Source organism: Schistocerca cancellata, chromosome 10 (genome assembly GCF_023864275.1).
Source record: "Schistocerca cancellata isolate TAMUIC-IGC-003103 chromosome 10, iqSchCanc2.1, whole genome shotgun sequence".
In the NCBI taxonomy this organism is placed as follows: Eukaryota; Metazoa; Arthropoda; class Insecta; order Orthoptera; family Acrididae; genus Schistocerca; species Schistocerca cancellata.
The window spans coordinates 1,735,725-1,807,813 of record NC_064635.1 but is presented as its reverse complement, the minus strand read 5'-3'; positions in this window follow the sequence as shown (position 1 = coordinate 1,807,813).

Below are 72,089 nucleotides of genomic sequence, written 5' to 3'. Positions count from 1 at the left end.
AGTGTAGCCATATATGGAAGTAAAACATGGACGATAAATAGTTTGGACAAGAAGAGAATAGAAGCTTTCGAAATGTGGTGCTACAGAAGAATGCTGAAGATTACATGCGTAGATCACATAACTATTGAGTAAGTATTGAACAGGATTGGGGAGAAGAGATGTTTGTGGCACATCTTCACTAGAAGAAGGGATCGGTTGGCAGGACATGTTCTGATGCAACAAGGGATCACCAGTTTAGTATTGGAGGGCAGCGTGGAGGGTAAAGATCGTAGAGGGAGATCAAGAGATGAATACACTAAGCAGATTCAGAAGCAAGTAGGTTGCAGTAAGTACTGGGAAATGAAGAAGCTTGCACAGGATAGAGTAGCATGGAGAGCTGCATCAAACCAGTCTCAGGACTGAAGACCACAACAACAACAACAACAACAACAACAACAATATAGGAAATGAATCCTGCAGAGCACGTATAGGTCAAAATTTTGTAAACAGTAGCGCTCAGTTGGCAAAGCTGCACGGAGGGTGTAAGGGTCCGCTATTGCCGCGGGATTATGTTTCTCGCAACATTCTGGTGAAGTGATTGGCGCGTTTAGTAGGTCATTAAAACAACATAGTGTGTAAGTAGCAAGGTGCAATACTCTGGCAGTTACGAGAAAATCGGAAGAGAAGTTTTACGCTTCCGTTATGTAACTGATGAGTGTGCACGAAGATATCTGGCGTTACTTTCGCGGTGGTCATCTGGTTATCATCCCAGCTTCGTAAGACGAATGTATACGAAGCGACTGCTCGACTGCTGTTTATGCTTACGTTTTAACCCGTATTTTTTCATCATTTGTCATTATTTTATGTGTATCACATTTGACAGGTAATATAATTAAAAGGCCATTTGTATTTGCATGAAGTTTTATTACATTTCATGTTATTTGACTAAAACTATTTTTAATTAAATTCAATTATTACAACAAACCTTTATAACTGTCAACAAGTAAATCAAGAAACAAAAAATGACTCTGAGCACCATGGGGCTAAACTTCTGAGGTCATCAGTCCCCTAGAACTTAGAGCTACTTGAACCTAACTAACCTAAGGACATCACACACATCCATGCCCGAGGCAGGATTCGAACCTGCGACCGTAGCGGTCGCGCCGTTCCAGACTGAAGCGTCTAGAACCGCTCGGCCACACCGGCCGGCCAAATCAAGAAACATGCAGAGTTTATCTGAAAATGTATGACTGTCGTGATTTGCGAAGTCCTTTGTACTCGCAATCTGGTAACGTACCCGTAACTGCTTAGCACCTCGACCCTTTGAGCTGCAGACACAGAGGCAGGCACCATTTGGCAGTTAACCTGCGCAGCAGTGAGACGCTGCTAACGTAGCAAGATCGAATAGTGTAGGTGCAAAATTTTTGAATATCACAGAATTACACTTGTGCTACAGAAATGAAGGTCTGAGCGGGAGTCGAACATCGCCTCATACGCATTCGTGTTAACGAAGCCCGAACGCTAGCCCTTGATCGCAGTGGACTCTGGCGTCCGGCACCTACGCACAGATACATCTCTCACGCAAGAGACGCGTAAAACTTGTCTCGCGGTTTCCTCGGAGTTTCCAGAGCAGTGCACCTTACTCCTTCCTGATGGTGTTGTTTTGGTGGGCTGCTACAGGTGCGGTGCGCACAGCCTGCAGTGAGTTCCTGATCCCGAAGTCGTGGCCTCCACTTTTTTCTTTTTTTGTTTTGGTTTTAGGGCGCAAAACTGCTATGGTCATTAGCGCCCGGTCCGGGACTTAAGAAACAGTAAAAAACCAAAAATGGAAACCAGCAGCAATGGGAACGAAAGTCATAAAATTGGAGAAACTAAAAACAGAAGGAAGGCTTAAAAATCCTCTACAGAAGGGGTTGGTTGTCCCCAAAAAAAGCTTCAAATGACTGACGTCATTTCACTGGCACTAATAAACGCGAGAACGCGATCGGCTGAGCGCGTGTCATCTGCTAAAATCGACGATATGTCAGGCGACAGCTGTAGACGGGAGCGTAACGGATTAAAATAGGGGCACTCAATTAAAAGGTGTCTTACCGTCCACAGCTGAGAGCAGTGGGGACAGAGTGGGGGAGGATCGCCGCTTAAAAGATGTCGATGGCTAAAAAGACAGTGCCCTATCCGGAGTCTAGTTAAAATTACCTCCTCCCGACGACGCGTTCGGGAGGAAGAGGTCCAAGCACAAGGAAGAGCTTTCACGTCCCGCAATTTATTATGGGGAAGTGTCGACCAATGTGCGTGCCATAAAAGAACAACACGACGACATAAAACGCTCCATAGATCGGTGAAGGGAAGCGATTGAATAGCTGGCCGAAGAAGAGAGACTGCAGCCTTGGCTGCTATATCGGCCGCCTCATTCCCACAGATACCAACGTGTCCCGGGAGCCAGAGGAACGCCACCGAGACGCCCCCCAGGTGGAGCAAGTGCAGGCAGTCCTGAATCCGGTGGACCAGAGGGTGCACAGGGTAAAGAGCTTGGAGACTGAGGACAGAGCTGAGAGAATCTGAGCAGATAACGTACTGTATCCGCTGATGGCGGCGGATGTAGTGGACAGCCTGGAGAACAGCGTAAAGCTCCGCAGTATAATCCGAACAATGGTCGGGAAGCCGAAAGTGATTTGGGGTGTCGCCAACAATATAGGCACTCCCTACACCTAACGATGTTTTCGAGCCATCGGTGTAAATAAATGTGGCTTCCTTCATTTGTGCACATAGAGCAGCAAATGCCCGACGATAAACAAGTGAAGGGGTATCATCCTTGGGAAATCGACAAAGGTCACAGAGCAGGCAGATCCGGGGACGGAGCCAAGGCGGTGCTGTACCCCAAGTTGTCAAGAAGGTTTTAGGAAAGCGGAAGGAAAGAGAACGGAGCAGTTGACGGAAGCGGACTCCCGGTGGTAGTAGGGAGGAGGGGCGTGCTGCGTACCCTAAATCCAAGGAGGAGTCGAAAAAGATATCATGGGCTGGATTAGCAAGCATGGAAGACAGATGGCTAGCATAACGACTCAGGAGGACTGCTCGCCGATTGGACAGCGGAGGTTCAGCAGTCTCAGCATAAAGGCTTTCCACAGGGCTGGTGTAAAAAGCTCCAGACACTAAACGTAATCCACGATGGTGGATAGAGTCGAGACGCCGAAGAATAGACGGCCGAGCAGAGGAGTAGACTATGCTTCCATAGTCCAATTTCGAGCGCACTAAGGCGCAATGGAGGCGGAGAAGGACCACTCTGTCTGCTCCCCAGGAGGTACCATTCAGGACACGGAGGGTGTTGAGGGATCGCAGACAGCGAGCCGAAAGATAGGAAACGTGGGAGGACCAGCACAGTTTTCTGCCAAACATAAGACCCAAGAATTTAGCGACGTCCGAAAACGGAAGGTTGACAGGTCCTAGATGTAAGGAGGGTGGAAGAAACTCCTTACGTCGCCAAAAATTAACACAAACGGTCTTACTGGGAGAAAAGCCGGTTTCGACGCTCCAAGAGTGGAGGCGATCGAGACATCCTTGAAGACGTCGTTCAAGAAGGCTGGTCCGTTGAGAGCTGTAGTAGATCGCAAAATCGTCCACAAAGAGGGAGCCCGAGACATCAGGAAGGAGACAATCCATAATTGGATTTATGGCAATGGCAAACAGTACAACACTCAGCACGGAGCCCTGGGGTACCCCGTTTTCTTGGGAGAAAGTACGGGAGAGAGTAGTGTTCACCCGCACCCCAAATATGCGCTCTGCCATAAATTCGCGAAGAAAAAGGGGCAGCCGACCACGAAAGCCCCAAAAGAATAGTGTGCGGAGGATGCCTGTCCTCCAACAGGTATCGTATGCTCTCTCCAGATCAAAAAATATTGCTACTGTTTGGCGTTCCCGAAGAAAATTGTTCATGATGTAAGTGGAGAGAGCAACAAGATGGTCAACTGCAGAACGATGCTTTCGGAATCCTCATTGGGCAGGTGTTAAAAGACTGCGGGATTCCAGCCACCAAGCTAAACGGTAATTCACCATACGCTCCAAAACCTTACAGACACTACTCGTGAGAGAAATGGGGCGATAGCTAGAAGGGAGATGTTTGTCCTTTCCAGGTTTCGGAACAGGAACGACGATAGCTTCCCGCCATCGTCTGGGAAAAGCACTGTCGGTCCAAATTCGATTATAAAGGCGAAGGAGGTAACGCAGAATATGTGGTGATAAATGCAGCAACATTTGGACGTGGATACCATCCGGTCCTGGGGCGGAGGAGCGAGAAGAAGAGAGTGCATGTTGGAGTTCCCGCATGGAGAAAACAGTATTGTAGCTTTCGCGATTTTGAGAGGAGAAAGCAAGATGTTCCACTTCCGCTGCACGTTTCTTCGGGAGAAACTCTGGCGGGTAATTTGAAGAGCTCGAAATCTCAGCAAAGTGCTGACCCAATGAGTTAGAAATTGCGACGGGGTCCACTAATGTATCATGCGCGACAGTGAGCCCAGAGAGCGGGGAGAAACTAGGCGCGCCTGAGAACCGTCGAAGCCGACTCCAAACTTCCGAGGAGGGAGTGAAAGTGTTAAATGAGCTAATAAAGAATTTCCAGCTTGCCTTCTTGCTATCGCGGATGACACGACGGCATCGCGCACGGAACTGCTTATAGCGGATACAGTTGGCCAAAGTAGGGTGGTGGCGGAAAACGCGAAGAGCACGTCGCCGCTCACGTATTGCGTCACGGCATGACTCGTTCCACCAAGGAACTAGGGGGCACCGGGGCAATTCGGAGGTGCGTGGTATTGAACGTTCCGCAGCTGTAAGAATAACGTCTGTAATATGAGTGACCTCATCGTCGACGCTAGGAAAGTGCCGATCATCGAATGTCGCTAGAGACGAAAAAAGTGTCCAATCGGCTTGGGCAAACTTCCAGCGTCGCGCTCGCATATATGGCAGTTGAGGCTGCAGTCTGAGGACACATGGAAAGTGGTCACTCGAGTGTGTATCATCAAGGGCGAACCATTCGAAGCGCCGAGCTAGCGGAACAGTACTGACCGCAAGGTCCAAATGAGAGAAATTTGTCGTGGAGGTAGACAAAAATGTAGGGACCCCAGTGTTGAGGCAAACTAGATCTACTTGGTGGAACATGTCTAGCAATAGTGAGCTACGTGGACAAGGATGTGGAGATCCCCAAAGCGGGTGGTGGGCATTGAAGTCCCCAACCAGCAAATAGGGGGGGTGGAAGCTGACCAAGAAGATGATCAGCTCGTGCCATTGGTGTGGACGATGGAATGTATACAGTACAAAGAGAGAACGTGTATCCAGAAAGGGAAAGACGGACGGCGACAGCTTGGAAGGAAGTGTTTAAGTAGATTGGGTGATAATGGAGAGTATCGTGGAGAAGAACCATGAGTCCTCCATGGGCTGGAGTGCCTTCAACAGAGGGGAGATCATATCGGACGGACTGAAAATGAGGGAGAACAAAGCGGTCATGGGGACGCAGCTTTGTTTCCTGAAGACAGAACATGACCGGCGAGTAGGATCGTAAGAGGATAGACAATTCATCCCGATTGGCTCGAATGCCGCGGATATTCCAGTGGACAATAGACATAGGGTGAACAGAAAATGGAGGAATGTGACCAAGGGTGCTGTCAACTCAACGTCTGCTCAGAGCTTGCGACCAACAGCATAGAATGGCATTCAGCCGAAGGCAGAAGATCCTGATCCATAGGTTGTTCAGGAGCAGCTCCCGCCACCAGCGATCGGCCGGTTGATCGGCCGCCAGCAGTGCGCCTCGGCGACACAGAAGACGGCCGAGGGCGATTTCCGCCAGTTGGTGCTGTTGATGGGACACGCCTTGGCGGAGAAGGAGATGAACTGGGTTTCTTTGTAGCCTTATTGGAAATATGATGTTTAAATGAAGGAGGAACCGATGGTTGTGAAGTTGGGGTACGTAAAAAATCTTCACGAGTATGCTCTTGTTTCGAAGTCTTGGTGTCTGACTTTTGGGCTCGAGATTTAGCAGAACCTGATAAAGGATGAGCCATAGAGTGGGCAGGCGAAAGTGGTGAGGTTGAACGGGCGATCTTTGCGCTGGCCGATCTGACGACCATGGCACTAAAGGTGAGGTCACAAGTCTGCGTGGCCGCCTCCTTTGTTGGCCGAGGAGAAGCAAGGATAGTGCTGTATTTTCCTGTCTGAGGCACGGTGGGTTGTCAACTGGCGAATTATTTTCGAGCAGCAAAGGTCGACACCTTTTCCTTCACTCGGATTTCCTGAATGAACTTTTCGTCCTTAAAAACGGGGCAATCTCGAGAGGAAGCAGCGTGGTCACCCATACAGTTGATGCAGCGAGGGGATGGAGGTGGACAAGCACCCTCATGGGCATCCTTGCCACACGTAACACATTTGGCAGGATTGGAACAGGACTGGCTGGTGTGATTGAACCGCTGACACCGATAGCAACGCGTAGGGTTTGGGACGTAAGGGCGGACGGAAATTATCTCATAGCCTGCTTTGATTTTCGATGGGAGTTGAACTTTGTCAAATTTTGTCAAATGTCAAGAAGACAGTGCGGGTTGGAATGATGTTCGTGTCAACCCTTTTCATAACTCTATGAACAGCCGTTACGCCCTGGTCAGACAGGTAGTGCTGAATTTCTTCGTCAGACAATCCATCGAGGGAGCGTGTATAAACGACTCCACACGAGGAATTTAAAGTGCGGTGCGCTTCAACCCGGACAGGGAAGGTGTGGAGCAGTGAAGTACGCAGCAATTTTTGTGCCTGGAGGGCACTGACTGTTTCTAACAACAAGGTGCCATTCCGTAATCTGGAACAAGACTTTACAGGACCTGCAATTGCGTCGACACCTTTCTGAATAATGAAAGGGTTGACCGTGGAGAAGTTGTGACCTTCGTCAGACCGAGAAACAACAAGGAACTGTGGCAACGAAGGAAGAACTGTCTGTGGCTGAGGCTCAGTGAACTTACGCTTGTGAGCAGACATAGTGGAAGGTGAGGAAACCATTGCGGAAGAATCCCCCACGATTACCGGCGTCTCCGATGGCGCGCTCCTCCCTTGTGGGGGCCCTCTCTGAGGGCACTCCCGCCTTAGGTGATTGTTCACACCTCAGGTCACACCTCCCGACAAACGGACGGAGGGACCAATCGGCACTTTCGGAAGGTATCAGCTCGGGTAATCACCCCTCCCTGGGCCTGGCCGTTACCAGGGGGTACGTACGTGTCCTACCTGTCTACCCGGGGCGGGGAATTACGCGTTAGCCCGTCACCGGCTACGCACAAAAATGCGTGGGTCGGCCTTCAGACACGCACAGGGAGGAAGAAAGAGAGAGGGAAAGGAAAGAAGAGAGGTCTCAAACGCCGCAGCGGAGGAAAGGGTAAGGAGAAGAGGTGAGGAAAAGAGAAGGACAAAGGAAGGAAGAAGACATACAAGCAAAGAAGGCGAAGAATGCGTTACATTTACGAGCGTCCGTCTCCGGACGTAGGCACAAACCATACTCTCAGATGGGGAGAAAGGGAAGGAAAGAGCCAGAGGTGAGGGGAGGAGGGGCGAAGATGGGGGACGGGGAAGGATGCGGAAAGGGAAGGTATGCATCCCGGAAAGGAAGGAAGGCCACATTAGCTCGGGGTCCCGTGCTCAATAAGCACGTATCCACAAAAGAGTTGTGGACCCCCTGGCGGGGGGGGGGGGTGGCCTCCCCTGTGTGGGTAGCTGGCCACTCGCTGCGAGTAGCCGATGATGGCCCGTCGACGATGCTACAAACAGAAAGATTATCGACGGCCGCTGCTGAACAAAACGTACAGAAAACCGGAGAAGTACGTGACATTCGTCTAATGATCAAACAGCGCTGACTTTTCCTTATGTGAATTTGACTCTTGTTAAGGTTTTGACGGGCCACTTTTAAGACTTATGTGGGAATATGACTGTCTTACTATGAACTGCCTTTGAACGTGATTCAATAGTCTACATGATACTGATGTGACTGCGTGAGTTACATGATATTAACGTCGATGTTTTCCATTGTGGTTCTAATGAACTGACCCATGATAATCGAATTAGTTATCAGTTTACAAGTTGCATTTGATTTATTCTGTGAACGATTGGCAGGAAATCTTTTATGAAGCTGGCGTGCATCAACTCAACAAATGCTGTTTAAAAAACACTGCGGGTGTACAGCGACACGGATAGTTGCCTACGTGCCACAGCCGCAGACATGCTGACTCTGCACAGCCGTCCGTCGTGGCTGAACCCGGTGCTCAGTGCCGTGAAGGACCTGCAGGTTGAGTGGCAGGACGGCCGTGCGCAGAGGCCCGAACGTCACCCGCGGACTGAACTCTGCGACGCGCACCCGACGCCCACTCCGAACGAACTCCTCACCTCGAGCTGCGGAGCGAATCCGGGTTTGTACGCCGGGTCCTCACTCAAACAGCTCCTCACCTCGGGTTTCTGGTGCGAACCCCGATGCATAGATCACATCGGTTCGGAACGAACTCCTCCCTGGTCTTCCGAAAAGAAGTCCTCTAATCTTTCGCTAAAACCACACTTCCGAAAAATGTTACTCCGAGTGGAGTGCCTCTGAAACTCGTTGTGCCAATTTCACGCTGCAAGATTCCTCTATGCCAATCGCGTAATGAAATATATCTGCCTCAACAGATAGGCTCGTCGGCAAAAGCTACTGACGCCACTGGTACGTCTCTGACGTCACCGCCTGATTCTCAGCCACGGTACTTATTTTTTAGCGCGCGGTAAATCACGTGACGTGGGAACCCAACTTCCCGAAAAACACACCACCTGCGTCGGTGAAGGACGTACAGCAGCGGGGAGCTATCTCAGGTACAGAAAAGTATGTTAGTGGATGTTCCTCTCCCCCCCCCCCTCCACGTTTCTTATCACCTCTCTCTCTCTCTCTCTCTCCGGCCAACCTGGCCACAGATGTCTGAAAATTCCGAAAAAGCTACTCTTGCAACCGGCAACGTTTTAGAGGACCCTGAGAGTCGTGAACGCAGTCCCCCCAGCACCGGAGACGACACCCGGGGCTGTCTGAGCAGCAGGCTGCTGGCGATACGTAGTTCTTGTTTCGGTCCACTTTTAATGGGCAAAAAACACCCCGAAATGTAATTTGGCTTACAAGGTTTAGAGAGAATAGCTTCGAAACTCTGAAATATATAACTGTAACTAACGTTCTTGAAAACCGTATAAACAAGTTTTTAAAAAATTTGCATATTATCCTACCACTATTAATGAATTTTGAAAAAGTAAACTTTTATTACTACGTAAATTAAAGAATCTTTCACGCCACTTACATCATACATACGTATATACACGCGTAATAAAGCTGGTTTCTTTACAACCATTTCTGGAAAACAGATTGTACACATTGAGCTGTCAATCGTAGTTAAAATATTCATTATTATTCTAATTATTTACTCTGTTTATATTTTCTTATATTAAATTATTGTTTTATGTTATACATACTAAGGATTTTTTTGTTTTTAAACGTTTCTATTTTTTTCGCCTGCTTCATTTGCTGCCTTTTTAAATTTCCTCGTTTCATTAATTGAATTTAATATGAGTTACTTACTATCTTCAATTAACAAAATATATGTGTTTGAACGGTAAACTAAAGAACAAAATCGGGGGTAGGCTACAACCCTGTCTCACTCCCTTCCCAACCACTGCTTCCCTTTCATGCCCCTCGACTGCCGTCTGATTTCTGTACAAGTTGTAAATAGTGCTCCCCTCCCTGTATTTTACCCCTTCTACCTTCAGAATTTCAAGGGGAACATTCCACTCAGCGTTGTCAAAAGATTTCTCTAAGTACCGTGGTAACGTAGCTTGACATGGTACCAGGGTATTTTAGCTTTTTATGTTTGGCCGCGCCTTTTTGTGGCATATATTAGCTTATTTTATTCTTCTGAAGAATGCTAGATTACTCTAGCTGAAACCTAGGCAAAGACCAGTAGCTTTTGGCAACTGAGGCGGATCTTTGACGTATTAAAGATTTTAAACCACTGCTTCTATACAGGGAGTTATCTCAGTTACTTTCCAAAGATGGCAATTGTTAATGTTTGATTTAGGGCTACAACGATGGGAATTAGTTCAATAATACTATGTAAATCTATTTCATTTAGTTCAGATGTGTGACACACTAAGCGATGTAATAAATTACAACGCTGTTCGGAGAAGATGAATTGAACAATAAACATTAGGGACATGTTCCAAGAGTGTAGACGAACGAAATAGTGTCTTTAACAGCGAAAATATTACAAACAGGCAAGATGCATAAGTGATATTAAGCAGGTAAGTGAAACGGCAATGATGATACAACGGAAAAATTGTTTTGAGAGGGGAAGCCAAACTATAGTAATTAAAATAAGGGGGGAAAGAATGGGGCATGTGAGTGGGACGGGTAATTTACAAAATAGTCTGGATGGCATTATAGCCGGCCGGGGTGGCCGTGCGGTTCTAGGCGCTACAGTCCGGAACCGCGGGACCGCTACGGTCGCAGGTTCGAATCCTGCCTCGGGCATGGATGTGAGTGATGTCCTTAGGTTAGTTAGGTTTAAGTAATTCTAAGTTCTAGGGGATTGATGACCTCAGAAGTTAAGTCCCATAGTGCTCAGAGCCATTTGAACCATTTGATGGCATTATAAGCGGTCTCTGCAGTCAAAAATGACGAGTAAGGAAACTGCGTCTGATCATTCAGTACTAAGGTTGGGCAGTTGCACATATATTTATTCATTTGCATTATTTCGAGGTAATTTTATCATTTCCCTTGATGGTTCTTATTTGTACAAAGTGTAAGCTTCTCCTATAAATGAATACTTTAAACCCTAAAACATTCCTCGATTTTAGCTATCTCATCTCTCTCTTGGAAGACACTCATCAGCAAAATATCCGTCACGAAATACTAGCCACGTGCCGGGAAAACAAAGAATAGTGATCAATGAAAAACTAAGAAGTCACAGAAACATGAAATCCACTTCTGCAACGTGAATCGCCGCAGCGATTCGAATCCTAGCAGACGAGACGCGCCCCCTCCAGCAACGTGGGCGTCAAAGCTTTATTGCCAGGAAACCGCGACGTTGGCGCCCCGATGCGTCCCATCGGCAGCCTGCCTGACACGCCACCACGCGGGACGCACTCTTACGCCCTGTTGCCCCTCATCGCGCCCACTGTGCGGCGGGGGCGGGCTGCACGCGCAGAGCCGGGTCGCCACGTGTCACACGTGTCAGCACCGCCCTGCCACGTGGTCGGCTTCCAGCTCAGTGGCTCCGGCGCCTCCAGAACGGACTCCCTGCCCGCCCTCACGGTCGGCTGGCCCAAACTGCGAGCACAAGTGGGGGGACTGCTGCCACGGGGCGGATGAAGTCGTTACGCGGCGTGGGATGTGATGCGATTTTGGCCTAACGCCGTCAGCTGCGGACGTCTTCCGCTGCTGCTGCCCCTTGCGGCAGCGGTTCTCCCTGAGGGAGACGCTGGAGCGCCGCCCCCCAGCACGCCCCAGCCGAGGGCGGACCCCACCTGCCGAGTCTGCGGTCGCCCTCACTGTGGTCGTACTCGTCGAGACACTTTCAAAGTTGCCTACGCATTCATCACTTTCTTTCCCTCCCACTCTTCTTTTCTTTTACTAGATTACGAGATTTCTACAACTACTATTATGTGGTTACTCTGCAATTCACAGTTAAGAGGGTTCAACGAACCACCTTCAAATTACGCATTTCTCTGTCCTACCACTTTGGAACGGCGCGCAGGAAGAACGAAGGTCCCGGCGGAGGTTAGAGTCCTCCCTCGGGCATGGGTGTGTGTGTTTGTCTTAGGATAATTTAGGTTAAGTAGTGTGTAAGCTTAGGGACTGATGACCTTAGCAGTTAAGTCCCGTAAGATTTCACACACATTTGAACTTTTTTTTTCTTAAGAACGAACGTTCGAGCTTTGATTTCTCTTATTTTATTGTGATGATCATTCCTTCCTACGTAGGTGAACGCCAACAAAATATTTTCACACGCTGAGAAGCAAGTTTGTGACTGTAGTTTCATGAGAAGATCCTGCCGCAATGTAAAACGCCTTTGTTTCAATGACAGCCACCCCCATTTGCGTATCATGCCCGTGGAACACTCGCCCCTATTTCGGGATAGTACAAAACGGGCTGCCCTTCTTCGAAGTTTTTCGATGTCCTACGTTAATCCTATCTGATACGGATTCCACACCGCACAGCAATACTCCATAAGAGGGCAGACAAGCGTGTTGTAACCAGTCTGGCAATAAATCGCCATCTATGGTTTGCTTTACCCACAAAATTATCTATGTGATGGTTTCAACTTAGAAATTCTTCCACTCAATATGTGACATACAACAAACCAGTGCTTAACAGTATTGGTTAAAAACAGTCTTGGTTGCAATTTTAGTTTTTTTTTTTTTTTAAATTTTTCAACGGCACGTTTCGCCTTATTTAGGCATCTTCAGGTTATGTTTTCTAGATGGGTGCGAGAGGCAGCAAGATCTGCATAACGCGTTCCCGTTCACAGGAGCGAGTCTGAAGATGCCTAAATAAGGCGAAACGCGTCTTTGAAAAATAAAAAAACTACAATTGCAACCAAGACTGCTTTTAACCAATATTGTTTCAACTTACTTTATTCGTAACTGTAATTTCTAACTATTTCGTTGAATATACAGACTTTATATTTGCGTGATTTATCGTGTAACCGAAATGTAGTGGATTTTGTGAGTACTTATGTGGATGACTTCATATATTTCATTATTTATAGTCATCTGCTACTTTTCACAATATTCAGACATCTTGTCTAAATGATTTTGGAGTTGGTTTTTGTCAGCTGATGACTTTACAAGACGGTAAATGACAGTGTCATCTGCAAAAAATCTACGAGGGCTGTTCAGAGTGTCTCCTACGTCGTATATGTACATAAAGAACAACAGAGGGCCTATAACACGTCCTTCGAAACAACATATATTAACTCTGATGTTGTCGATGACATCCCTTCAATTACTCCAAACTGTGACCTTTTTGACAGGAAAATCCAGTCCCACAACTGAAGCGATATTCCGTGAGGAACGCAGTTGGTTAGAATACACTTATTGAGGAGCCTTCTGGAGATCTAAGAGTATGGAATCAGTTTGGCATCCCCAATCGATAGCCCTCGTTACTTCGTCAGAAGTTTATAGGAACGATATTTTCTGAATCAGTGCCATTTCAATAAATCATTATGTTCCAGATAATTCATTATGTTCGAACAGAGAATATGCTCCAAAATCCTACTTCAATTTGAAGTTTGTGATATGGGTCTGTAATTCAGCGGGTTACTCCTATTTCCTTTCTTGAGGTATTGGTGTGAATTCGGCAACTTTGCACTCTTTAAGTGTGGTTCTTTCTACGAGCGAGCGGTTGTATATGATTGCTAAGTATAGAGCTATTGTATCAGTGTAATATGAAATAAACCTGACTGGTATACAATGACGATATTGAATTGTTATTGTTGTTTTCACTTTTAAATCCTGCTTTTCTGATTGTTTTATGATGCATATTCGGTCCTAATATCGAATATCGTTATGTACTGTCGCCTTAAAATCTCCTTTTAGTTTGTTGTTACATGAGTTATTTCGTGATGCTCACTCTCTCCTTTTATAGCATATTTAACATAATACACAGCTTCGTAATGATTATATGTCTCCCACTCGGAAATAGTAACATTGATGTACAGAATTATTCAGGACTATAATTAATGCTTAATTCTCGCACCATTGTAAACAAGAGTGATATAGGTATTAACGTTAGTGGAGCTCAGAAACAGCTGAAATTACTAAAATTGCACAATTTTTTAGAGCCCTATGGAATCCCAATTACACTACTGGCCATTATAACTACTACACCAAAAAGAAATGCGGATGATAAACGGATATTCATTGGAGAAATATATTATACTAGAACTGACATGTGATAACATTTTCACGCAATTTGGGTGCATAGATCCTGACAGATCAGTACCCAGAACAACCACCTCTCGCCGTAATAACGGCCTTGATACGCCTGCGCATTGAGTCAGTCAGAGCCTGAATGGCGTGTACAGTTACAGCTGCCCATGCAGCTTCAACACGATACCACAGTTCATCAAGAGTAGTGACTGGCGCATTGTGATGAGTCAGTTGCTCCGCCACCATGGACCAGACGTTTTCAATTGGTGAGAGATCTGGAGAATGTGCTGGCCAGGGCAGCAGTCGAACGTTTTCTATATCCAGAAAGGCCCGTACAGGACCTGCAACATGCGGTCGTGCATTATCCTGCTGAAATGTAGGGTTTCACTGGGATCGAATGAAAGGTAGAGCCACGGGTCGTAACACATCTGAAATGTAACGTCCTCTGCTCAAAGTGCCGTCAATGCGAACAAGATGTGACCGAGACGTGTAACCAATGCCACCCCATACCATCACGCCGGTCGATACGCCAGTATGGCGATGACGAATACACGCTTCCAATGCGCGTTCACCGCGATGTCGCCAAACATGGATGCGGCCATCATGATGCTGTAAACAAAACCTAGATTCATCCGCAAAAATGACGTTTTGCCTTTCGTGCACCCAGGTTCGTCGTCGAGTACACCATCGCAGGCGCTCCTGTCTGTGATGAAGCACGAAGGGTAACTGCATCCATGGTCTCCGAACTGATAGTCCATGCTGCTGAAAAGGTCGTCGAACTGTTCGTGCAGATGGCTGTTGTCTTGCAAACGTCCCCATCTGTTGACTCAGGGATCGAGACGTGGCTGCACGATCCGTTACAGCCATGCCGATAAGATGCCTGTCATCTCGACTGCTAGTGATACGAGGCAGTTGGGATCCAGCACGGCGTTCCGTATTACCCTCCTGAATCCACCGATTCCATATTCTGCTAACAGTCATCGGATCTCGACCAACGCGAGCAGCAGTGTCGTGATACGATAAACCGCAATCGCGATAGTCTACAATCTGACCTTTATCAAAGTCGGAAACTTCATGATACGTATTTCTCCTCCTTACACGAGGCACCACAACAACGTTTCACCAGGCAACGCCGGTCAACTGCTGTTTGTGTATGAGAAATCGATTGGAAACTTTCCTCATGTCAGCACGTTATAGGTGCCGCCACTGGCGACAACCTTGTGTGAATCCTCTGAAAAGCTAATTATTTGCATATCACAGCATCTTTTTCCTGTCGGTTAAATTTCACGTCCGTAGCATGTCATCTTCTTGGTGTAGCAATTTTAATGGCCAGTAGTGTAGATTCTGTATCGAATGTGCGGCTGAGTTAACCCCCCTTTAAACAATAATCTACTGTTGATACTTCCGACAGAAAACCGACCCTGGAAGTTGGGAGAAACCACTAGTCACACCCATCTAAGAGAAGAGTAGCAGACATCCATTTCTTGTAGACTCTTAAGACATATTCCCGATCATGAGGTATTTCCAACAGAATGACGTGCTATGTGCCAAACGGCATGGATTACGGAAACTTGTCGCACTTTGCTCACGTGATATCCTGGAAGTCATGGATCAATACAGTTAGCTGGATGCTGTGTGCCCTGAGTTGAGAAAGCCATGCGACTCAATACCACCGCTATGCTTATTATCGGAAATTGGGTTGTATGCGATATGAAGCGGAATTTGTGACTCGTATGAGAATTTCTTGATAGAAAAGAGGCAGCGTGGTGTCTCGGAGCGAGCGTCATCGGCAGATGTAGGAGTAACTTCACTGTGCCCTGGAGGAGTGCGTTGGGTTCCGTGCTGTTCATGGTCTGTACTAATGACCTTGTAGTATTAATAGCAACCTGACACTTTTCGCAGGTGATGTAATTATCTACGAGGTATGATCAAGTACTGTCTGTAAAAAGAAACATTTTGTCAGATTTTGATAAGGTTTCAAAGTGATGCAAGAACTGGCATCTCCCTTCGAATATTCAGAAATATAAAATTGCGCGCTTCATGAAACAAAAAGACATAGTATCTTATGATTACAATATCAATGAATCAGAACTGGAAATGGTAAACTCTCACAAATACTGGAACCTAAGTGTAACAATTTGCAGGGATAAGAAATGGAAGGATCACATAGTAATGACTGAAACAGGTAGCAGGCTTCGGTTTGTATTTTACTAGTAGGTATATTCTACAAACAATCTGTCTACAAAAGGGATTGATTACAAATCAGTCTTACGATCTATTGTAGAATATTGCCGAACTATATGGGACCCATGCCAAACAGAAATAACACGGGATATTGAACGTATACAGACAAGGGCGGCACGAATGGTCACAGGTTGGTTTGAGCGGTGGAAGAGTGTCGCAGAGATGCTGAAGGAACTGAACTGGCAGATTCTAGTAGAGAGACGTAAAGTGTCCCGAGAAAATAAATTACAGTGGTTCAAAAGGAAAACGCCTTTTGCATGCTGCACATTAAGTTATTTATTTTTATTTTTATGCGAAAATAGCCATCAGAAGAAACTTGTTATCCTAAGAAAGCCTACTTACAAAGTTTCGAGAAGTAGCTGCAAGTGATGAAGCTGTGAATACGTTATAACTCCCTACGTAGCGCTCCCATAGGGATCTTGAGTGCACGGACGTCATAAGTACTCCGCACCCGGAGACGTTTCGTACGCGCGTGGAGCAGCAGGAAGATCCAGGAACTGTAGGCTCTGCCTCGCACTTCACAGTGATTTGCAGAGTACGGATGTAGACGTAGAATTAGAATTACACACAGACTTGTTTTCACGTTTTTAAACCATACACAGAGGATGCGCCCACGTAGCGCTAGGAGTGGGAGGAAAAGCTATGTACAGCTCACGCCACATACATAAGCGCATAATACTGGCCTATTACAATAGTATGATAACGCTTCTTTTGTGCAATGCGTGTACCATATGCTGATCCATGGGGTATGGACCATTTTCTATATTATATTCGTTTTAAATACAATTTTTAATTTCCATATTTCTAATTCGCGCTTTGGTTTGCACTGTAGTCTCTGAAGATCTGGTCGTGAGTGAAGACTTTGTGAGTGGGCTGGCTGCGACAGGAAGTAATATAATTATCACCACTTCCAACTTTAATACGTGTGGAGTTACACTTCTTTCTACGGGGACTCCGGTCTCCAACATTAAACACACAACGCGAGAGCCTTCCTTCCGCCTACCTGCCGGGCAAGTTGCCGACTTTGGACAGCGGTTTTGGCGGACCATCCCTGGACCCTTTCTGGAGGCAGGTTCCGCTGCGCGCAGCTTACGCGACACGCGGGAAAGCGTGGCCAGGTGCGGCCGACGCCCCGGTCTCGCAGGACAGCGCGCTCTGCGTCACGCTGTACGTGTAGCTCAGTAGGAGTACTAACCCTCGAGTGGTCGCGTGGATGGCAATAGTCATCCACTCGTCTTCGAATTGCCACCGTTAATTTGTTTTGGCAACAAAGAGGACCAGCCGCCAAGAGTCTGGAGGGGAGGGGTTGAGACACGTTGTACCCACACGTGTCCGTTGAAATTTGTCCTTCGCTAAGAGCAGTTGCACTTCGTTTCGCCTAGATGACGTATGTCATCCGAGCGACCTTTCGTGTAAGTATTTTTGACTGATGTATTCCTTCAGTATTTTATTTACTTAACACTTTTTGGTGCACATTACACCTTACTAAATATTTTAATCGTATTTCTATCTCTTTTTAGTTATTTTCTTGTTTTATTTCATTAAAGTTTCCATTATGTCAGGAAGAAGTTCAGACCCCAACATTTGGATGAAATGGCTGGAGGAATGTGATTCACACGAAGACCCTTTAGACTGCGAGAGTGACATGAGTGACTGTGATAACGATTATGTAGCATCAGACAATCACAACTCTGAGACAGAACGGGAGGCAACTGATTTTGAAGAGAGTGGTGAGGATTTCAATTTAGAGGAGTTTGTAGGTATTGATGGAAGCACTAAGTAGAGCAAAAAAGTGCCCCGGCAAAATGTGAAAATTCGATCACATAATATAATAAGTCGTTTACCGGGACCAAAAGACAGAGCTAAAGATGCTAAAACAGAGATAGATACATTTTTGTTTATGACGGAATAATCAGCATCATTACAAAATATACAAATCTGTATATTCAGAAAATTAAGAATATTTTCTCCAGACACATGGAAATTAGTGCCCTGATTGGAATTATTTTCCTTATTGGTTCTCACCGTTGTAGCAGAACAAGTACTAAAAAAATGTGGAAGAACTCCAGAGGATGTGGAATAGAAGCTTGCTACTTATCAATGAGCGAGCATAGTTTTCGTCTTCTGATGCGCTGCCTCCGCTTTGACGACTACAGTGCGAGAGCAGACAGAAGAAAATCAGACAAGCTAGCGCCAATTCCTGACCTTCTTCAACAATTTATCAAGAATTTTCAGCATTATTTCACACCAGGCGAATACCTCACGGTTGATTCGTTGGTTGGTTGGTTGAAAAGAGGGCGGGAAGGGACCAAACTACAACGTCATCGGTCCTTGTTCCTAATAAAACAATGCCACAAGTGTGAGAATAAAAGAGACGAGACATATAACACAAAACGGAAAGAAAGGAAAAACCACAAGAACGAAGGTAAGGCAACGAACACTATAGGCACAAACGAGGACATGAAAACAACAGAGAGACGCTATAAACAGAAGAAAGTAAAACAAGAAAGCAGATTACAGTGGCTAGCCTACCACGAGAATAAAAAGGAAAAGACAGCCACTCAGCAACACATTAAAAGCTCCGCCCTAAAAGCACTAGGGTCGAGGACACAGAGGAACAAAGGACATGTGCTAAAACATAGATCGAATGATAAAACCCACCCTCACGAATAACACGTAAAAAAAATCTGCCAATAAGGAATTGTCAGATAAAATGAGCGGCAACGATTCCGCTAATCCAAGATTTCGTCGCTGGGCAGTCAAAGTGGGGCAGTGCACCAGAATGTGGGCCACTGTCAACCGGGCGCCACACCGAACTGAGGCGCAGGAGGTAGCCGTGGGACGCCCGAGTGTGGCCAATGCGGAGCCGGCAGAGGACAACTGATTCCCTGCGAGTGGCCCGCGTGGAAGACTTCCACACAATCGTAGTCTCCTTAATGACACGCAGTTTGTTGTGCGTACTGTTATACCATTCCGTCTCCCAAAGCTGAAAAACCCTGCGGCGTAAGACAGAACGCATGTCAGGTTCAGAGATGTCCATCTCCAGAAGCGGTTTCCGTGCAGCCTGTTTGGCCAGCCTGCCGGCAAGTTCGTTGCCTGGGATGCCGACGTGTCCCGGGGTCCACACAAGCACCACTGAACGACGGGACTGGTCCACGGCACAGATGGACTCCTGGATGGACGCCACCAAAGGATGGCGACGGTAGCACTGGTCGAGGAGTCAGTACACAGAAGAAACGATTCCTCGGGGCATGAACGGATGTAATGCACTGCAAGAGATATGGCCACCAGCTCTGCAGGGAATACACTGCAGCCATCGGGCAAGGAGTGCTGTTCAATATGGCCTCTTGGACAAAAGCGAAGCCAACATTACCATCAGCCATCGAGCCGTCGGTGTAAACCACTTCAGAGCCCGAGAACACTTCGAGAATCGACAGGAAGCGAAAAACAGGAACCAGGGCATTATTTAGTCAGAAATGTTGGAAAAGATGTTGTCCTTTGGCTTGCCAAACCAATAGGAATATTACTAGTGACAACTGGGTTTCCAGTATTCCTCTGGTGGAAGTATTGCTTGAAAAAAGTATTGCTTATGTTCAGACCCTGAAAAAAATAAATAAATAAAAGGGAGCTGCCAAAAGACATCCTACCAAATGAAAAGAAGCAACTGAATACTTCTGTTTTTGGTTTTTTAAAAACAATAAGACTCTTGTTTCGTACACCCAAAGAAAAAACAAATCCAAGTTTCTCGTATCATCAATGCACGAGGATGATTCAACTGATGTTTCTATGGAGACAAAAGAAAACCCGAAACAGTCGCTTTTTACAATAACACTAAAGTTGGTGTTGATGTAGTGGATCAGCTTTGTACAAACTACACTTCTGGAAATTGAAATAAGAACACCGTGAATTCATTGTCCCAGGAAGGGGAAACTTTATTGACACATTCCTGGGGTCAGATACATCACATGATCACACTGACAGAACCACAGGCACATAGACACAGGCAACAGAGCATGCACAATGTCGGCACTAGTACAGTGTATATCCACCTTTCGCAGCAATGCAGGCTGCTATTCTCCCATGGAGACGATCGTAGAGATGCTGGATGTAGTCCTGTGGAACGGCTTGCCATGCCATTTCCACCTGGCGCCTCAGTTGGACCAGCGTTCGTGCTGGACGTGCAGACCGCGTGAGACGACGCTTCATCCAGTCCCAAACATGCTCAATGGGGGACAGATCCGGAGATCTTGCTGGCCAGGGTAGATGACTTACACCTTCTAGAGCACGTTGGGTGGCACGGGATACATGCGGACGTGCATTGTCCTGTTGGAACAGCAAGTTCCCTTGCCGGTCTAGGAATGGTAGAACGATGGGTTCGATTACGGTTTGGATGTACCGTGCACTATTCAGTGTCCCCTCGACGATCACCAGTGGTGTACGGCCAGTGTAGGAGATCGCTCCCCACACCATGATGCCGGGTGTTGGCCCTGTGTGCCTCGGTCGTATGCAGTCCTGATTGTGGCGCTCACCTGCACGGCGCCAAACACGCATACGACCATCATTGGCACCAAGGCAGAAGCGACTCTAATCGCTGAAGACGACACGTCTCCATTCGTCCCTCCATTCACGCCTGTCGCGACACCACTGGAGGCGGGCTGCACGATGTTGGGGCGTGAGCGGAAGACGGCCTAACGGTGTGCGGGACCGTAGCCCAGCTTCATGGAGACAGTTGCGAATGGTCCTCGCCGATACCCCAGGAGCAACAGTGTCCCTAATTTGCTGGGAAGTGGCGGTGCGGTCCCCTACGGCACTGCGTAGGATCCTACGGTCTTGGCGAGCATCCGTGCGTCGCTGCGGTCCGGTCCCAGGTCGACGGGCACGTGCACCTTCCGCCGACCACTGACGACAACATCGATGTACTGTGGAGACCTCACGCCCCACGTGTTGAGCAATTCGGCGGTACGTCCACCCGGCCTCCCGCATGCCCACTGTTCGCCCTCGCTCAAAGTCCGTCAACTGCACATACGGTTCACGTCCACGCTGTCGCGGCATGCTACCAGTGTTAAAGACTGCGATGGAGCTCCGTATGCCACGGCAAACTGGCTGACACTGACGGCGGCAGTGCACAAATGCTGCGCAGCTAGCGCCATTCGACGGCCAACACCGCGGTTCCTGGTGTGTCCGCTGTGCCGTGCGTGTGATCATTGCTTGTACAGCCCTCTCGCAGTGTCCGGAGCAAATATGGTGGGTCTGACGCACCGGTGTCAACGTGTTCTTTTTTCCATTTCCAGGAGTGTATTTGGTGGCGAGGGTCACAAGGAGATGGCCTGTCGTTATTTTCTTCGATCTTCTGAACTTGTCTGGGATAAAAGCAAAGTGCATATACTCAGTGAATAATAGCTATAAAGCAGACGAGATGATTTTATAGAATCATTTCGCTGGGAGTTGATTTCACCCCAAACACAAGGACGCGTCGAAAATCTTCGGGTACCAGTCGAAATTAGGAAAAGCGGTGCTCTTTTACTCAAGACAGAAGTACCAAAATTCAGTCAAAATGAACACCGGCCTGCAGGTGCAAGGGGAAGATGCCAGACCTGTGGTCGAGCGGAAAATAAAACTACGAGGAGATCGTGCTAAAAGTGTCTAAATTGGATATGCCCAGATCATTGTTGCGACGTGTGTAACGACTGTTTTGAATGATTTTATTTTCGTTTTTTAACTTTCTCAAATTGTATATGGTCAAAATTACATTTGTAAAGTACGTTGTAAAAGTTTACGAATTTTATGTATTTCATGTTTTGTTTTTGTACTTATTTTTATACAAACTAAGATTCATAATTAACAATAAGCCATTTTAACGTAAAGATCGTTTTTTAACTCATTTTATGGTAATAATACATATTCATAGAAATAAAAATACATTATATAATCGTCTAAAGTAGAGAAACTCAGTGGATGAGAATTATCATCCACGCGACCTATTGTGTAACTTTTTAGGCGTGACAACTGTAGGGTTAAAAGACAGTAATTCAGAAACCCGTTACTGAAACACTTGTATAAGTAGTATAACGATAACAACACTAATAATAATAATACTTACACTAGAAACTCACGTGAGAATGGAGAAGCACGCTTCCTGGCGGGACTCACCTGAAACAAAAAAAGCAGTGGGTGAATAACTGTTGCCAACAGGAAAGTAAAGGAAGTAGCCGAAACTATGCTGACAACGCCGTCGTGGCTGTGTGATCGTACTAAAGAACTGCGTCGTATCCCAGCGTATATTTCAAAGTAATTGTTTGAGCTACAACGTAGGGATTTTGCCACTGGCTTTTGGATTTTAGGCCTAAAATCTCACTAAAACATGTGAAAATATCGTTAATGGCGATGAATAAATTTTTCTTTCTTTTTTTGCTTCTTTTTCTCTATACGTATATCTTTTATGGCTTACAAAATTTTCTGTTTTGCTTTATTGTACGAAATGTAATTTCTTTTATACACGACTCTTTTATTGAGTATGCAAATTTTCGAAAAATGTTTAACGTTCTTTGTAACGCTTTTGAGAACTGCACCACGTGGATCTAAATGTAATACGCAAGACTGTTTCACTAATTGTGATGCGAGAGAGGTACAGGTAATTGCAGTCGAACAGTGGCAGTCAGTAGGTGAGTGGTGGTGCACGCACCTTTACGTTGTGTGATTGTGCTAGCAGAACACGTGAAAATTTATGTTTGCGTTGTTGGTTTTCGGTCACGGACGAGGACGACATGAAACAAAATGTTCGACTGTGCAAGTACGATGAGCTACGGGGAGTACCACAATAAGTGAATGGCCAGTGATTCTCGTTGTCAGAACGGAACTACGTTACATATAATTGAGTTGCACGAACTGAATTACTTTGAATTTTATCATCTTGTAAGCAAGTTCATGAACCGCTATGCGCGTTGAAACATTAAGCGTCGCCGCAGAGTGTCAGCTATTCGTTACGTGTGGTTTAGTGCTTTCGCGGGAACAGAGAATTCGCGACCGTGGCACTCATGCAAAAAAGTGGACGGATGTGATTTCAGGATCGTCGAATCAATGTGATATTAAACTGTGTCCGGGACGTCGATTACGGAATTAACGTGCTTACGAGACGTTCTTTTCGTGCAAATACGAAACACGATGTATACAACAACGAAAACATCTGACCACACTGTTACCAAAGGAATGTGATGGAGAATATGACCATCAGCTGGAGAATCGTACAACGACGAAGAGGATTTATCTTTTGCAGTTTCATAACTGATGCAGCTGCTTTGATTACGGCGCCGACATCCACGTCACATCGCAACGACCACACACGCAGATAAGCTACGCTAGCCACCTAGCGCTCATCTTCGTAAAGAAGAAAAGCCTATTAAAGTGTTCCAAACCCCATTTCTTCTTCTTTCGTGACAAATATTTCTTCGTATATGCTTTCTTTTCAAGTAAATGTAGCTTGTGCAAAGAGTGTTTTATGCTGACGCTGTTGATTTCACGGTAAAGAGGAGCCACTACTTTTTTCTGATTTCATCTTCCCCTCTATTTTATTTTATTATAGATTATAGATTTTGTTATAGATTGTTGATGTCACAAATAAGAGAACTGCAAAAACAAGCAGTCAAAGTAGGACTACAAATATCCTTTGAAAAAACAAAGTTCATGACAAACATCTGTGATGCTCCTCAAAATATTGTAGTTGACCAATACAATACACAAAACAGATTCCTTTAAATACCTACGAGAGTGGATTACATACAATGCAAAAGAAAAGACAGCTATAGAAACTAGAGTGCACAAAATGGAAAGAGTGTTTCGTACGACCAAAAACGTTTATAGCAACAAATTCTTGTCCTGGAACGTGCAATTAAGACATTACCAAACAGTGGCCGGGCCTGAAGCTCTGTATGCGGCAGAAACTCTTAAACTAACAAGAAATGGAGATCTTGAGAAAATAGAGAAGGTCGAAAGAAGAATTTTAAGGAAAATACTCGGAGCGAAAAGAAACGATAATGCTGAATACAGGTTAAACGAAGAAACTGATGGGAGACTGGAGAAATCTGTCTTCATGCCACTGATGTAATGAGGAAGAGAAGACTACAGTTTTTTGGGCGTATATTCAGAATCGATAAGAACAGATTAACCAAGCGGATATTCACATTACTCAATAGCTACAAATCCAAGCCCGCATAGTTCACAGAGGCTGAAATGGACATGGAAAACGCTGGAATTACAATAGACACAATAGAAAACAGAATACATTTCAGAAAGGTAGTTCAAAAGGCAGAATTTCAGGAGAGAAAGAAAACAACTAGACTAAAGTGGACTCAAGAAGAAAGGGAACAACACTCTAAAAGGATGAAGGAAATTTGGAAACTATCTGATAGAATGAAGAGTAGCCAAAGTTGATTCATCGTGCCCTCCAAGTGGGTTACTCGAAAGAAGAAGAAGAAGAAGAAGAAGAAGATGTCACTGCACGAGTTTTACCCTGCCCTTTGGAGGGTGTGACTTTGTGAGTGTGCGCTGTATTCTGTCAGCGTGTTCTGCTGCGGTACGTGGCGGTCCTCGTAAGCCGCACCGTCCCCCACCAGATTCCGAGCGCCGAAAACCCACAGCGGGGCTGCACGGCCGCTGTCAGTGCAAGGCGCGCCGCGCCGTCAGAGGCAGATTTGGCTTTGATAGCTGCCAGCTGCGTAAACTGTGTTTACACTCAATCGGAAGTCATATTACGGCATATTTATTACCAATTGCGACCGTTTTTGGCTGTATGTTTATTCGTTTATAGCTGAATAAAATTACAGCCACTCCCTCTATAATTAATCGAATTTTTGTGTGTTTTACGTATTTCTGGAGTAAATTACCAAAGTGTGGCGTGGTTACTTTAGTCAACTTGGGAAGGAAAACGGGTTCCCTCGACTTTAAATATTAAAAAATCGCACTCAAAATTACGCAAAGTAGACCTCTTTAGTAGCGTTTTCTTCACGTATGGATGAGTTCGTGACAGATGTGAGCAACATAAAATTTCATGGCCGTTATGGTTAAATTTCGTGACGCCACTGTTCAATTTTCTTTACATATAGAATTTACGTAACGTCAGAAGTGTAAACATTACTCAGGTATTCTCGATCGCCCATGGTACCACAAGAAATAGTGACGCCCTCAGAGCGATTTCCTAACCCCATTTGCTCTTATTATCTAACGGACTACTCACGATAGTTCTTATGTAAGTCCAATTAACACCTATAAGAATATCTTGGTATAAAACATCTGATAAGAGTTTCGGTCATCACAGAATGGCTTACAGTTTTTAGCATTACATAAAACACCTATGGCAAATCTACATTAAGATGCCACAGACCGTGGATTTGGTTTCAGACGTATCCACACACGAAGAAACTGATGGTGGACTGGAAAAATCTGTCTTCATTCCATTTATCAATGATTCTGTTCGTAGCTTGGCATCATTGTGGGTGCCACTACTTTTGCACTGTATCCAACATTTCTGACACGAATCCAGTCGCACAACTGAGGCGATGTTCCATAGGGTCGCAGTTTGATTAGAAGACGCTTGTGAGGAACGGTGTCGAAAGCCTTCTAGAAAACTAAAAATATGGAATCAATTTGACACCCCCTGTCGATAGCACTCATGAGTGCAAAGAGCTAGTTGCGTTTCACAAGAACGACATAGTTTGAATCCGTTCTGACTGTGTGTCAATAAATCGTTTTCTTCGAGGTAATTTATAATGTGCGAACACAGTATATGTTTCAAAACTCTACTGCGTATCAACGTTAGTGATATGGGCCTGTAATTCAGCAGATTACTTTTATTTCCCTTTTTGGGTATTAGTGTGACTTGAACAATTTTCCAGTCTTTAGTTACAGATTCTTTCATGAGCAAGCGGTTGTATATAACTGCTAAATATGGAGCTATTTTATCAGCATGGTCTGAAAGGAACCTGACAGGTATACAAGCTGGACCGGAGGCCTTGCCTTTATTAAGTGATTTCAGCTGGTTTGCTACACCGAGGGTATCTACTTCTATGTTTCTCATCTTGGCAGTTGTTCTTGATTGGAATTCAGGAATACTTTTGGTGACTTTCAGAGAACCGTGTTTAAGAACTCTGCTTTAGTGGCACTGTCATCAGTGACTTCACCGTTGTTATTGCGCTGTGAAGGTGTTGATTGCGTCTTACCACTGGTGTGCTTTATGTATGACCAGAATCTCTTTGGGTTTTCTGAAAGATTTCGAGACAGAATTTCGTTTTAGAAATTATTAAAAGCATCTCGCATTGAAGTAGGCGCCATATTTCAAACTTCTATATTTCGAACTTTACCAACCTTGGAGATTTTGCGTTCTTTCAAATTTGGCATGCTTTTTTCGTTGTTTATGCAACAGCGATCTTACCCGTTTTGTGTACCATGGGGATCAGTACCATCGCTTATTAATTTATGTGCTATATATATATCTCTCTCGATTGCCGTGGATACTATCTCTTTGAAATCTCTTTGAAATCTTTTGTACGATTACATGATCATATCGGAAGGAGTGTAGGCTGTCACTTAAAAGGTGTTAAGACCATTTTTATCAGCTTTTTTAAAATAGATGTGCTTTCCGTTTCTTTTTGATGGTTGTGGGTGTTACGGTGTTCAGGCTAGCATCAACTTGTTGTAGCTAATCCCTGTTTCCGTCACGATTCTCTCTATTTGTCCACGATTATTTGTTGCTAAGAGGTCAACTACGCTTTCGCAACCATTTGCGGTTCGAGTGGGCTCATGAACTAATTGTTCAAAATGATTTTCTGAGAAAAGATGCAGTACAATTTCGGATGACGTTTTATGCCTGCCGCCGGCTTTAAACATATAATTTTTCCGATATATCGAGGGTAGATTGAAGTCACCACCGACTATAATTGTACGAGTGGGATACCTATTTGAAATGAGACTCAAATTTTAATTGAACTGTTCAGCAACTATATCTTCTGAGTCGGGGGTGCCTCCCTCACGTTGAGGGGAACTCTGGTTAGTTTATCTGCATTAATGCCGTTTCGGTTATTTGATTACTCACCGAAAGTATAGAATACCGAACAAAGTGATAAAAATTTCTTCGTAGAGGGCGAGTAACAGAGTAAATACTGTTGACTGCGCCGTATCTCGCAACTTGATGCACCCGCAATACGCCAGCGGCCGGCGGGTAGCCGAAATCCAGGCGCTCCACCGGGCCACAAGAGCGGCGGGCCGGGGCAGCCGCGAGCATAGCGCACTGCTGCTCGCTTACGCCCGCAACACGTCTTCAGCGGCAAGCACAACGAGCGAGTACCAGCCCGCCAGAGTCAACTGCAGCGCCGGACGAGGAGGTGCAGTGCAGTGGCACCGAACGAAACAAGCAGACGGCAGTCGCTTCCGGATTCCCCGCCGTCACTCGAACTCTGCGCTCCTAGGATGGTATGCAACGGTCCAACTTCGATTTCGTGGTAGTGTCCAACTGTCGTCAGAGTTAATGTCCGACTGGACAATTGCAGTCAGTGACGGAAGTCTGACCCGGACTTAGAATAATTCGTTTCGTCGATTTCCGACGGCGAACTATACGGGGTGATCACAGAGCTTCCGTTCGGAGAGCGTACAGACTAGAATCGGTAGGCCAATGAAGCAAGATCGTCGTGAGCATTGAGGCATTCATCCCACAGCCGCACCGGGTTGAGGATACCCGTGCAGTAAAACACCGTGTCCCTCTGGCTGAAGAACTCTTTAGCGGCCTGCTTCACCTCCACGTCCGACCCTTCAAGATCCTTCTTAAGGCGTGTAATGTCTGCGTTACAAAATTTGCATCACGAAGCAGCCGCACCCAGTACACAACTTGGGGCACCATTCCAGAATAGTGATTTTCGACATACATGCTGCCTCATACACATTCTTCATTCTCCGATGGATGTCTACCGGAGTTTATCCTTCGCAGCCAGAAAATGAATAATATGACGTCGGTCCTGTCTGGAGGCATTTGCTCACAACTTTACCATAGTTCACGGTTCCCCATTTACAGTACGCCTGGCTGAATGACACGAATGCCACATTAATCGCTTGCCTTCGTGTTGGAGCTTGCACTCTCAGGTGACGAAAGTCACGGGAAAGCGCTACGCACGTATGCAGATGGCAGCACTGTCGCCTATAGAGGGTATAAAAGGGCAGTGCACTGGCGGCGCAGTCATTTGGACCCAGGTGATCGACGTGAAAAGGTGTCCCACATGGTTATGGCCGCACGACGGACTTTGAACGCAGAACGGTGGTTGGAACTAGACGCACGGGAGATTCCATTTCTGAAATCGTCAGGGAATTCAATATTTTGAGGTCCACAGTGTCAAGAACGTGCCGAGGATACTAAGTTTCGTACATCACGTCTCACGACGGACAACGCAGTGGCCGGCAGTCTTCACTAAAAGAGCGATAGCAGCGGCGTTCGCGTACAGTTGTTAGTGCTAACAGACAAGCAACACGGAGTTAAATAACCGCAGAAATCAATGTGGGGCGTTCGACGAAAGTATCCGTTAGGACAGTGCAGCGAAATTTGCGTCAGCGGACGACGGACGCCGATGGCTTTGCTGACACCACGACATCTCCTGGGCTCGTGACCACGTGGGTGGAGCCCTGGACGACTGGAAAACCGTGGCCTGGTGGTGCGAGCTCCGGTTTCAGATAGTGAGAACTGACGGTAAGGTGGGAGTTTGCTGCAGACCCCGTAAACCCAAGTTGTCAACAAGGTGCTGTGCAAACTGGTGACTGATCCGTAATGGTGTGGTCTATGTTTTACATGCAATGGTCTGGGTCCCTTAGTCTGTTCGACTACTTTGAGACCATTTGTAGCCGTTCGTGGATTTTTTGTGGATGCCAATGTACCATGTCAGTGGCTCACAGCTGTTCGCCTTTGGTTCGAAGAACATCCTGGACAATTCGACCGAAGTATTTGGCCACTCAGATCGGCCGACACGAATCCCATCGAACATTTGTGAGACATAATCGAGATGTCAGTTCGCGTACAGAATCCTGCACCGGCAACAGAGTCGCCATTATGGGGGGCTATGGAGGCATCACGGCTCATTATGTCTGCAGTGGACTTCCAACGGCTTTTTGAGCCCACGACACATCAAGCTGCTGTGCTGTGCCGAGCAAAAGGAGGTCCGACACGATATTAGAAAATATTACACGACATTTGTCACTTCAGTCCATAAGCGCATTGGAATTGCGGTACGTTGCGTATACACTGCAGCAATGACCTTAAACGAAAACTTTTTAATGGCCTCTTAGATAAACTTTCATACCGACCACTTCCATTTATATACAAGTCTGTAAGATTACCAATTGCGTTTTATCAGGCTTGTTGAATTTGTGTCCCTGTAGACACTGTTTGTGGATTACTTAGTTTTCTGTGCTTTTGTAACAAAGTGTTTATTTTGTATACTACCTAGGAATCTGGTTTGTGTGCGTCGGTGCACTCCAGTGACCACAAATCGTATTTGATATACTTTATTTCGGTCAATAATTATATGAAATCCTGAAAATGAAACTCGTTGCCCCTGGAACCCGCTGGATAGGCAACTCGCAATAGGCAATGTGTGCCGTGATCCGTGTTAGCCGGTTCATTGATAGAGATGCCAACCGCTATTAACGTACATTGAATGTCCTCAAACCGAGACTTACACCACTATATTCGCCTTATGACTGAGTTCCTTACAGTCCTGTACTCTCTTGTTACGGTACCACTGCACAATGACTGAGAATTCCTGGTTAGGAGTTTTGGACTAGTGTCTTGGCTGTAATAACATTCGGATTCCTACACTCCAGTCTCTGAAAACAGTTGCCAGATTAATACCATTTTTTTTCATACTACAGCTGCTGCTATGTTGTCCCTGGCGTGGCGACGATCGTGGAACTACGGAACGGAGGCGGCTGCAGCAGCGCCTAGTTAAACGTAAATACCTATTATATTGTCGAACCATAGATAAATGTTTCATATAAATTACATGCCTAACGCAAGGCGATGCGGACAACGTATTTCAAAACGCTCCGCCATATTTCTAGTTGTCTGCTAAAGAGGGTACTATTTTATTTGTGAACCATAAGAAATATTCTCCCCCCCCCCCCCCCATGAACTATGGACATTGCCGTTGGTGGGGAGGCTTACGTGCCTCAGCGATACAGATAGCCGTGCCGTAGGTGCTACCACAACGGAGGGGTATCTTTTGAGAGGCCAGGCAAACGTGTGGTTCCTCAAGAGGGGCAGCAGCCTATTCAGTAGTTGCTGGGGCAACAGTCTGGATGATTTACTCATCTGGCCCTGTAACACTAACCAAAACGGCCTTGCTGTTTTGGTACTGCGATCGGCTGAAAGCAAGGGGAAACTACAGCCGTAATTTAACCCGAGGGCATGCAGCTTTACTGTATGATTAAATGATGATGGCGTCCTCTTGGGTAAAATATTCCGGAGGTAAAATAGTCCCCCATTCGGATTTCCGGGCGGGGACTACTCGAGAGGATGTCGTTATCAGGAGAAAGAAAACTGGCGTTCTACGGATCGGAGCGTGGAATGTCAGATCCCTTAATCGGGCAGGTAGGTTAGAAAATTTAAAAAGGGAAATGGATAGGTTGAAGTTAGATATAGTGGGAATTAGTCAAGTTCGGTGGCAGGAGGAACAAGACTTTTGGTCAGGTGAATACAGGGTGATAAATACAAAATCAAATATTGGTAATGCAGGAGTAGGTTTAATAATGAATAAAAAAATAGGAGTGCGGGTAAGCTACTACAAAAAGCATAGTGAACGCATTATTGTGACCAAGATAGACATGAAGCCCATGCCTACTGCAGTAGTACAAGTTTATATGCCAACTAGCTCTGCAGAAGATGAAGAAGTTGATGAAATGTATGATGAGATAAAAGAAATTATTCAGGTAGTGAAGGGAGATGAAAATTTAATAGTCATCGGTGACTGGAATTCGACAATAGGAAAAGGAAGAGAAGGAAACGTAGTAGGTGAATATGGACTGAGACTAAGAAATGAAAGAGGAAGCCGCCTGGTAGAATTTTGCACAGAGCATAACTTAATCATAACTAACACTTGGTTCAAGAATCATGATAGAAGGTTGTATACATGGAAGAACCCTGAGGATACTAAAAGGTTTCAGATAGATTATATAATGGTAAGACAGAGATTTAGGAACCAGATTTTAAATTGTAAGACATTTCCAGGGGCAGATGTGGACTCTCACAACAATCTATTGGTTATGAACTGTAGATTAAAACCGAATAAACTGCAAAAAGGTGGGAATTTAAGGATGTGGGACCTGGATGAACTAAAATTACCAGAGGTTGTACAGACTTTCAGGGAGAGCATAAGGGAACAATTGATAGGCATGGGGGAAAGAAATACAGCAGAAGAAGAATGGGTAGCTTTGAGGAATGAAATAGTGAAACCAGCAGAGAATCAAGTAGGTAAAAAGACGAGGGCTAGTAGAAATCCTTGCTTAACAGAAGAGATACTGAATTTAATTGATGAAAGGAGAAAATATAAAAAAGCAGCAAGTGAAGTAGGCAAAAAGGAATACAAACGTCTCAAAAATGAGATCGACAGGAAGTGCAAAATGGCAATGAGGACAATATTATGGAAATGGAATTAGATTAGGAAATGAGACACTTAAAGTAGTAAAGGTGTTTTGCTATTTGGGGAGCAAAATAACTGATGATGGTCGAAGTATAGAGGATATAAAATGTAGACTGGCAATGGCAAGGAAAGCGTTTCTGAAGAAGAGAAATTTGTTAACATCGAGTATTGATTCAAGTGCAAGGAAGACGTTTCTGAAAGTATTTGTATGGAGTGTAGCCATGTATGGAAGTGAAACATGGACGATAAACAGTTTGGACAATAAGAGAACAGAAGTTTTCGAAATGTGGTGCTACAGAAGAATGCTGAAGATTAGGTGGGTAGATCACATAACTCATGAGGAGGTATTGAATAGAATTGGGGAGAAGAGGAGTTTGTGGCACAACTTGAGTAGAAGAAGGGATCGGTTGGTAGGACATGTTCTGAGGCATCAAGGGGTCACCAATTTAGTACTGGAGGGCGGTGTGGAGTGTAAAAATCGTAGAGGGAGACCAAGAGATGAATACAGTAGGCAGATTCAGAAGGCTTGCACAGGATGGAGTAGCATGGAGAGCTGCATCAAACCAGTGTCAGGAGTGAAGACCACAACAACAACGAAAGATTTATATAATAGTCACTACTCCGGCAATAAGCCTCCAGTTGAAATCGCGGCTGCGTACATCGACTGAGAAGTATTAGATTTAATCGACGTTTATACAAATGGAGCACTAATTTGTGTCTACGGCATAATAATGCCAATAGGAACGTATCTGTAAATGTACAATGACGGAAAAAATCGCATACCAAAAAATAATTAATGTAGAGTAATGAAATTTCGGAAATATATTAGTCTAGGTAAGATATTTAAGGAATTAACATTGCAACATCACTGGATAGTGTTAGTGCCTGGTAAGCCATTGCAGACGTGAAATGCTGGTACGTTAACAGCCAGAACGTTGAATAGAAGCACGCGAACGTGCATGCTTTGTGATGTACTGGTGGCGTGTGTCAATGTGGGGGATGGTGTTCCGTGCCTCTCGCACTCGACCGGTCAACATAGGGAAGGTTAATGCTGTTTGTGGATGAGGCTGTTGTCGTCCGATGATCTGCCATATGTTTTCCGCTGTACAGAGATCTAGTGGTGGACCGTGCCAAGGCAACGTGTCGACACTCTGTACAGTATGTTGGGTTACAATAGCGGTATTTGGGTGAGCATTATCTTGTTGGAAAACAGCACAAAGTGATTCTCACCACCTGTTTCGTTTCGGAAACACAGGGTTGCTTCACAGAGGTGTCTCCAGTACCACTCTGAACACGACTACGCCAGTTTGGTCAGCTGTCAGGAACACAAGCAGCGCTCTCTCTGGGTCTGCGCACTCTTTGCTGTATTCACCCCCTACAGTTGTAATCACAGAGATCGGCTCACATTAGACAGCTTCACAAGACATTGTCTAAAGCAGAAATTTTGAAGGTTGCAAGTGATCGTTGCGGTTGGAGTACGAGACTCACAAACATAACGACTAAACGCAACTTTTTGCCGTTGCGCAATGGTTAGCTCATTTAGCCGACGTGTAGAAGGTCATAGGTTGGAATGTCATCACCTCCAGTGCACAAGCTGAAATCTCGGCTACCAACTGAGACCGGTCGACAAGTGTACTACAACGAGACCAATCCCACACTGTCATCAGATGTGACTACGCTTTGGTATTAACTAGTAAATAATACGATACCAACGAACGAGCGTGTAGCGGGCATCAGCCTACTGGCCTCATGTATACAGAAATACGCTCCGAAAATGACACTCAAACACCATGTATCCGTCGGAGGTTCGAGTCCTCCCTCGGACATAGGTGTGTCTATTGCCCTTAGCGTAACTTTAAGTTAGGCTAAATAGTGTGTAAGCTTAGGCACCGATGACCTCAGCAGTTCTACATCTACATCTACATGGTTACTCTGCAATTCACACTTAAATGCCTGGTAGAGGGTTCATACTACTTCTCTACCATTCCACTCTCGAATGGCGTGTGGGAAAAAGGAACACCTAAATCTCTCCGTTAGAGCTCTGATTTCTCTTATTTTATTATGATGATCATTTATCCCTACATAGGTGGGTGTCAGCAAAATATTTTCACATTCGGAAGTGAAAGTTGGTAATTGAAATTTCGTAAATAGATCTCGCCGCAAAGAAAACCGCCTTTGTTTCAGTGACTGCCATCCCAGCTCGGGTATCATATCAGTGACACTCTCACCCCTGTTGCGCGATAAACACGAAACGAGCTGCCCTTCTTTGCACTTTTTCGATGTCCTCCACCAATCCTACCTGGTAAGAATCCCACACCATGCAGCAATATTCCAGCAGAGGACGGACAAGTGTAACGTCTGCTATCTCTTTAGGAGGTGTCGCATCTTCTAAGTGTTCTGCCAACAAAGCGCAGTCTTTGTTTCGCCTTCCCCACAATATTATCTATGTGGTCTTTCTAATTTAAGTTGCTCGTAATTGTAATTCCAAGGTATTTAGTCGAACAGACAGCCCTTAGATTTGTGCGATTTATCGTATACCCATACTTTATCGGATTTCTTTTAGTACCCATGTGGATGGCCTTGCACTTCTTTGTTTAGCCTTTTCGTACCATACAGAAATTATCTCTAGATCATTTTGTAATTGGAATTGATCGTCTGATGATCTTACTAGATGGTAAATTACAGCGTCATCTGCAAACAATCTAAGGGGGCTGCTCCGATTATCACCTAGATCATTTATGTAAACCAGAAAGCAGAGGGCCTGTGACACTATCTTGCGGAACGCCAGATATCGTTTCTGTTCTATTCGATGATTTACCGTCTATCACTACGAACTGTGACCTCTCTGAGATTAAATCACGAACCCAGTCACACAACTGAGACGGTACTCCATATGCACGCTGATTAATAGTCGCTTCTGAGGAACGGTATCAAAAGCCTTCTGGAAATCTTGGAATATGGAATCGATCCTAGATCCCTTCACTACAGCACTCATTACTTCATGGGAATAAAGAGCTAGCTGTATTGCACAAGAACGATTTTTTCTGAATCCGTGTTGGTTATGTATTAACAAGTCATTTTCTTCAAGGTGATATATAATGTTCGAGTACAGTAGATGCTCCAAAATCCTCCTACAAATTGAGGTAAGTGATATGGGTCTGTAATTCAATGGGTGACTCCTACTTCCTTTCTTCAATATTGGTGTGACCTGCACTACTTTCCAGTCTTTAGGAACAGACCTTTCTTCAAGTCAGCGATTGTATATGATTGCTAAGAAAGACGCTATTGTGTCTGCATGCTCTGAAAGGAACCTGATTGGTATACCACCTGAACCGGAAGACTTGCCTTTTCGAAGATATCTACTCTTATGTCACTCATGCTAACAGCTTTTCTGGTTTCGAATTCTGGAATATTTACTTCGTCTTCTTTCGTGAAGGAATTACGGAAAACTGTGTTTAGTAACTCCCGTAAGACCTTACCACAAATCTCCAAATTTCCAATCATACTGTCATCCGACCATGAGAAAAAGATTGAATAATCAACAAAAGGATAACGTTCTACGAGTCGGGTTGTGAAATTTCAGAATATTGAAAATGGTAGGGAAGCTAGAAAATTCGAAAAGGAAAATACAAGGGCTCAATCTAGAAATAATAGATGTCACTGAAGTAAAATGAAAAAAAGACCAGGATTTTTCTGGTCAGATGAATACAGGGTAACATCAACAGCATTCAGAAAATGGTATAATGGGAGTAGGATTCGTTATGCGTAGGAAGGTGGTGCAGAGTGTGTCTTACTGTGAACAGTTCAGTGATATGAACAACCTATCAGAATCGACAGCAAACCAACACCGACAACGATAGCTCATGAACACATGCCGACGTCGCAAGCTGAAGAGAGAAAGTATATGAGAATATTGAAAGCGCAATACGGTACGTAAAGCGAGATGAAAAATCTAATAGTCATGCAAGAGTGGAATGCAGTTGTAGAGGAAGGAGTACAACAAAAGGTTACAGGAGAATATGGGCTTGGGACGAGGAATGAGAGAGGAGAAAGACTAATCGAGTTCTGTAATAAATTTCAGCTACTAATGGCGAATACTCTGTTCAATAATCACAAGAGGCGGTATGCTTGGAAAAGAGCGGGTGATACGGGAAGATTTCATTTAGATTACATCATGGTCAGGCAGAGATTCCAAAATAAGATACTGGATTGTAAGGCGTACCGAGGAGCAGAATAGGCTCAGATCACCATATAGTAGTGATGAAAGGCTGAAGTTTAAGACATTACTCAGGAAGAATCAATAAGCAAAGAAGTGGGATCCGGTAGTACTAAGGAATGACGAGATGCGCTTGAAGTTCTCTAAGGCTATAGATACACCAATAAGAAGTAGCTTTGTAGGCAGTACAGTTGAAGTGGAGTGCACTCACTAAAAAGGGTAATCATAGAAGCAGGAAAGAAAAAAACTTAGGTACACTGAAGGTAACTGCGGAGAAGCCATGGATAATAGAAGAAAAACTTCAGTTGATCGGTGAAAGAACGAAGTATAAAAAAGTTCTGGGAAGTTCAGGAATACAGAAATACAAATTGAGGAATGAAATAAATAGGAAATGCAGAGAAGCTAAGACTAAATGAGTGCTTGAAAAATGTTAAGAAATACAAAAAGATATGATCGTCGGAAAGACTTATCCAGCATATAGGAAAGTGAAAGCAGCCTTGAAATGAAAAGCAAGGGTGGTAACATTAAGAATACAACGGGAATACCACTGTCAAATCCAGAGGACGGAGGATTTGTCTGATGTGATAGAAGAAGAAGCAGGAAACGACTTGGAAGAGAGATTGTCATCTACACAATTCCGAAGACTGCAAGAGGTGACAAGTGCGCGAATTATCGCACAATAATCTTAACAACCCACACATCCAAGTTGCTGACAACAATAACATAAAGAAGAATGGAAAAGGAAATTGAGGATGTGTTAGATGACGATCAGTTTGGCTTTAGGAAAGCTAAAGGCACCAGAGAGGGAATTCTGACGTTGCAGTAGGTAATGGAAGCAAGACTAAAGAAAAATATAGATACTTTCATAGAATCTGTTGACCTGGAAAAAGCGTTCGACAATGTAAAATGGTGCAAGATATACGAAAATCTCAAAAAAATAGGGGTGAGCTGCAGGGAGAGACGGCTAATACGCAATATATACAAGAGCCAAGGGAGACTAATCACAGTGGACGACCAAGAACCAAGTGCTTAGATTAAAAAGGGTGAAAAGCAGATATGTAGTCTTTCATCCCTACTATTCAATCTGTACACTGAAAAAGCAACGATGGGAACAAAGAAAGGTTCAAGAATGGAATTGCAATTCAAGGTGAAAGGATATCAGTGACACGATTCGTTAATGACAGTCACTGCTATCCTGAGTGAAAGTGAAGAAGAATTAAATGATTTGCTGAATGGAATTAACAATGTTATGAGTACAGAATACGGACTGAGAGCAAATCGAAGAAAGACGAAGGTAATTAGAAGTAGCAGAAATGACAACAGCTAGAAACTTCACAATCACGACTGATGGCCACAAAGTAGATTCTGCTAACTGGGCAACAAAATGACCAAAGACGGACAGCGCAAAGGGGACATCAAAAGCGGACTAGTGCTGCCTAAAAGGGCATTCCTGGCCAGGAGAAGTGTACTAATATCAAACATCGTCCTTAATTTGAGGAAGAAATTTCTGAGAATACATGTTTGGAGTCCGCAGCTCGTGGTCGTGCGGTAGCGTTCTCGCTTCCCACGCACGGGTTCCCGGGTTCGATTCCCGGCGGGGTCAGGGATTTTCTCTGCCTCGTGATGACTGGGTGTTGTGTGCTGTCCTTAGGTCAGTTAGGTATAAGTAGTTCTGAGTTCTTGGGGACTGATGACCATAGATGTTAAGTCCCATAGTTAAAAAAAAATGTTTGGAGCGTGGCACTGAAACTTAGACTGCGGAGAATCGAAGCATTTGAGATGTGATGCTACAGAAGAATGTTGAAAATTAGGTGGACTGATAAGGTAAGGAATGAGGAGGTTCTGCGCAGAATCTGAAAGGAAAGGAATATGTGGAAAACACTGACAAAGAGAAGGGACAGGATGATAGGACATCTGTTAAGACATCGGGGAATGACTTCCATAGTAGTAGAGTGAACAGTAGAGAGCAAAAGCTGTGGAGGAAGACAGCGATTGGAGTACATAGAGCAGATAATTGAGGACATTTAGTTTGGAAACGTTACTCTGAGGTGAAGTAGTTGGCTCAGGAGAGGACTTCGTGGCGGGTCGCTTCAAACCAGTCATAAGTCTGATGACTCAAAAAAAGGTAGTACGTTCATCTACGTCGTGATCACCAATCCTGGTGTTAAGTTTCTCGCTGTTTTCGTTTCTGCTACTTCTCATTACTTTCGTCTTTCTTCGATTTAAGCTCAGTCGGTATTCTGTACTCATTAGATTGTTTATTCCATTCAGCAGGTCACATAATTCTTCACTCAGGATAGCAATGTCATCATCGAATCGTATCATAGATATCCTGTCACCTTGAATTTTAGTTCCACTCCAGAACCTTTATTTCCAGCATTGCTTCTTCCATGTACATATTCAATAGTAGGGGCGAAAGACTACATCCTTGTCTTACACCCTTTTTAATCTGAGCACATCCTTCTTGGTCATCCACTCGTATTGTCCCCTCTTAGCTCTTGTGCATATTGTATAATAGCCGTCTCTCCCTATACCTTACCTCTGTTTTAATTTCGAGCACTTGCACCATTTTACATTGTCGAACGCTTTTCTCCAGGTCTAAAAATCCTATGAACGTGTCTTGATTTTTCTTTAATCTTGCTCTCATTATCAACCCAAAGACACACTTGCTTGCTTGTCTGTTTACTTTATCGGAAGGCCAAATTGATCTTCATATAACACATCCTCAATTTTCCACCTTAATAAAATGGGATTGTCTCTCTTACAAACTTCCTGTTTCTTTTCCTTTCGGTATTGAAGTCTTCCATTTTAAACTTTTTAGTTCAATTCAAGCAGACGGAGTTAAAAAGGTTAAATTAAATTAACAGAATTGGAACTGATTTATTTTAGAAATACGCAAACAAAAATCGCACAAATTTCTCATTAAATGCAATGTAAACTTGTTTTATTTATAAATATAAAGCTTTTTATTATTTTTACTCAATTAATTGGTTTAAATGTCATTTTTTAATTTCTAATTTTTTGTCTCTTCAGTTTCTTCGTCGAATAACCTTAATTCGCTCTTAGTTCCTATCATTCATTTTTCGTTTGGAATCTGCCAGTGTCGCCTTTAATCTGCAACCAAGCGCCAACCAGGATTGCTCGTCGGCTGGTAACGCGGCTGATCGTGTAGCCGGGGTGAGGGTAGTACCAGTACCAGGTGACCAGTGATAATGAGAGAAATTACAGTTTGCATTTAGCGCTGAAACTTACTTTTTTCTGCCTTCAGTTTGATCGTAGAGTTCAGCGATTGATAGTTCTGCTGCAGACTGTTGGCCACCGTTTTCTCGGGTGCACTGCACATCGCGAGGTTACGGTCAGCTTAGGACACGAGTTTAAATCCCAGGCGAGAAAACGCTGCATTTGAGTCACTGGTCGCTTAAAATCAGCTGTCGACAGAGCATCTCGCGCTCCCGATATTCTTCACGGCGGTCATTTCCAACATTGCTACGCGTTACAATATTAACAGCACACATGAGGTGATCCGCTGTAACGCAGGAACACAATGAAACGTCAAGCCGATCGCGGCAGTTTTACTACATGAGCAGCAAACGTATAGTTTGTACAGGACGGCAACCACAAATAAATTCGAAAAGTTTCAAACTAGGGTTGAAATTTCTTGAATGTCTCAAGTGCTCACATTGTCAAACACTGAATGAATGCAGGCTGCGTGATTTCCGAGCGACGAGTTGCGCTGCCTCGAGAGATATACACAGTTTCCAACTTTAATACTTGACTTACTGAATTAAACGTGTAACGCAAGCTGACAGAATTTTGAATATTCAGATTTGGTCCACAATTATACAAAATACTTAAAATCAAATTTTTGTTGTCCCTAGCGGGTTTCAGATAGGCAACCTGCAACTGAAACCAGGAAGCCTTTTGGGGGTTTAGTAATACCGATATTGGCTTGTGACGTCATTCTCAAGGCCCCAGCCACAGCTTACGTCATAATTACGAAGGGTCTTACGAGTCATATGACCACTTATGCAGTTTAGAGTGACTCTGAAGGGTAATTTTGGGCATGAGCTTTTGGATCAAAACTGAATTCGGGCACCGTCACAAACTGTACGGTTCAAATAGCTCTGAGCACTATGGGACTTAACAGCTGAGGTCATCGGTCCCCTTGAACTACTTAAACCTAACTTACCTAAGGACGCCGGCCGGTGTGGCCGGGCGGTTCTAGGCGCTTCAGTCTGGAACCGAGTGACCGCTACGGTCGCAGGTTCGAATCCTGCCTCGGGCATGGATGTGTGTAATGTTCTTAGGTTAGTTAGGTTTAATTAGTTCTAAGCTCTAGGCGACTGATGACCTCAGAAGTTAAGTCGCATAGTGCTCAGAGCCATTTTAACCACTTAACCTAAGGACATCACACACAGCCATGCCCGAGGCAGGATTCAAACCTGCGACCGTAGCAGCCGCTTGGTTCCGGACTCAAACGCCACCGCAACCGGCACAAGCCATGTAATAAATTGATTGAACTGGTTTGACAGAGGCATAGAGGGCTGTGAACAAACAAAAACGAAAATTTCCACAAAAGCTAAAAACAAAAAAATAATACGACTGATAGATGTGTCAAAAGATTGGATTACGCTCTTGGATTTTAAATCTCGACTTTCTTGGGCAGAGTATCTCTTAAGTTATTGAAGCATTCGTATCGATGTTTTAAATAATTAAAAGGTCGGTTGCTAGCTGAAACATATTACTTCAAATTCTTGAAAATGCTTTCCAAAGGAACTATCGAAAAGCAGAGAGTGGTCTTATTTCAGGCTCTTCAAAGTTGGGGCAAGAGATGGCCCGACTGCCACCAGCTGTTAGCGAGTCTGTGGATAATTTCTAAAACAGAAAGAGAACACGAAAACTTGCATCACAAGAAGAAAGTTGATACAGTAAACATAGGGAAAGATGCGGGTAATTTGAAACAGTTTTATGAAGTAGCCGAAAGTGGCGGGTATGTTACACAGAACTATCGTTTTTAAGTTGAGCTAAGTCACTTTTCGCTATAGGCTGTTTAACTTAAGGATAAAAACTTTATTTCGTAATTTAGCAACTAACTATTTTCGTCCTCTTGGCTATTATCAAATAACCAGGTGATGAAAACCATTTCACGAGGTATAACAGCTTAAAGAATAAACAAGAAAAAAATAAAACTGTAAAAGTGTATACAGAAAATTGCACGCCTCAGTAATTACATCACAGCAAAAATTGTTGTTTGTACAGCGTTATATATCCCACATACTTATGTGGGAATTTAACACTTGGTGGCGTCCCGAATAAAAACAAGATGGGTACGCGCACGGCCTGTATATACAACAATATTTAACATAATTCACCCTAAAAACTTAAAAATATAAATTTCATACGGTATTGCAGTGGAATGATCGAAAAACTTAGCATCTCAGACGCAGAAACTGACAGTGGCTGTGGACCTGTACATAGAGGGGACCAAGTTTCATTACTCGAAAATTTATGTTATGATGAACAAAGGGTCTTCTTTCTGAAGCATTCGGTTTAGTATGAAAAAGGTTTCTCAGGGACCACAACCAGTCACAAAATTTGTATCCGAATTGAATTATTTGATGGGGCAACATATTTCATGGTATAAACCTTACCTTCTGGTTATAGTGGAAATATAAAAACATTTTAAAAAAAGTACAAGTAGACACTAAAGCTATTCTGTACAGTCTGTGAGAGCCACATCGCAGTGGACAATGGCGCTCAGGTTGATGCCATGTTGCTTGATTTCAGTAAGGCATCTGAAACCATCCCGCATTGTCGTTTAATGAAAAAAGTACGAGGTTACGAAGTATCGGAGCAGACTTGCGATTGGATACAAGAATTACTTACAGACAGAACTCAGCACGTTGATCTTAACGGAACAAAATCGACATAAGCAAAGGTAATGTCCAGAGTATCACAGGAGAGTGTGACAGGACCGTCGCTGTTTACAATGTATCTATAAGTGATCTACATACATAAAAAAAGTTTTGCATCACCATGGTTCCGAGGGTTACGGAAACTGTACAGAAAATTGGAATTGAGATCAACATAAACAACATTTCCGCCCTTTTTATTGCTCATTAAAACCACACATTGCATGTTGTACCAACATACAGTGAGTCCTTCAAAGGTGATGGACCAGATTGCTGTAGGCATCGGTACCTCCAACACCCAGTAGTAAGTCCTCTTGCATTGATGCATGACTGTATTAGTCGTGGCATACTATCCACAAGTTCATCAAGGCACTGTTGGTCCAGACTGTCCCACTCCTCAACGGCGATTCGGCGAAGATCTCTCAGAGTGGTAGATGGGTCACGTCGTCCATAAACAGCCCTTTTCAGTCTATCCCAGGCATGTTCATTGAAGGAAGTCATTCACAATATGTGCACGATCGGGATGCCAATTGTCGTCCATGAACACGAATGCCTCGCCAATACGCTGCCGATATGGTAGCAGAATCAGTCGGAGGATGGCACTGACGCATCGTACAGCCGTTACCGCGACTTGCATCACCACCAGCGACGTACGTCGGCCCCACGTAACGCCACCCCAAAACAACAGTGAACCTCCATCTTGCTGCACTCGCTGGACAGAGTATCTAAGGCGTTCAGCCTGACTGGGTTGCCTCAAAACACGTCTCCGACGATTGTCTGGCTGAAGGCATGACAATCTTGAGCGATTCCTTCGGCATGCAGTTGGGCCCATCTGTACCGCTCTGCGTGGTGTCGTGGTTGCAAAGATGGACCTCGCCATGGACGTCGGGAGTCAAGTTGCGCATCATGCAACCTACTGCACACAGTTTGAGTCGTAATACAACGTCCTGTGGCTGCACTAAAAACATTATTCAACACGGTGGCGTTACTGTCAGAGTTCCTCCGAGCCATAATCCGTTGGTAGTGGTCATCCACTGCAGTAGTAATCCTTGGGTGGCCTGAGCGAGGCATGCCATCAACAGTTCCTGTCTCTCTGTATCTCCTCCATCTCCGAACAATCTCGCTTTGATTCGCTTCGAGACGCCTGGACACTTCCGTTGTTGTGAGCCCTTCCTGGCACAAAGTAACAATGCGGACGTGATCGAACCGCGGTATTGACCGTCTAGGCATGGTTGAGGTACATACAACACGAGCCGTGTACCTCCTTCCTGGTGGAATGACTGGAACTGATCGGCTGTCAGACCCGCTCCGTCTAATAGGCGCTGCTCATGCATTGTTGTCTATATCTTTGTGCGGGTTTAGTGACGTCTCTGAACAGTCAAATGGATTGTGTCTGTGATTCAATATCCACAGTCAACGTCTATCTTCAGGAGTTGTGGAAACCGGGGTGATGCAAAATTTTTTTTTATGTGTGTAATAGAAAGTGTCGGATGATGTTGAAGGATATTCGCAGACGATGCAGTCGTCCATACCAAAGTAGCAACACCAGAAGACAGTAACAATTTCCAGAACGACCTGCAGAGAATTGATCAATGGTGCAGGCTCTGGAAGTTGGTCCTGAACGTAAATAAATGTAACATACTGCGCACACATAGGAAAAGAAATTCATTACTGTACAGCTAAACTATTGATGACGAACACCTGGAGACAGCTTCTGCCGTAAAATATCAAGGCGTGACTATCCAGAGCGACCTTAAGTGTAACGACCATATAAAACAGATAGTGGGAAAAATAGCGCCAGACTGAGATACATCGGAAGAATGTTAAGGAAATGTAACTCATTCACGAACGAAGTGGCTTATAAGGTGCTTGTTCGCCCGATTCTTGAGTACTGTTCACCTCTCTAGGATCCCTATCAGGTAGGACTGATAGAGGAGGTAGAGAAGATCGTCTCGTCACGGGATCGTTTAGCCGGCGCGAGAGCTTTACGGAGATGCTAAACAAACTACACTGGCAGACGTAACAAGAGAGGCGCTACTATTGAAATTTCGGGAAAACACTTTTCAAGAGGAGTCGGACAACATATTACTTCCCCCCCACGTAGATCTCGCGTATTGATCTCGAGGAGAAAACAGAGAGGCTCACCGGCGATCATTCTTCCCACGCACTATTCGCGAGTGGAGCAGGGTTGGAGGAATCACATAGTGGTACCGAAAGTACCCTGCGCCACACACCACTAGGTGTGATGAAAATGCAGAGGCAGATGTGCTGTGGCCATCCTGTGGAGAAGGATAAGGATAACACAATATGAGGAATATTCACCTCGTATGTTGCCCTTCCGTTCACATTTTTAAATAATCACTCACTTTCTTCATATTGCTGTCTTCTTGTGGTGGTTCGGTTACGTCAGTTGCTACGGCTTCTTCGATCTTGTCAGTAAATGCCAAGAGTGTACAGTACAACTTCACTCTCGTTGTGCACCGTTGTTAAATATTCTTGTGTTGCCATTGTAGCATGAAAGTGAAGTTTATACCTCGAAACGTGTTCCTTCATTAAATAATTTAAGTAGTAAACAAATGTCATAACTGGTAGCGGTCGCTGAAAAACCTTTTCATATATTTAAACAGTCACGGTCGGTTAAGAATCAGTATCAGTATGGTTTGAGAACTTACAATCCTCTCCCATCCCCAAAAAGGCTGTAGAATTCAGCGGAATTGTATCAGAGTGGGACAAAGTGAGAGGCAGGTCGTAGGTTGGAATGTCATCACCTCCAGTGCACAAGCTGAAATCTCGGCTACCAACTGAGACCGGTCGACAAGTGTACTGCAACAAGACCAATCCCACACTGTCATCAGATGTGACTACGCTTTAGTATTAACTAGTAAATAATACGATCCCAACGAACGAGCGTGTAGCAGGCATCAGCCTACTGGACTCGGCCAGTTGTGGTAAGTGTGGAGGCACGCGACAGCAGCGTCTCCCGTGTCCTGACGCCTCAGCATTGTGGGCAACACGCCACGTAACGCGGACACTTTCAGCCGAGCCACGCCTGTGTTCGTGACGGTCAGTCGCATCGCTGAGCCTGACTTACCTTTTCCGAGGCCGAAGCACAACACGACGGCGTGGCTGTTAGGTCACACGGCCTTCTCCATAATAGACCAACAACTTAGCGGTCGTGCTTCGTGTCTTTCGTGTTTATGGACACAACACCGTAAAATATGATCAATAAACAGCTACCTAGATTTTTTACAAAATTTTCTGTTAACTGCTTCCGACCATGGATACAGAAATACGCTCCGAAAATGACACTCAAACTCCATGTATTGTGCTAAGTTTTTTCAAAATTAAAAAAGCGTCCACTAGGAATTCATCAACTTTACTTAGATCAGTCGAATTATTATCTAATTGTTAGTGATTTGTAGTATGTATATAATTTTTTCCAAGTAACTAAGCTTCATAGCCAGAAAAAAACGAAAGAAAGAAAAGAAACAATAATGGCATGAAGACATTAGACACGAGGTAATAAATCTTGTAAAGGACATCCATCCCCTCAGTGAGACTTTCAATCACATTGCGCCACGCGGGGTAGCCGTGCGGTCTGGGGCGCCTTGTCACGGTCCGCGCGGCTCCCTCCGTCGGAGGTTCGAGTCCTCCCTCGGACATAGGTGTGTCTATTGCCCTTAGCGTAACTTTAAGTTAGGCTAAATAGTGTGTAAGCTTAGGCACCGATGACCTCAGCAGTTCTACATCTACATCTACATGGTTACTCTGCAATTCACACTTAAATGCCTTGTAGGGGGTTCATACTACTTCTCTACCATTCCACTCTCGAATGGCGTGTGGGTAAAAGGAACACCTAAATCTCTCCGTAGAGCTCTGATTTCTCTTATTTTATTATGATGCTGCCTAGCCCCTGAGATGGAGGTGAAGAAGAAGAAGGAGGAGAGGGCGAAGAAGAAAGACGAAAGAAGGTGTCCGGTGTCTCGACTGTCGCCCCGGTGGGGAGGTAGACGGGCAGGGTGCAGCAGAGCGGAGCGGAAATTTACGGCCGTGATGTACGACTGCTGAACCGTTACAGAAAAATTTATAACAGGCGTGAAATACGGCTTCGATTTCGATAAAGTGATAATTAAGCAAGGCATGCGTCATTCCGAATGACGTCAAAGCCCCTCCCTAATTAAGAATTTTTTACTTTATTAATGAAGAGGGAGGGCTGAGACGCGCTCCGGCTCATCTGCAGTGGACGTTTCCAGTTCCAGCTTCCAGCTGACTGACCGCCACTACACTACACTACACTACGCTACACTACACTACACTACTGAGGCGGCGCAGCGGAAGAGAGAGGCGCGTGCGTCACGCCACGGCACGTGACGTCACACTGCATGCCTTCGTAGGAGTGCCGGCGGCTGTCTCCGACTGGCGGCGAGAACCTACACTATGTGATCGAAAGTATCCGGACATCCCCAAAAACATACGTTTTTCATATTAGCTGCATTGTACTGCCATCTACGACCAGGTACTCCATATCAGCGACCTCAGTAGTAATTAGAAATCGCGAGAGAGCAGAATGAGGCGCTCCGCGGAACTCACGGACTTCGAACGTGGTCGGGTGACCGGGTGTCACTTGTGTCATACGTCTGTACGCGAGATTTCCACACTCCTAAACATCCCTAGCTCCACTGTTTCCGATGTGATAGTGAAGTGGAAATGTGAAGGGACACGTACAGCACAAAAGCGTATAGGCAGATCTCGTCTGTTGACTGACAGGGACCGCCGACAGTTGAAGACAGTCGTAATCTGTAATCGGCAGACATCTATCCAGATCATCACACAGGAATTGCAGACTGTATCAGGATCCACTGCAAGTACTATGACAGTTGAGCGGGCGGTGAGAAAACTTGGATTTTATGCTCGAGCGGCTGCTCGTAAGTCACGCATCACGCCGGTAAATGCCAAACAACGCCTCGCTTGGTGTAAGGAGCGTAAACATTGAACGATTCAACAGTGGGAAAACATTGTATCACGGCACACAATGTGGTGATCCGATGGCAGGGTGTGGGTGTGGCGAATGCCCGGTGAACGTCATCTGCCAGCGTGTGTAGTGCTAACAGTAAAATACGGAGGGAGCAATGTTATGGTGTGGTCGTGTTTTTCATGGAGTGGGGTTGCACCCCTTGTTGATTTGCGTGGCACTATCACAGGACAGGCCTACATTGATGTTCTCAGTTCCTTCTTGCTTCCTCACTGTTGAAGAGCAGTTCGGGGATGGCGATTGCATCTTTCCACACGATCGAGCACCTGTTCATAATGCAGAGCCTGTGGCTGAGTGATTACACGACAATAACATCCCTGTAGTGGACTGGCCTGCACAGAGCCCTGATCTGAATCCTATAGAACACCTTAGGGATGTTTTGTAACTATACCTCTCCTCAGTGCAGCACTCCGTGAAGAATGGGCTGCCGTTACCCAACAAACTTTTCAGCATCTGATTGAACGCGTGCCTGCGAGACTGGAAGCTGTCATCAAGCCTAAGTGTAGGCCAACGCGATATTTAATTCCCGAATTACTGATGGAGGGCGTCACGAACTTGTAAGGCATTTTCAGCCAGGTGTCCTGATACTTTCGATCACATTGTATATCTTTCACGGACTACTAGCCTCGAACATAATATTCACTGATTTACTTTCCCTGAATCCCTTTGATCGCATAGTATATAATTCTATAGTTCTTGACTGCACGCTGAAATGCGTGCGCGCTCTCTATAGCAAACGACAGTCCTATAGTAGACACCTTGTCATTGACGTATTGATCTTCCTGCACGGAGCCTAGCTTTAACGAAGTGTGGCGGACTTGTGTGGTGAGGTCCCAGGTTCGTTGCTGGGCCCGTATCCCCCGTGCACGCCGGCGGAACAGAGAGTGACGTCGCATCGGGCCGACTGCAGCGTGGCGAGATCCGGCGTGCGGCAGAATCGGCATCTCCTGGAAGCTGGCCGGAGACAGCAGGGCCGCCTGCGACACGGGCACACGGATGAAACTCGGACGAAAGCCTGTGCGTAGACTGACGTTTCGCGGATTTCTTGCCGCGTCAGGTTCGGTTGTAACGACAGGCTTCCGACGGCCGCCTCTGGCGTCATTGCAAGACTTGTATGTACGTCCTGTTGCGGCACTTTGTTTCGCTCCGAATTTAGTCAGGGCTACGTCAGGGTATCGTTGAATTTATGTACACTGCCTGCCAAATGAAAGTGAAGAACCGAGAAGACATGGCCAGATATAACTTCACACACATTAACTCAATTCGCAGGTATGCAGCTGATTAGATTTGCAATTGTCGGTGCCTATGCCACCAGGATGGAGGCAATGCGTTGCTGTAGTTCGTGTTTAGTTTTGTTAGCAGCCCTGGTACCGTAACACAAAGGGAGCGAACAGCTCCAGGTGAAGGGCACAGAGGTGTCGCGCAGTTGTCTGAGACGGCGCTGCCGGCACCTGACAGAGTCTGAACTGTGCCCGGTGTCTCCATTCTGCCAGTGGGTCGAATCGTGCAGTATTCAAGTTTCTCTGGCATTCGGATGTTGGACTGCACGGGAATGTGAGGGCAGACGTACTCCATTCTCTGGAAGCACAGCGGTGTTACCCATGGCGTCACGGTGGGGAGCCATCGACCACGGCCACAGGTGGCCGGTGGTGACAGAGGACTGTGGTGTGACGGCGGAAAGTCACGGACATCCTCACGTGTTACCTCTCCGTACAACAGTATGGTGGTGCATTTTTCAACAGGATAACGCTCGCCCCACAATGACTTGTGTCTCTGAGAACTATACGGTCGAGGCTGAGACACTTCCGCGGACAGCAAGATCCCCAGACTGGCCCGACAGAACACGTACAGGACCAGTGCGTGCATAAGTCAGCTCCACACCAGCGACAGTACCGAGCAGCCGCTACAACAGTCGTCGGCCATGTTGCCTCGGGAGAGGACGCAACGGCTCTGTGCCGTCCTTTCCAGCCGAATCGAAGCACTGAGGGGGTGCTGTGTCACACTGTCAACTGGGCTCATACTGCCGAGTTCTTTGTAAATCTGACTCGACATTGTGATGACCGAAATAACATCACACATGCTCCTAATACTTGGAGGGTGATTTTGTTTCCTCCTCCACTCCCGGGCGTTTCACTTCGGTTGTCAGACAGTTATATCACCAGGCAATATGTCGACGTCTACGGCGGAGGAACATGACAAGAATGGTATAGCCATTGAGGAAACGAGACAACTCTTCCAGAGAAAACAGATGAAACGGTGAAGGAAGTTCACGGTTCATTAGTGTGCAACAGTGACACTGAACGCGAAGAAAATAATCCGACGAATTTCAGTATTAAGAGAAAAAATTTAATTAAGTGTAGATGGCACCTCCATAGGCCGTGCATCCACACAAAATTTCCAGGCATGGTCACTGATCGTCAGTTGCAGTGGATTGTCGTCAACATTTTATGCCTTTGCTACCGCGACTTCTCTGCCCTCTCGCGGGGTTCTGTGGTTCCCCTGCTTTTAGCGAGTAACCGACGGCCCTCCAAGTACGTGGGCTGACCCTGTACTCAAGAAGCGTTCTCGTGCCTATGCAGACAGTAAAAGTGTGTTACACCCACTATCTGTTAGTTAGATACTACTCAAATGTGCATACAGTTATTATGGGATTCTGTTCTGGAGAATGAAAGCGCGAAATGTGACTGCAGTATTCAATTCACGCTACAGAGAAGAACCACGAGAAGAAAAAAAGGTAATGTCCCTCATTTTAAAGGTATGTTTCAAGCTCCGTGGTTAGTAATTAGAGCATGTGACTACAAAATCGAAATTGAAATCGGCAATAATTACTGCTTAAACACCTATGTTCAGGACCATGAAACAAGATCTAGGTTCAGTGAATGCCAAGAAAGAACAAATGTGAAACTAAAAAGAGCATTTTTTATCTAGGAATAAAACTGTACAACGAGTTTGTCATGGAGATTAGAGAGATTATTAAAACAAACTTATTTTAAAAAATCCTATTTTGTTTCTATTTTTGAGTTTTTTTTTGCAAGTAAGAACATTTTTATGTCTATTGACTTGGGACATCGCTCATGCACTGTGTACACACATCTGTTTTATCAACTATGTAAAGAACTGATTTTGTAGAAAAGCGTCTCATAAAAAGCTTCTAATAGCTGTCAGTCTGAGAGTACATAAATTGCGTCAGAACTTTGCACATGAACAATGTAATGTGACCTTCAGAAAAACTGACGCTAAGACAGATTTTCCAAGCAAGGACTATACCATTTCCGCAATTGTTACTTTTTTTGTGATTTCCTCTTAGTTAGGCTTTTTGTTTACGATCGATAGCTATTAATTATAGTGATGATACTTCTGAGATCAATTTTCTAAGAAAGAAGGTCAAGTCTACAGTAGCTTGAAATGGGACTTTGCCATTTACTAATCTCTGGCTCATCCGTTAGGCTTCTGTTGATTTTCGTTACACTAATCATATCTCTTTCTCCTTCTATTTTGTAAGGGATATGTAATAATTTTTAAGTGACATTTTTGAGTGTGTTGAGAGTGCACATTCCACATATCAGTAAGTTGTTTAACTGTTACATAACAGTATTCAATGAACACTTTTGATTCAACTGGAGATGGACCAAAACTGATCTGTAAATTTTGCTAACAAGTCATTTGTGAAAAAGCAAGGTTAGAGAATGAATGTGTTATGCCTAAGTGGAGGTACACTGCCGAATTTTCTTGTTTATATATTTTTATTTGAACTTCAGTGGAGGTTCATTTTTATAAATACTAGATAATTAACTATTTAACTATGCTATTGCTACCTCAGTATTTTGTAGCCTGCCTCATTTTTATGTTTTTACAACCCTTTGGACGCAAAATTTAATTCGACTATTTTGTTTCAACCTCACTAGAGGTGGATCTATGTTTCTCGCAAGAGAAGTGTCAGTTGAGGAAAATATGACTGTACGTGCAGTCTTCTGTGATCATATCACTACAGAAAAAAGTGTAGGATTAACCTTACACTGCAAGAATAACCCTGACCCATTTATTAATTCTCCAGGCATGGGGTGATGGAACGTCACAATACATGCCATTCCATAACTAAAACACAGCACTTCCATACTAGTTCATCCTGCATACGTTTTACTGCTGCTTGAATACGACTATAAACACATTGTTTTGTGTGCTCGACGAACCGTGCTGTTCTTACTACCCCACCACATGCCTGGGGAACAATTATGTGTGAAACGTATTTATTTTTATATTGTACATGCCCTGTGTCCCTTTTCCATTTGTACCCTTTTTTAACATATGTGGTCAATGATGAATGTGAGGAATGCACTAGCAGACGAACCAAAGAGGTGTAGTGGGTTTCCAAATCTTCTACCAACTTAAGTTTTGTCGGAGACAGGCAGAGAGCTGGAAGAGGGAGACTAGGCCAGACACGTGCAAACGCCAACAGTTTTGCGGGCAGAGTGTGGCCACGGGCTCCCACCAGCAGTCCAGAGTCCAGCTGCTCGGCGACGGCCCGTCGCGGCCGCAGGTCGCCGAGTCTGAAGGGAGGCTGGTGAGCGACCAGGCGCTGTGTCGAATACTGGACGAACGTATTTGAATGTTTTATTTCGTAGCCAAGTATAATCATTTCTTTTCCTCAGGTTATTGTTACCGAGCTATTGGAACAGAGGTCACTATTTCTATCGATGTTTCTGACTTATCCAACTACTCGTATGTGGCGGCTGGGCAAGACCACGCAGCTCCCAAGGTGCAACTTGCACCCTTCTTACAATCAACAGCTTGTTCAGTTCTTATATTATCTGACTGCAAAATCTCATATTTCTTGTGTGACGGTGTTGAAGTACATTTTCAGCGAAAATCTGAAGGCACTCCTTTAAACAGGGTGAAGTGTCCGAGAGCGTTGTAACGAGTGCAATTCTTCCTCACACAACTACAGATACTTCGGAATTGAGCCTGTCTAATCTTTTAAAATAATTCCAATCCAGAAATTTCCGCTGCTTCACGGCAGACATTATGAAATTTAACCAGCTTAAAACCGATGTGCGCGAAAAGATTTCCTGGACTTCAGCCATGCGTTGAAAACGGTACTGATTTTTTAGTGCTCGTCTGCAACCATTTTCGTTTCCAAGCCTTTCAGTCAAAGATTTTTAGAGACCCTTTAGGCATGTAAAATGCCAACACAGAACCCTGCTGTTTTTGTTTTGTTTTGTTTTAGGGCGCAGAAAACAACTGGGGTCATACGCACCCAAGTCAAGACTGGAGAACACAAACACAGAGACGAGAGAAACGACTATATGTCAGTCCCAATAGACGTAATAGGAGACAGCTAAATAAGGCACGTGGAAAAAGGGCTAAAAACACCATACAAAAAACTGTATGGCCTCCGCCATATTGCTTTGGCGGATAAAAAGTAAAACGCGGTGGACAGCCCGTGCGTCATTCGCTAAAACGGCTGATAAATGAGATGGCAAACCCAAGCTGGAACGTAAGTTGGTAGAAAAAGGAAATTCCAGCAGGAAGTGGCGGACAGTTAAAATTTGTGCGCAATGCGTACAAAGTGGTGCGGCAGCGCCACTGAGCAAATGACGATGGCTAAAAAGGCAGTGCCCAGTACGCAGCCGAGTTAAAGTAATCTCCTCCTGGCGGGAGGGCCGAGAGGAGGTCGTCCAAGGCGCCGGGAGAGGCTTAATGAGCCGAAGCTTATTCCCGTGAAGGGAGGACCATTGGCGATGCGAAAGGGACGCCACCTCCTGACAGACGGCAAAGCAGAGATCATCAGAGGGAATACAGGTACTCGTGGGCTGCAGCCCTGGCAGCAGCGTCAGCAGCCTCGTTTTCTGGCAGACCGACATGACCAGGGACCCAGAGGAACACGACGCTGGCTCCACCAAGAGTGAGCAAGTGACAGTTTCCCTGGGCCCGCTGCACTAAGGGATGAACAGTGTACAGCACACAGAGACTTTGGAGGGTGCTGAGTGAGTCTGAGCAGAGGACACAATTGGGAAGGCTGTGTCGCTGGCTGTACTCCGTGGCCTGATGCAAGGCGAAAAGCTCGGCTGCAAATACTGAGGAGTGTGCCAGAAGCCGATATCGAAAGACATGGGTGCCAATAACAAAGGCACATCCGACCCCACGGTCAGTCAGGGAGCCATCAGTGTATACAAATGTACTATCCCGAAGTTCCGTGCAAAAGTCGTGAAACTGACGGCGATAGACCGAGGCTGGAGTAGTGTCCTTAAAAGCGAATGAAGGCCAAGGTTAACATGGGCCGCTTCCCGTAGCCAAGGTGCTGAAGGGTTCACGCCCACTGTGAAAGGTAGGGTGAAGTTAAGCCGCCGTAGCAAGTGACGAAAGCGGACTCCAGCAGGTAACAGAGAATAAGGACGAGCCCCACACTGATGATCTAAGTAATCATTAAAGACGGAGGCATAGGAGGGGTGGCCACACATGGCAGACAAACGGCATGCATACCTGCTGAGGAGAAAGTCACAGTGGTAGGGCGGTGGTAGGTCGGCAGCTTCAGCATACAGACTCTCAACCAGGCTGGTGTAAAAGGTGCCTGTGGCCAAACGGGTGCGATGACGATGGATAGTGTTGAGACGGGGTAAAAGGGATGGGCGTGCCGATGCATAAACAAAGCACCCATAGTCGAGTTTCGAACGGCCAAGGGACCAGTAAAAATGGAGGAGGGTGGTTCGATCGTGCCAATGAGGACACGTAGGACAGGCAGGAACTGCGCACAGCGGGCTGCCAGGTAAGAGACATGGGAGGACCAAGAGTTTCCTATCGAGCATGAGCCCCAAGAATTTCTTAGTGTCAACAAACGGAAGGGCAACAGGCCCAAGATGTAGAGATGGAGGGAGAAACCATTTGCGCCGCCAGAAATTCGTGCAGACGGTTCTGTCAGTGAAAAAGCGACAGCCATTGGCGAAGCTCTAGGACTGAAGACGATCAAGACAACGCTGAAGACGCCGCTGAGTCAGACAGGTCCGTGAACAACTGTAATAGGTGACAAAGTAATCGACAAAAAGGGAGCCACAGATGCCCGTCGGGCGACAGGCCATTACAGGGTTAGTGGCGACAGCAAAGAAGATGATGCTTAGGACGGAACCCTGAGGCACACCATTTCCTTCTATAAAGGTGTCCGACAGGCAGAACCCACACGCACCTTGAAAACTCGGTCTTGTAGAAATACCCGAAGAAAACAGGGCAGGCGCCCACGGAAGCCCCAGGTGCAAATAGTACAGAGGATACCAGTTCTCCAGCAGGTGTCTTAGGCCTTCTCCAAATCGAAAAACACGGCCACAGCCTGGGATTTCCGAAGAAAACCACTCAGGACATGGGTGGACAAAGTAACGAGATGGTCAGCTGCAGAACGCCGCACTCGAAATCCACACTGAGCATTCGTGGGTGTATGGTGAGACTCGAGCCATCAGACCAGCTGGGCATGAATCATACGTTCCATCACCTTGCAAACGCAGCTGATAACAGAGATGGGGCGGTAGCTAGAAGGAAGGTTTTCGTCCTTACCAGGCTTAGGTATGGGTATGGGTATGGCGGTGGCTTCACGCCAGCGTGCAGGAAATGCGCCCTCAGCCCAGATGCGGCTGTATGTGTCAAGCAGAAAGTGCCTGCCCGCAAGAGAGAGGTGCTGCAACATCTGAATGTCGATACCCTCTGGCCCTGGGGTGGAGGACCGAGACGAACTGAGCGCATGATCTAGCTCCCTCGTAGTGGAGGCAGCATTGTAGCACTCACGATTCGGAGAAGGGTATCGCCCAAGCCTCCTCCACTCGTTTCCGATGGATGAAATCAGGGTGATAACGGGAAGAGCTCGAAACTTCCGCAAAACCGCGGCCAAAGGTGTTGGAGGTAGTAACAGGATCCACGATGACATAGGCACCTACTGTCAGACCAGAAATGGAGGAATGGAACTTGGTTCCAGACAGCCGTCAGAGGTTGGCCCATACGACAGAGGAAGGTGAGAACCGTTAAAAGAACCAGCGAATGAAATCCAGCTAATTATTTTGCTATCCTGAAGAACTCGACGACACTTTGCACGCATCTGTTTATAATGAACGCAGCTTTCCAGCGCAGGGTGGCGGTTAAAAACGCGGAGAGCACGTCTCTGTGCGCGAATTGCGCCACTGTATGCCTCAGTCCACCAAGGGACTGGGACGCGACGTGGTAAAGAGGAAGTGCGAGGAATGGAACGTTCTGCAGCAGTAAGGATAACGTTGCTAAGATAGTCCACCTGGCCATCACAACTGAGTAAATCTTGTTCTGCGACGGTCGCCAGGGAGGAGTAAACCTGCCAGTCATGCTTAGTAAGCTGCCATTTTGGCATGCATGTGGATGCGGTAGGAGTCAGCAGACGGAGAGCACATGGGAAATGGTCAGAAAGAACGGACCACTCAATACGATGGGCAAGCTGGGCAGTGCAAAAGGATAGGTCCAAATGGAAATAGGTGTTCGAGGAGTCAGAAAGGAAAGTGGGTGCTCAAGAGTTAAAGCAGAAGAGATTGAGTTGGTTAAGAAGGTCAGTCAAGAGGGCACCGCTCTGGCAAGGGGATGATGCACACTAAAGTCACGGAGTAGCAAAATTGGGGGAGGTAGCTGCCCAATAAGCTGAAGGAAGTCTGCCCTGGTGACATCAAAGGACAGAGGTACATAAATGGTACAGAGGGAGAAAGTCAGGTGGGGAAGGAAAAGGCGAACGGCAACAGCGGGTAGTCAGGAAGATGGGTTGACTGTGGAGGCCATCCCGTATGAGCAGCATGACGTCTCCGTGAGATGGGATGCTGACCTCAGGAGGAAGGTCAAAACAAATTGTTATGGAATGTGAAAATTCAAAGCGGTCTTGGGGACTGCAATTTCGTTTCCTGAAAGCAGAGTACAAGGGGATACTGCAATGCTAGAAGCAGCCGTAAATCTCTTTGTGGGACCGAAGGCCGCAAACGTTCTATTGGAGGACAGTATTTGAGGAGGAAGAGATGTAGGGGTGTCAACTCGGTGGCTGCGGAGGGACAGCCAGTGGTGAGTCGCTACTAAAGAGCACAGAATCAGGAGGATCCTGCTCCATAGGGTCCACAGAAGCATAGGCGTGCTTGTGCAGTCGGTCTGAAAAGCGGTTGATGGTGCGCTCCGGCGAGAGAGAGGCCAGCCGGGCTAAGTGACCACGTGGCAACACTGTCGAGCAGGATCTTCGAGTTGGTGAAGGAGGTTTGTCTTCAGCAGACTTCTTCGAGCGCTTCTGGTTAGAGGAAGACTTGGGTGTTGTTTGGCTGGAGGGACGGAGGAACTCTTCTTGGGAGTACTCCTACTGTCCTTTCCTGCCTGTCAGTTGCGCAGTGGGTAGCTTCGCCCCCTCAGGCGAGAGTTGGACGGTTTGTTGCACAGTGGGACGGGGCGACGGCGATGCTACCTTGACATTGGGCGACTTCACAACCTCAGATCCAAATTTGAGGTCGCATGTCTGCGTGGCCATGCCCTTCATGGAGCAAGGGAAAACAAGAACTGAACTATAGGTGCCAGACGGGAGAACACAGGGTTGGCGACAAGCCAGTAAGTTGTGAGCTACTGGGTAAGGCACTTTTTCCTTTACCGAATCTCTTGAACATCCCACTCATCTAGATACACAGGACAATCCCGGGAAGAGGCGGCATGGTCGTCATTGCAGTTGATACAGCGGGGAGAAGGGGTGGACATTCGCCGTCGTGTGCATCCCTGCCACAGGTTACGCATGTGGCCGCGTGTCTACAAGACGTCCTAGTGTGATTGAACCGATGACACTGGTGGCAGCGCATCGGATTCGGAATTTACAGCCGGACTGTAATGATTTCATAGTCTGCTTTAATCTTGGATGGCAGCACCACTCTATCAAAAGTGAGGAAAAGAATGTGGGGGACACCAAGGAGGAATCAACCTTTTTCATTGCACGATGGACAGCAATGACACCCTGATCAGAGACGTAAGACTGTATTTCAGCCTCGATTAAACCGTCAAGCAGCCTGGTGTAAATTACACCACGGGGAGAATTCAGATTTCTATGTGCCTCGACACAAACAAGGTAGCCGTGGAGAAGTGAGGCAGCAAGTAGTAGTTGTGCTTGAGAACCAGAAGCCGTCTCCAAAAGCAAAGTGCCATTGAGTAGAGCAGGATTTCACAGGGCCAGCAATGGCATTAACACCTTTGTGAATAATAAACGGATTGACCATGGTGAAGGACTGGCAATCTTCAGTACGTGATACCACAAGGAACCGTGGTGCAGCGGGAAGGGTCTTCGAATCAGTAGCCCCATTACGTTTACGTTTCGTCGACGTCGATCGAGAGGATGATTGACGCATCACGAGTAAATCCCCCGCGAATGCCAGTGTCTCTGACGGCGCACTCCTTCCAACTGGGCGCCCCCTTCACCCACCTTAGGTGACCTCAGGTCACACCTCCCAAACACCTGACAGAGGTACCAATGGGCAACTTGGGAAGGTTACAGCTCAGGCAATCACCTCTCCCTGGGCCTGGCCTGTACGAGGGGGTAGGTGCGAACCCTACCTGTCGGCCTCAGGCTGGGAATTACGCGTTACCCAATCACCTTTTACGCGTCAGACGCATGAGCCGGCCTTCAGGAGCACATAGTGAGGAAGAAGAAAACAGGGGATCCTCAAACACCGAAGCGGAGGAACGAGGGAGAAGGAAAACGAGGAAAGGAAAAGGGAGCAAAAAAGACTGTCCGCAGGTCAGTGACAGAATGCAGAACATTCCCAATAATACCCCAGACATTTACCTCAAGGGAGGGGAAAAAGAACAGCAACAGGATAGGCATACAGCACGGAAGCGAAAAAGTGCTGCAAAGGCTGTGGCCCCGTGGTAGCCAAGCGCGAACCTACCAAATAGTGGCGAGCCCCCTGTGGGACAGAACCCTGCTCATTGCCTAAACCACGAAAGGTTGCGTATACCTTTGTCTTCCGTAGCTTCTGTAGAGTTTGCCTTTCCGCTCCTCTCTCGACATTGCTCTACTGAATCCGGATGGTGACCACATGCTTTCATAAGATACCTCCGTTTTCGTCAGAGAACAGTGCTAGATAAAGCCAACACGCCAACACATTATCAACATGTTTTGTGTAAAAACCTATAGAAAAATTTTGAGCATCCAGAGAGTATGAGATTCATCTTATTTGTCAATTGTATAACTGTGTTTACTGATGTAATAAGCTTCCTCTTTAAAATGATAGCAATTCCATCTCGTCTGCAATGTTTAAAAGCCACTACGCATTTGAGTTATATAACGAATATTCAAATCCATGCCAAAATTCTAGGTAAAGAAAAGCATATAACGTTCTCTGAGCGTCCCCAATGTCCTAAACTGCGTTATCTGTTGCAAGTTTTAATAAAATCTGTCGGTACGTAATGGTACCAGGGAACGACTTCAGTCGAGTGTAGATTGAATTAAAATCAGGTGGGCCAAATTTCCTTCCACTTCCGGGCATAATAAAAAGTCAGAGAAGATTACGTCACCAACAGAGATACGTGCCTACGATTCTTTACGAAAGCAGGCCCAAGCAAAAGTAATTTAAACAGACCAGAAGTAACAGCTCTCGTGGCCTGCCATGATAATCAAAGAAGCAAGGTAGACAGATGAATAGAGAAGTAAGAACGGGGATTGGGGTAGGCGGCTACAGTGTACGAAAGGAAGGCGATGTCTGCTTTTTTTGGATGTGTTACAGAAGGATACTGAAGGTGAACTCGACTGACGGGATAAGACGGGGCAACGTTGTTTACAGAACAGTCGAAGAAGGTAGTATGTGAAGAATGCTGAGTGGAAGAAGATGCAAGATAGTGGAAATCAGTATAGATGGAAATATCTGTAGGAAAATTAATATTGTCGTTTAGGACAGTTGCGCGCAGTCTATACGCAATAGTATGGAACCCAGTACACTGACAAATGCAGTCAGTCGGTGTCGCATCTGGTGCCAGCAGCACAGTACACAACGAGACACCGGCGATGCAGGCGGTAGAGGGCGGAACCCGGTACAAGGGCAGCCTCCCCTGTGCGGTGTCAGCCTGTGCGTGAGCGGCTTTCCTGCAGACAGGAAAGAGACACTGCTAGTGACAGTGCGTATTGTCGACATTAGCCACGTGGAAAACGGTTATCGTACGTCGAAAAAGCAAAAATCGGTGCACAGCAGGAAATGTAACTCTCTAATCGTCAAATAGCCAAAACGTTGAACCATTCGAGTACAATGATTTATGATTTCGTTACATTCGGCGCACGAAATGGACAGAACGGAAAATATGGTCACAGTAGAGAATTATCTGAGCCATCGAAACGGGTACTTCTGCGCAAAGCAAGGGCCACAAACGTTATTCTTCTCCACTTGTTGCTGGATTACGGCTGTCAGTAAGTGCCAGATGCGTAGGGCAAATTTTCTCAAATGGAAACACCTTGCATTCCAGAAAAGACTGCAGAAACCTGCTCTAACACCCAGACAGAAACAGGCTAGAATGGAGTTTGCTGAAAAAGATATGTCATGGACTTCAGAATGGTATAAAGCTCAGTGATGGGAAATAGTTTAATTTAGATGGTACGAATTGATTCCAATATGATTCGCATGATCCAGGAACAGAGCAACAGGTAAGAATGAACAGAAATTTTGGTGGTGGGAGTTTAATGATTTCGGCAGCATTCTGCACTAAAGGTAAATCATACACTGCTCGGCTAAACACTACGGTGAACTCCAATACGTCCAGTGAGGGGCTAGGGGAGGTAAGTCTAATGTTTAAATAACATAACGCATCTGCACAGATTTCTGAGCAACAAAAAAGTGGTTTTAAGGTAAAGGTATCGATTTGTTGCCCTGCCATGTACGTAGCTTGGACGTGAACACTGTGTAAAACCTGTGGGGATAACTTGTAAGGCGTGTTTTTCGCAGTGGAAGGCTATTTGAGGACATTTGTGAGCTGAAAAGAGCGCTACGAGAAGAGTGGGTTACAATTTCACTCCAAGAACGACAAACCCTAACAAAATCAATGCCTTAGAGAATTTAAGAGGTAATTAGGAAGAACGGAGGTTGGAAAAAGTACTAATATGCAGTACTACATCAGGACAGTGAGTACCTTTACACGTGTTTCCACGTAGGAAATGCAAACTCCTTCTTTTGTCACTCGTATTATGAAAGACACTATGTAATTCCACCATGATCGTTTGTGTCTTATACATTTCAAACTACTTTTACAATAAATTCGATACGTGTCTGCTTCAGACATTGTACACTGAAAGGCCAAAGAAACTGGTACACCTGCCTAATACCGCGTACGGCCCCATGAACAAGTAGAAGTGGAGCATCACAACGTGGCATTGACTCGAAGAATGTCCGAAGTAGTGCTGGAGGGAACTGACACCATCAATCCTGCAGGGCTGTCCATAAATCCGTAAGAGTACGAGGGGGTGGAGATCTCTTCTGAACGGCACGCTGCAAGGCATCTCAGATACGCTCAATAGTGTTTATGTCTAGGGAGTTTGATGGCCAGCGGAAGTGTTTAAACTCAGAGGAGTCTTCCTGGAGCCACTCTGCAGCAATGCTGGACGTGTGGAGTGTCTGATTGTCCTGTTGGAGTTGCCCAAGTCCGTTGGAATGCACAATGGACATAGATGCAGGAGATCAGACAGGATGCTTACGTATGTGTCACCTGTTACAGTCGTATCTGGACGTATCAGGGATCCGATGTCACTCGCACTGCATACGCCACGCCATTACAGAGCCTCCACTACCTTGATCAGTGCCATTCTGACATGCGTGGTCCATGGATTCATGAGGTTGTCTCCATACCCGCTCGATACAGTTTGAAACGAGACTCGTCAGACCAAGCAACACGTTTCCAATCATCAACAGTCCAATGTTGGAGTTTACGGGCCCAGGCGAGGCGTAAAGTTTTGCGTCGAGCAGTCATCAAGGGTACACGAATGGACGTTCGGCTCCGAAAGCCCTTAACAATTAAGTTTCATTGAATAGTTCGTACGCTGACACTCCTTGCTGGCCCAGAATTGGAATCTACAGCAGTTTGCGGACGGTTTGCACTTCTGTCACGTTGAACGATTCTCTTCAGTCGTCGTTGGTTCCATTCTCGCACGATCTTTTCCCGGCCGCAGCGATGTCGGAGATTTGATGTTTCACTGGATCCGTGATATTCACGGTACATTCGTGAAATGGTCGTACGAGAGAATCCCCAGTTAATCGCTATATCGGAGATGCTGTGTGCCATCGCTCGTGCGCCTACTATAACACCACGTTCAAACTCACGTAAGTCCTGATAATTTGACATTGCAGCAGCAATAACCGATCCAACGACTGCGCCACACACCTGTTGTCTCATATAGGCGTTGCCGACCGCAGCGCCATAATCTACTAGTTTACATACCTCTGTATTTGAATACTCATGCCGATATCAGTTTCCTCGGCGCGTCAGTGTGTATTACTTTCATAGGAACCCTGCCTTAATACTGGTTTGCACCGCTGTAGGACGCGTAGTGAAATACAGGGAGTACTGTAGGAGGTGTCCTAGAGGTGAACAACGACAAAGGCAAGAGAGACATTCCAGTGTAGCGAAAACATAATACGCGACGACGGACAAAATGTTATCGTGAGGTGGAGAGGACGGTACAGAAGAGGAAGTGGAGGTGAGCCGCATTAGACTAGTTAGGAGAGCGACTGTGAGGGGGAAACAGGAGGAACCTCGTGTGAGCTCAGAAAGCTGCCGCTGCTGCCACGGCCGCAGAGTTTCATCGAAACTCTGACCAGTTCTCCACTGAATCGATACACTAACCGAAGTAGACACACGAAAAAACCGAGAGACAGTTTCTGCGTTATCCTTTACACGGATGCCCTTCCAAACTGAAAAAGCTTCTGCGTCTGTACGGAAGAGACAAAAAGCCATTGAAAGTTGCCGTGGGCAGAAATGGTTCCCGTGGAAAGAAAGCCCGTAAAACCTCACCGGCAGCAGCCGTCCACGCTTTACTGCCTGCATCGCGTAAAGATTTTAGAGGCGAGATGTAAGAGTTTATGGCCCAGGAAGACGCCGGCTTGTCATCGCGCCATCTGCGTGGAGTTCTGCCTTGTTCTCCCTTTTAAAGTCATTACGTAAGCCTCGCTTAGATGCACGTACCGTGGAACAGGGTCGGTTGTAGGTACTAACTCTGAACGAACGACCTTTACACAGAGCGCGTAGGAACAAACTGAGCAGGCACGGGCGCTGCTACGTCTGCTCATCACGCCGCTGCTGAGGGCCGCTCGACGAGTTACGGCGGTCGGTGGCGTGGACGCAAAGCTCTGAGATCGGTAGCAGCGCGAACGAAACGAAAGATGCACACCGTATTACTGACGCAGGGGCCGGAAGGAAATGGATATATTTAGTATTCCAGTCAGGGTGCAGTGTGTGCGTCTACGACTGTAACTCGGCAAGCCACTCCACGGTGAGCGTTGGAGGGTGCTCAGTGAACCGGCAACTTCTTGCCCCCACCTGCACGCCCTCTTATTTCATTGGCAGACGGGACCGACGCCACGTAAAAAACAAGGCGCGACGAGAGCGCTAACCCAGTCCAGAACCAGATCGTCCTATCGTCGTTGCTCGGGCGAATGATGAGCGCTGGGTGCAAGATTTCGGTACGATGGTTCATCTCACATACATGAAGCTCCTGGGTACTGTATTGGGCGTAAAATACACTCCTGGAAATGGAAAAAGAACACATTGACACCGGTGTGTCAGACCCACCATACTTGCTCCGGACACTGCGAGAGGGCTGTACAAGCAATGATCACACGCACGGCACAGCGGACACACCAGGAACCGCGGTGTTGGCCGTCGAAAGGCGCTAGCTGCGCAGCATTTGTGCACCACCGCCGTCAGTGGCAGCCAGTTTGCCGTGGCATACGGAGCTCCATCGCAGTCTTTAACACTGGTAGCATGCCGCGACAGCGTGGACGTGAACCGTATGTGCAGTTGACGGACTTTGAGCGAGGGCGTATAGTGGGCATGCGGGAGGCCGGGTGGACGTACCGCCGAATTGCTCAACACGTGGGGCGTGAGGTCTCCACAGTACATCGATGTTGTCGCCAGTGGTCGGCGGAAGGTGCACGTGCCCGTCGACCTGGGACCGGACCGCAGCGACGCACGGATGCACGCCAAGACCGTAGGATCCTACGCTGTGCCGCAGGGGACCGCACCGCCACTTCCCAGCAAATTAGGGACACTGTTGCTCCTGGGGTATCGGCGAGGACCATTCGCAACCGTCTCCATGAAGCTGGGCTACGGTCCCGCACACCGTTAGGCCGTCTTCCGCTCACGCCCCAACATCGTGCAGCCCGCCTCCAGTGGTGTCGCGACAGGCGTGAATGGAGGGACGAATGGAGACGTGTCGTCTTCAGCGATGAGAGTCGCTTCTGCCTTGGTGCCAGTGATGGTCGTATGCGTGTTTGGCGCCGTGCAGGTGAGCGCCACAATCAGGACTGCATACGACCGAGGCACACAGGGCCAACACCCGGCATCATGGTGTGGGGAGCGATCTCCTACACTGGCCGTACACCACTGGTGATCGTCGAGGGGACACTGAATAGTGCACGGTACATCCAAACCGTCATCGAACCCATCGTTCTACCATTCCTAGACCGGCAAGGGAACTTGCTGTTCCAACAGGACAATGCACGTCCGCATGTATCCCGTGCCACCCAACGTGCTCTAGAAGGTGTAAGTCAACTACCCTGGCCAGCAAGATCTCCGGATCTGTCCCCCATTGAGCATGTTTGGGACTGGATGAAGCGTCGTCTCACGCGGTCTGCACGTCCAGCACGAACGCTGGTCCAACTGAGGCGCCAGGTGGAAATGGCATGGCAAGCCGTTCCACAGGACTACATCCAGCATCTCTACGATCGTCTCCATGGGAGAATAGCAGCCTGCATTGCTGCGAAAGGTGCATATACACTGTACTAGTGCCGACATTGTGCATGCTCTGTTGCCTGTGTCTATGTGCCTGTGGTTCTGTCAGTGTGATCATGTGATGTATCTGACCCCAGGAATGTGTCAATAAAGTTTCCCCTTCCTGGGACAATGAATTCACGGTGTTCTTATTTCAATTTCCAGGAGTGTAGTTACCACTTACCAAACTTTTATTTTCGCTACTTACCTTCTATAAAGATAACACTGTCAGATTAAAACATACAAAATTTGCATAATTTAACTCTATATATTAAAATTCAAGAAAAGATTATAAGAATATACGAGATTTAATTGGACGTATTTTACGGTAATTACTGATGGCACTGTTATCCTCAGTGAAAGTGAAGAAGATTTACAGAATCTGCTGAATGGAATTAACTCTAATGAGTGTAGAGTGTGTATTGAGAGTAAATGAAAGAGACAGGAAAGTAATGAGAAGTAGGAGAAATGAAAACAACGAGAAACTTAACATCAACATTGATGGTAGCGAAACATTAAGTTAAGGACTTCTGATATCTAGGTACCAAAATAACTCATGACGGTCTGAGCAAAGAACATACGATAAGCAGACCAGCACCGGCAAAAAGGGCATTCCTGGTCAAGATAAGTCTACTAGCATCAAACATGGGCCTTAATTTGAGGAAGAAATTGCTTAAGAATCTACGTTTGGAGCACAGCATTGTCTGATAGTGAAACGTGGACTGTGGAAAAACGGGAAACAGAAGAGAATCGAAGCATTTGGTGCTACAGAAGAACGACGAAAATTAGAGGGACTCATAAGGTAAGGAATGAGGAGGATCTCGAGAGAATAGGCGAGGAAAGGAGTATATGGAAAGCACTGACGAGAAGAAGAAGAGACAGGACGATGGGACGTCAGTTGATGCAGCAGGGAGTAACTTCCATGGCAGTAGAGGGAGCTGTAGAGGGTAGAAAATGTAGGGGAATAAGATGAAGATGTTGGCACATAAGAGTAATTCGTGGCGGAAGACTGACGACGCAAAAACTAAATGTGGTCACCAGCAGTTTGATGGACTAGTAATGCGTCCGATAGCCTCTTTTATGCTCGACGCGTTACTTTTACTTACGTCCTGTAACATTGTGTGATTGCCTTATCATTTTAATCATTCACTAATCGACCAGTCGCTCGGCAACAGCTACAGTTGGCAAATAATGTTGCGAGAATGTAAAAGGTGAACTACCTGTGACGTAACTTGTTTATTGTCGAAGCGCCGTCAGAGATGCAGTGAGTTATTGACTTTGAAAACCGCGGCGCGAAAAACGGACAGAAGAACACTTTTACACTTTTTTTATGTACGAGATATTCTCGATGAACAGTTACTCATTTTTTTCTCTTGTCTCCTGTAACTTGTGTCGGACGCGCATGTCTTATCGCCGTATTATTATCGTTCAAAATGATATTATTTTAGTGTAAAGTAAAAGTGCAATATTGAAAGTGCAATACTGCATACCAGTAGATTTATTGTGCGACGTGTATGTGAAAACGTCAAAGGAATTATTTTCATTACGAGAAGTGCCAGTCAAAACGGCATCCATGTTAAATCCTTCATTGCAGTGTAAGTTCATCTATTAATTGCCATAAATTCAGAGTTAAATGGAACTGGTGTGTGGACTATTTATTTAGTATAGAATCTATGTCTCACTCCTTTATGAAGTTATTTCATTTTCTTTATGTTTCTGCCAAATAGAGAGTTCACAGTCACGAATTCTTTCGTCGAAATCGGACGGAAGTTGCATGCGGCGAAATATTTTCTCCGCGCCTATTCTACTGGTAAATGCATGATAAACTACGGTCCCTTAGAAAATTCATGTTGAGCTATCCAAAAATAATTATATTTTGAATAGTCATTTACTCTCCTCTACAATGCAAGTTGCGACTGATCAGACGATCCAACAAGAGACAGCAGCACACGGACGGCGTTCGCAAATATATTTCCACCGCTGATTATAGCTATAAGTTACAGCACAAAAGTAAGCATATTGTTATAATTAGCTACTACGAACTGTATGTTTATGTATACACATTACGTAAACATATCGTTATAGTCCGAGGAAGGCTGCCGGGCCCTGAACCGATTACCAGTCCTCTGCAAGGCTACTTGCCATCTTTGCAGAGGAGGGCATCGTCCGCAAAAATTCTCACGCAGTCTCCAGTGTTATCACTGATACAAACCGTAAACAGCAGGGGGAGCTGTACAACCTGGTCTTTCTCTCCCCCCTCCTCCCCCCACCCCTCCCCACCGTCAGTTACGTAACATTTACGAGACTGTCTGCCCGTAGGCAGCAGCGGAGTGCTGAGTGCTGCTAAGTGCCACGGGGAGACTCGCTGCCGAATCCCGGTGCTGGAACGACTTCCTCTTTTTCCTCTTTGGGAGGCCCCGTCTGGTCTAGTCTGGGTCTGGTCGGCACGCACTCTGCCAGGTCAGCCCAGCTGACGGCGAGCAGCTCGGCCGGCCACTCGCGCAGCGGCTCCAGGGTCAAGGGGCGGGAGAGCGGCGTGCCGACTGCGCCCCCCCCCCCCCACCCCCCTCACCACACCGCTCTAAATCACGCCACTGGCAGAGGACGGCGCGGCCGTCGGTCGGCTCCCATACTCCCGTCCAGGGCCATAACGGGGAACTTTGCCTTTTTACTTACCCTTATTTGCAAGGTTCTATTCGCTTCAGTCTGCAACCGCGCTACCGCTACGCCCGCAGGTCCGAATCCTGCCTCGGGCACGGATGTGTGTGATGTCCTTAGGTTAGTTAGGTTTAAGTAGTTCTAAGTTCTAGGGGACTGATGACCGCAGATGTTAAGTCCCATAGTTTCGGAGCCATTTGAACCATTTTGCAAGGTTCATACCGGAAAGAATACTTCAGTCGCAAAAATTGGTATCAGTCTCATTCGTAAAATCTTGAGAGACGTGCCACCAAGAAAGGAAACCATTAGAAGGTCGTCCATCTCACGAGGAGAATCCAACTGTGGCTTTAAGCAAGGCTCTTTGCAACGACCGTTGAGTGGTCGGTAAACCAACGGAAAGGAGTCGTGTTATTGCTGCATGCACTGTGTTGTATCTCCTTTCGAAATATATCACCCAAAGAAATTTCTCAAATATGGTTTTATAGAAAGAAAACTAAGACACACGGAGGTGCGAGTTCGCACTCATGCACAGAAAATTATGTAAAGCTAAACTATCTAGACGCGCCACAAAAATATATAATTGTTTAAAAGTTATAGTTGTCTTAAAAATTGTAAATTTATAAAAGTTCGAAAGCTAATATTTCGGCAATGCTTTGGCCGACTGATGTAATCAAAGTGTCTACGGATGCGGCTAGTAGAGCTGCATCGAGCAATCACAGCCGATTTGGCTGAATATGTAGCATTTTTGAATGAGAGGTCGGAATATGGGATTCAACTGAGAGAAACTGTGTTGTTAGCAATAAATAAATTTAAAGAGACGGAAGTAGCGGCAGCATTCTAAGGTTTAAAGAGGTAGATGAGTAATTAAGTATTTACTTTTATTTGTTTATTTCTGTTTAGTATCAAAAATCCTGAAAAGCAATATCAAGCCACAAGAATATTTTTTGTGAAGAAACAGTGGCATATACAGAAAATTGGATCTTACATTGTTATTCTCCGGAAATTTTCCATAATTTTCAGTGTATCGTATTTGCTTTTGTGTTTAGTTTTAGAATATTCGTAATTATTTTTTTCAAACATTGTTTTGAGTTAAGCAGACGTTTCGAGGGTGCATAGGGCGGCCATCTTTGATGACAGGTGAGTTGTTTTTGAGCAAGGCTAAGGGTCGACCGTGCCGCCCATCTGGTGGTAGCAGTGGGTCGGGGGCAAGTATGTACGTGGCGACGTTCGAAAAGGATCAAGTTCAGAGCAACATAGTGGTTTAGGACCACACAACAGTGTATTTTGTGAACTGTGAACAGACTGTCGAGTGCCGTGATCACGACGTATAATTTTGTAGTTAGTGTTGTAGCACCAGTTATTAACGGCCGCCCATACGTATAAGCCCCTGCATTTTAAGTGTTTACTCTATATATTGAAGACTATTTGTGGAAAAATAGAAATAAACTACTTGTTCAAATTGTGAATCAACTTGAGTGACTCAATATTTTAAATTTCACAGCAATACCCGCCTGCATTTTTTTATATATATTTTTTATTTCAGCTTCAAAATTGAGTTTTCGCCAGGTGTGACCTGGCACCCTATGACGAAAAACGTAGAAAAACATTGAGACCAGCCAAATCTCTGGCCTGCTCAGTTAATCTGAGTGTTGAGTGTAACAAATAGATATATTCGTGCAATAGCACGTGGGGGCTCGAGAGAAACTTTTCAGCTAGAGTACCGTCGTAAGGGATACTGACTCAGCTGTGTTGTCCTTCGCCCAATCATGTGCGCTCCTACAGTCTTGCATCTGTCCTCTTGCCTTTGTTCCCCAGCCATTTTGCACGTCGTTTACGAAAAATGCATTTTTAACATTGTGTTCTACTTGACTTTGCGACTCGTACGACTCAAAGTAAGTATTGCTTGTATTTCAGTACAGGTCTGAGACATGCTTTTCACCTGAAATGTTTCTCCATTTATGACATCCGAACAACAGGTGACGCATAAGGATTTGCGGCCTACTGCAGTCGCGTATTAAAGCACATTTCGTAAATGGCTCTGAGCACTATGGGACTTAACATCTATGGTCATCATTCTCCTAGAACTTAGAACTACTTAAACCTAACTAACCTAAGGACATCACACACATCCATGCCCGAGGCAGGATTCGAACCTGCGACCGTAGCAGTCGCGCGGCTCCGGACTGAGCGCCTAGAACCGCTAGACCACCGCGGCCGGCGCACATTTCATACAACGTTATATAATGTCATTTCTGAAGCTGTAAAACACAATCAACAAACATTACATCGCAATCTGTGCCTGTATCGGTATTCCGAATGGTTGTCTACGATATTTCCTGGCAGAAAACTGCTGCATGGTGTGAGATCCTTACCAGATAGGATTGACGGAGAACATCGAAAACGTTCGAAGAAGGGCAGCACGTTTTGTATTATCGTGAAATAGGGGAGAGAGTGTCACTGAAATTATACAGTATTTAGGTGGTCATAATTGAAACAAAAGCGATTTTATTGCGGCGGCATCTTCTCACGAATTTTCAATCACAACTTTTTCCTCCGTATGCGAAAATATTTTGTTGACTGTTGGCGCCGACCTCCACAGAAAGAAACGATCACCCTAAATAAGAGAAATTAGAGCTCGCACGGAAAGATATCGGCGTTCGTTTTTCGCGCGCCTATACGAGATTGGAATAATAGAGAATTGTGAAATGGTTCGATGAACCCTCTGCCAGGCTCTTAAATGTGATTTACGGAGTATCCATGTAGATGCAGATGTAGAAAGTTTTGCATCATCACGTACATGACTGTAAACTGAAAGACTCATTCGCGTTTCCTGGAGTTACTGCTATTTTGTTACTTAGCTGTTGCTTCTTTTTGTTTTTTTGTTTTTTTTGTTTTTCATAGTTTATAGGAACTAGTCTAGTTTTAAATCTGCCCGCCTTACGTGTGACTGAGAGCCTAATTTCTTTTGATCTCCATATTTGGCACATTGTGCGTGATTATAATCAAAGCAAATACAAAAGCGGCGAAGAGGAGCAGAAGAAACAGGAGTGACGGATCGTGCAACGCTAACGCTGTGAGCGGCACAGCGCAGCAGCAGCTGACGTCATTCCTTCCAGCGAACGAGGTTACGCCGGGCGGCAAACTGAAGAGCCCAACAGCAGTGGACTGGTACAAGCGATGCAAACTACCTTGAATAAAACTTCTCTGCTGCTGCCAACCTTTGATGTGGAAATGAGGAACAAGTCCCGATGGCGGAAGCGTGGAGTACAGCCAGCCTTCTGTGATACGGGAAACTGTAGAAAACTGTTGAAGCGGGGGCGGCAAACTTCGAAAAAGGGGCGCCATTAATGAACGTTGAATATTAAATAGGCAAATTAAAGACAGAATGGAAGAGTACTAGAAAGATTAAGCAACCAATGAAGAAGGAACATTTTAATGGAACAGGTTAGTGCAACATCTTCTGCGGCACCTGGGAATAGACGACCTGGCGCTGGAAAGAGCAGGAGAGGTTGTAAGTAGGCTGTTTAGGTTTTCTTATTGGCAACGTTACGTAGCGCTCTGTATGAAAATCACTGGCTGTGCTGTGTGCAGTCTGTGGCTAGTTTGCATTGTTGTCTGCCATTGTAGTGTTGGGCAGCTGGATGTGAACAGCGCGTAGCGTTGCGCAGTTGGAGGTGAGCCGCCAGCAGTGGTGGATGTGGGGAGAGAAATGGCGGAGTTTTGAAATTTGTAAGATTGGATGTCATGAACTGCTGTGTATATTATGATTTTTCAACACTATTAAGGTAAATACATTGTTTGTTCTCTATCAAAATCTTTCACTTGCTAACTATGCCTATTAGTAGTTAGTGCCTTCCGTAGTTTGAATCTTTTATTTAGCTGGCAGTAGTGGCGCTCGCTGTATTGCAGTAGTTCGAGTAACCAAGATTTTTGTGAGGTAAGTGAGTTGTGAAACGTATATGTTAATGTTAGTCAGGGCCATTCTTTTGTAGAGATTTTTGAAAGTCAGATTGCGTTGCGCTAAAAATATTGTGTGTCAGTTTAAGCACAGTCTTGTATAATTGTTCTAAGGGGACGTTTCATATGTCGACCCTGCCAGGATACCTCACTGGAATCTTCTGATTTTTTCTTGTAGTTTGTGTAATTAGTGTAGCTATTGTTTATTGCTAGCGCGTAATTGTAGAGAGAATCTCCTTTGTAGTTGCAGTCTTTCATTGTTGTACAGTAAAACAGTTGTGGCATGCATGTAGATTTGCACCAAGTATTTCGCAGCTGAGCTTGCAATTAACGAGATATTATTTTCAGTGCTATGTTAATGTGTTCTCTTATTGTTGCTCTTCAAACTGTGTTTTTCTGTGTTGTCGTGTGAAATATTGTGACAATAATGGCGTGTGAAAAACGTAACACTAGGCTCCAAAGTAAACTGAGAAATAATAGTGACGACAAGCGTAGCTTATCAGCACCACTGTGTAGTGAATTAACAGACATTCGAAGTAGTAATTTGGTAATTGTGCATAGGGAAATGGAGCGGGCGGCAAATAATGGTGTAGACAGTGAAACAGGTAGTGAACATGGAAGCATTATCGATCGATCGGTCGGCAACAGCTCGCCTCAGGAATCCGAAATGACAGAACACAATATTGCAGATACTGTAGACTTAGGTTTTGGGTCCTCACCGTTTTCTCAAATGAGTCAAGACACATTTTCTGCTTGTCAAAATGTGAATGTTGCCGGTGAAAATGCACTGCCAAAAAGCATAGAGAAACAGATTCCAGACACTAATACATTATTATTGCAATTAATGCAATAAATGGAACGAAATCAGAGACAAACACAGCAAAAGCTTCAAAAGTTAGACACAATGGAACAAAATCTTCTGAAGTTAGACACCACACTTGAACAAACACGTGAAGATTTAACTACTGAGTTACATAACATTGAATCGAAATGTCAAAAAGTCTGTAATGACGTAAAAACACAAATTTGTGAGCATTTTCAACCTATTTTTTCGCGGCATGAAAATGCATTACAGTATCACGAAGCAGCCATAAAAGAACTGCAAACCATTGTTCATGAAAATCATGAGACCTTGTTAGCTAAAATTGACTCAGTTGCATCTACCGATTCGGTTACGCAACTTGCAAAAACTCAGGAAAACTTAAAGGACACAGTAGATTCGATTTCAACACAAATGGACACTCTGAAACTTGGTTTAGAAAAACACACTGAGGAAATGTGTTCACTATCGGAGAAAGTAGCCGAACTTTCGGATCAGTTCACTAACTTATCTACAAAGGTAGATGATGATCTGAATGACACAAGACCCGTAGACTTCACTGACACAGAAGAGTACGAACAAATTAGAAAATTCAAACAAAATCAAAATCAAATCAATACACAGAACAAAAGAGAAATCCGGGAAGTACAAGATCAGTTGACGCAGGTAATACAAGAATTAC